This window comes from Scophthalmus maximus, chromosome 2 (assembly GCF_022379125.1).
Source record: "Scophthalmus maximus strain ysfricsl-2021 chromosome 2, ASM2237912v1, whole genome shotgun sequence".
In the NCBI taxonomy this organism is placed as follows: Eukaryota; Metazoa; Chordata; class Actinopteri; order Pleuronectiformes; family Scophthalmidae; genus Scophthalmus; species Scophthalmus maximus.
The window spans coordinates 30,182,501-30,252,500 of NC_061516.1; the positions used below are offsets into that span (position 1 = coordinate 30,182,501).

General features: G+C 42.9%; 4 protein-coding genes and 2 non-coding genes across 17 annotated transcripts in view; 1 reads left to right on the forward strand and 5 right to left on the reverse strand.

Annotated features, from left to right (window-relative positions):
• Positions 1-4,193: 4,193 nt before the first annotated feature.
• On the reverse strand, positions 4,194-26,863 carry LOC118301404 (transmembrane protein 151A). The gene is made up of 6 exons (XM_035626888.2): positions 26,225-26,863; positions 13,993-14,331; positions 13,032-13,166; positions 12,609-12,748; positions 12,436-12,475; positions 4,194-11,806 (listed from the first exon to the last, which is right to left on the reverse strand). The coding sequence occupies exons 1-6, from the start codon at positions 26,291-26,293 to the stop codon at positions 10,604-10,606; spliced, it is 1,926 nt and encodes a 641-aa protein (XP_035482781.2). The 5' UTR covers positions 26,294-26,863; the 3' UTR covers positions 4,194-10,603.
• A 193-nt stretch (positions 26,864-27,056) lies between these two features.
• Positions 27,057-49,484, reverse strand: spag17 (sperm associated antigen 17). Of its 5 annotated transcripts, none has more exons than XM_035624046.2 (51): positions 49,252-49,484; positions 48,719-48,790; positions 48,509-48,619; positions 48,065-48,205; positions 47,511-47,570; positions 47,195-47,323; positions 46,809-46,953; positions 46,356-46,571; positions 46,054-46,220; positions 45,766-45,912; positions 45,053-45,089; positions 44,825-44,934; positions 43,936-44,136; positions 42,956-43,060; positions 42,644-42,794; positions 42,252-42,464; positions 42,045-42,082; positions 41,820-41,936; positions 41,256-41,410; positions 40,951-41,060; positions 40,796-40,866; positions 37,750-38,010; positions 37,538-37,652; positions 37,316-37,444; positions 37,080-37,190; positions 36,728-36,864; positions 36,520-36,628; positions 36,146-36,309; positions 35,841-35,955; positions 35,554-35,708; positions 35,342-35,453; positions 34,919-35,190; positions 34,552-34,737; positions 34,249-34,385; positions 33,954-34,084; positions 33,602-33,735; positions 33,308-33,496; positions 32,893-33,006; positions 32,741-32,795; positions 32,351-32,432; positions 32,193-32,243; positions 31,683-31,776; positions 31,207-31,318; positions 30,979-31,018; positions 30,739-30,803; positions 30,339-30,475; positions 29,691-29,869; positions 29,506-29,566; positions 27,772-27,919; positions 27,327-27,491; positions 27,057-27,243 (listed from the first exon to the last, which is right to left on the reverse strand). In XM_035624046.2, exons 3-51 carry the CDS (start codon positions 48,596-48,598, stop codon positions 27,215-27,217), a joined length of 6,192 nt encoding a protein of 2,063 aa, XP_035479939.2. In that variant the 5' UTR covers positions 48,599-48,619; positions 48,719-48,790; positions 49,252-49,484; the 3' UTR covers positions 27,057-27,214. The 5 variants fall into 5 exon arrangements, with proteins under 5 accessions (XP_035479939.2, XP_035479938.2, XP_035479940.2 ...); XM_035624045.2 differs by having other exon boundaries at positions 33,308-33,493; positions 37,310-37,444; XM_035624047.2 differs by having other exon boundaries at positions 37,310-37,444; positions 46,887-46,953; positions 49,252-49,483.
• On the reverse strand, positions 43,771-43,841 carry trnag-gcc. Its single transcript has one exon. It is a non-coding gene; the product is annotated as a tRNA-Gly (tRNA).
• Positions 45,362-45,433, forward strand: trnam-cau. The gene has a single exon. It is a non-coding gene; the product is annotated as a tRNA-Met (tRNA).
• A 5,630-nt stretch (positions 49,485-55,114) lies between the features above and the next one.
• Positions 55,115-57,836, reverse strand: LOC118300014 (DNA damage-inducible transcript 4-like protein). The gene is made up of 3 exons (XM_035624063.2): positions 57,679-57,836; positions 57,383-57,525; positions 55,115-56,888 (listed from the first exon to the last, which is right to left on the reverse strand). The coding sequence occupies exons 2-3, from the start codon at positions 57,471-57,473 to the stop codon at positions 56,401-56,403; spliced, it is 579 nt and encodes a 192-aa protein (XP_035479956.1). The 5' UTR covers positions 57,474-57,525; positions 57,679-57,836; the 3' UTR covers positions 55,115-56,400.
• Positions 57,837-63,004: 5,168 nt separating this feature from the next.
• The window catches only part of LOC118300012 (dextranase), an 8,007-nt gene continuing 1,011 nt past the window's right edge, over positions 63,005-70,000 (reverse strand). The window contains exons 2-14 of one of the 8 annotated variants that reach the window (XM_035624062.2): positions 69,513-69,593; positions 68,521-68,598; positions 68,194-68,310; positions 67,998-68,078; positions 67,766-67,846; positions 67,579-67,614; positions 67,450-67,470; positions 67,079-67,117; positions 66,905-66,919; positions 65,028-65,126; positions 64,906-64,930; positions 64,683-64,765; positions 63,005-63,758 (exon numbers count right to left, since the gene is read on the reverse strand). In XM_035624062.2, coding sequence (XP_035479955.1) covers positions 63,745-63,758; positions 64,683-64,765; positions 64,906-64,930; positions 65,028-65,126; positions 66,905-66,919; positions 67,079-67,117; positions 67,450-67,470; positions 67,579-67,614; positions 67,766-67,846; positions 67,998-68,078; positions 68,194-68,310; positions 68,521-68,598; positions 69,513-69,593 — 770 coding nt within the window. In that variant the 3' untranslated portion in view covers positions 63,005-63,744. Of the gene's footprint in view, positions 63,759-64,682; positions 64,766-64,905; positions 64,931-65,027; positions 65,127-66,877; positions 66,920-67,072; positions 67,118-67,449; positions 67,471-67,578; positions 67,618-67,765; positions 67,847-67,997; positions 68,079-68,193; positions 68,311-68,520; positions 68,599-69,512; positions 69,594-70,000 lie in introns of all 8 variants that reach the window. The other 7 variants (XM_035624057.2, XM_035624059.2, XM_035624055.2 and 4 more) reach the window with 7 other exon arrangements.

The following is a 70,000-nucleotide window of genomic DNA, read 5'->3' on the forward strand; positions in this document are numbered from 1 at the left end:
GGGAGGGGGAAGTAAAAGACCACAAGTTCACACCATGTCCGTGTAGCACACGGAAACAGGAGGGGGGCAGGTGAAGGAATGGGGAAGGAAAGAAAGAGAGAGAAAAAAGGTGGGGGTGAGATAACACCAACAGCTAAGACAAAAGAGCATATGGAAAGAGAAAGGAAGGTGAAATATGAGGGTGGGAAGTGGGAGGGGAAAGCGAGAAAGACAGCACACCAGCGGCGGGAGTGAAAAAGGGGAGCGAGAGATAGAGAGAGAAGCAAGGAGGGAGCGCAGAGCTGCTGCAAGCAAGACAGACTGCATACTCATAACACATTAAGGCTATTATTAGACAGAGAGGAGAGCTGGATGGGGGGGTAGTACCACAGCATGGGGACCGGGATGGTTCTATGATGCCACGGAGTGATGGAGGAAAGGAAAGGAAAGGCAGTGAGATGAGGGGGGCACGTGGAGATTTAAAAAAGCCTCTTGTAAGCAAACCAGAGCAGCAGAGCAGAGCAACACATGGGATGAAAAAAAGGAGGTAGAGATCAGCGTGTTATTCTGGGGCGAGACGAAACACGTCCAGTTATGTCGCTTCAGATTTGTTATGTATTCCTCACTTTTTCACTCCCTCTCTTCTCAGTCACCCCCCCCCCCCCCCCCCCCCCCCCCCCCCCCCCCCCCCCCCCCCCCCCCCCCCCCCCCCCTTCCACCTCATCCTCCGCTCCACCGACTTCAGCCCCACTCAGCAGGAGCCTCCGCAGCAGGCCGCCGCCGCCGCCGCCGCAACCCCCTTTTTTCCTCTCCATTGCTCCTCCTCATCTCTCTCCTCTTCTCCAGCAATGACTGCTGATCTATGACTCCAGACTAATTTTAGCCCCCCCCCCCTTTTTTGGTCATTTTTGTGCTGAGGTAGGATGTGGGAAAAAGTTCATGGTATACAGAATGAGGCCTACAACAAAACTGGACATGTCTGACAGTATTTTCAACGTCCAGGACACATTTGTGTCAGCTACTTTTTTTCAGCAAAACCCTCAAACTCTAAATGCTCTGCTTAACATTCACCACGGAAAGATTCTATGCAATGAATCCCTATAAAGAGAAGCCCTTTACCCTCTCTGGCTCCGCGCTATAAATTTCAGAGGTATGTGTCAAATTCTTTAAATGACATCATCACAGAGGATACAGCAAGGTGAGATTTTACTGAGCCGTAATGGATCCAGGCCTGCGAAACGAGGCTTCATTTCACCAATTATGAGTGAGCTTTATTCAAATAAACTTTTTCCAAAACGTCTACTAATCCCTCACGTCTTTCGGGTATTCTTTTGAGAAATCAAGAGCTGCAGCCTTGATGTGGAGCTCAGGTGGTTTCCCACTTTTTTGGTCTGAGGTTTGATTTAAAGTAGAGGAGCCTACGAGGGCCTTTGTGTAAAGCCGTGGATAAACAGCACCACCAAGTGGTCAGAGGAGGTCAAGCTGGTAGAAACACAAGACGCTTCGTTGTTAAATAACAGTCCTGTCCAGACGCTCATGCATTCTGGGTGTGTGTCCCTATTTAAATGTTAATCACAACTCACGACATCTTTTGCCCAGAGCTCGGCCGGGTTGTTTCACCTTTAACAAAAGGGGTCGGGCTGCTGCTGCAAATGCACCAGATCACAGTAAATCAGCAGAACTGTGTCTGAAGACTGTGCTTTTTCTTCAGTATCTGGGTGTTTGTCTCCATCTAAACCCCTTCGGGCGGATTGACCTCCACCTGTTTCCGACAGTGGACAGGTTTCCTCTCAGTCCGGGAGACGAAGCCGGGCGAGCAGCTGCAGGTGCAGCCAGCAGCAGAGACTGTCAGGGAAGAACTGATGCCTGCAAACAGATACTGGTATCAGTGCCAACACGGCGACGGAGCCCGAGGGCCTGAGGCGAGGCCTGTTCCTGATGGGAGACCGTTCCTATACAACCAGGGAGCCTGCTGTGGTGATATTCTGATCAAATGAATGACTCGTTTGGCTGCTGACTCACGGATCAGACACAGTGTGTGCAGAGCCATTACCGGCTTCTGATCCCGCTGGGGCCGGAAAACATATCAATCCAATGAAGTGAGCAGGGAAGCACACAAAGTTTTCTGATGCCACTGTGCTGATCTTCATCTCACTGAAACTGACCCTGGAGGCTTCTTCTCTTTTTAAAAAAGTTGCTTCAATTTGTCATTGTTCATGATTGATTCAAAGAAAAAAGCGGACTGACCTTTGGAAAGTGTCATTTTGTCCAACTTCTGTGGGGACAGAGTTTGACAACCAGAGATCGAGGAAAAGAAAAGCAGTGTTATGATGGAGGGGCAGTGCTGCCCTCCGATGTCAGACCTATTACCGAGAACTGCACATGTCACTTTTCCTATTTGCTGCTGATTCATGTTGTATTTACTGTTTTTTATTCTTATATTTATATATACAATGTGTATTATTTATGCATTTTTTTTATACTTTTCGCACAGGAGGAACAAAACGTCATCTCTTTTTGTACGTAAAGGCACAGAGAAATGAACAAATGAACCAACCAACCGCTTCCCTGCAACTCTGCTATACAGCTGACGGAAAGTTAAAATGAAGTTTAGCTCACGGAAGCAGAGTTTTGAAGCAGTTCTCGTCTGATGTCTGAGATCCAGGGCGACACTCCCGACCTCAGTAAACCTGACAGATGATATCGTTTGAGTATTCATATGAAAAAAAGCAGATGAAAACACACAACACACGATCTACTGGTGTGGCTTGAAGAAAGTCCAATGGGAAATCAATTTTCTACCTCCCGACTCTCTACAAAGCTAAGTAGATATTAGCTTTTGTTGGAAGCACAGATCAAATGACAAATAGGCTACGCAGCACTATTAAAATCAGAAGAATGCCGCTTTGAATTCATCCCCTGAGTTACTGTTCTCAGGGGCGGGTGTGGTTCTATGAAGATGATAAAGGAGCGCAATCCACGTCAGATCAGTTTAACGTGATGGACGTTCTCTCCGAAAACACACATACTGGACAAAGCCCGTCCAATAAAACATATTAACAAAAACAAGCCCCATAAACGCAGACGATATAAATGACATGTTAAGGCCTGGCATACTCCCATGAACATTGTATGTGCAGCAGACCAACCAGAGATTAATGAGACACCGCAAGTGATCAACACATGGACACACTGAATGCACGCTACTGGGGCAGGATCATCAATAACGCAAACACAACGACCTTCAGATGATCTATGACGTTAATGGACTGAGAGGAGTTGACCAAGTAGCTGTGCAACTTACTTCTCAAGACTCAATCATCAGACTTGAACTAGCGGGCCCTGATATCTGTTCGCCCTCACCTTATTCCCTGCTTCCTAATAAAACACTATTAAATAAACCAACTATTGCCCATTGACTTAATATTGTACTTCCATAAAATTGGGAAACTTGCAAGTGACAGTTTAAGATATTCTGACTTTTGGCTTCTACTGTGAAGTCATGCTTTAGGTGAGCTTCCCATGATGCAACTCTATTGCATCCTCCATAAAACTAAAATAAATAAATACATAATGCAGACTTAACCACATCTACTGAGTTCAACAGACGTATACATTACTATCGGAATATTGTGCTGTTATAGAAAAAAATGGAATTGAGTGTTTTTAGCAAACTGTAAGTAACTGGCCTGTGCTCCTCCCTACAGTATATGTTTTTAGTCCTTACATGGATATTATAGGAACATTATCAATCTATCCATGATCTTTACATCTAATCCTTTGAGGGTTGGAGCCAATTAGGACATTTTTTATTATTATTACCAACCAAAATACATAGATTGAGCAATGAGTTGCATGTTACTTTGTACACTCGTGAAAAGGAAACTGGTTAGACAAGCCTGCCTGCAAAAGCTACGTCCTTCGTCACCTCGTAACCCAGGCAATCTGTTTAGAATTACTTCGCCGTCCCCGAATCCAGGCGGAGGTGACACCAGCGGGTAGTTTCTCAATCTGTGAAGTCCCCCTTAAGCCAAAGAACGCTGTGCATCAAAAAACATTGTCAAGTATTTATTGTTTTAGCACAGCTGCAGGTCAGTTTCATCTGGGAAAAAAATGTATGTTGCAATGATTAAAAAAGAAAATGGTTTTACCCAATAATGCCTCAATAAGTGTAAAGGTATTAATGGGTCGAGAAATCCCACAAGACCAAAGCCTGGTATACCAAGCAGATTGACTTTATTTGTCATCCAGGATAATTAATTGTCATCATCATCGCCAGGATCGCATCAGTTAACAGTGTTATTGCCACCAGCTCCATTACCCTCACTGTCGTCATCCCCTCCAATTACACTATCTTCACCAGGCCTGGTGACAACAGCTTTAATCTGGTGTGATTTTGACAATCTCATTATCAGTTACATATTAATTAGCTTAAATACTGAGGACATTTTGCTTGACGGTGCTCGAACAGAAAGCCCCACTCCCGGCTTCACACACCACCGTGTGGCACAATAATGCATTGTATGTGACATTATGGTTTGAACGGCGCAGAGGCTGCATGTACATGACAACGACATCGTGGTAACATTGCGTTCGTTCCACAGCTCACAGGTAATCCAGCAGCATTAAACACTTGGCGAGAAAGAAAACGAGCCTCCTGAAGCATCACGTGAACCACAATCGGATGATACTCATCCAACAATTAGGTGACACAGTAAATGTTCTTATTTGAATAGTTACTGCATCTCTAAAAACAATTATGATCCCAATTTCATAGAGGGACAGCCAGTGGAATCTGAACCTAATCGTAAAATGAGCCTAGACCCAGATGCTGAAGATCTGTATCGGAACTTTACACGTGTGACACTGATGTCATTTAAGTTTTTACATACATCATTGCACAATGGATATTATTCTTTTAATAGAAAGAACAGCGAAGGAACAGACGCTGCCATTTTTTAAGATTTCGAAGGAACCTCATAATCCCGCACAAAGTGTCTGAGGTCAGCTGTCAAAGGGAGAACCTGAATTCTGTTTTTGGATCCATTTTTACTCAATAAAAATGCAAAGTGTGTACGCACTGTGCAAAGTGTCAGCGTCAACAGCGACAACAACAGTGTGAAATATAGTCAATGCATCACATTTTCCTATTTGTTACCTGATAGTTTGTACAGTAGTGTCCACATGAGACTAACACGGTGCTTCTGGAAATGAAAAACAAAAAATTGCAGCTGGAATTCATGTGATTTCAAGTCAAACCAATTCTAGACATGTTTTTTTTTAAAAACAGTGTTTGACGAACTCGGTATGACGACTCGACTCACCCCATGACCACGAGGGACAGTTACAGCATTGACAACAATACATCTGTCATAGTTACGAGAGCATTTTATAAGATAGTCAAGTGATGTTAATAAGAAAAAGAACACGTGGAAAACGAGTGCAGGGTTTCGTAGAATGAATATTGTGGGCAAAAGAAAAAAAGCAGCGTATTTTAGTGGTCGTTTTGAAATAGAAAAATGTCGATGACAAAACAAACCACCTCCCTTCTACATCATTTTATTGGTAGTTTGTGTCATATAGAGCGACATGGCCAGACTATGAGTTATGCAGTAAAAATGGAGGCTCAGTCACAAAATGCTAATTGCCCTTTTTTTATATCTCTAAAACAGTGATGTAACTTAAATGACTGAAGCTCCCATTGCTTGTGGATATAGGTTCAGAAAGCTGCTTGGCGACGTATATACAAAGTCCAGCCAGAAAGCAGGGATATGGACAATATTGCTTCGCAACACATTCAGTCACAGTGAGAGAAAAAAAAAAGAAGATAAGATCAGCGGAGGCTTAGAAGAGAAGTGTGCAGTCACACAGGCCTGTCCACTCTGTGGGTTTCAACCTTTAGTTGTGTTGCACTTTTGGCCACATATCATCCTGTGTGACGTCAGCTGCCAAAGACAGACGACTGGTCGGACACTACTCAGGTCTCGACACGCAGAGCAGGACGTCTGTGTTTGACACACAGCCAAACATGTCGTCACAATATATTGAGCTCCGCTGCCACCAAGTGGACAGAAACAAAACATTTTATTCAGGTACGACTAAATATACCATAATGTATTAAAACCACATTAAGGGTGGATTCACCCATGAGCGTGGGTAAATCCACTACATTGACCGTCATTCATTGTAGAAAATAAATAACTTTTATAGGAACCAATGTTGTGTATTTTGCCAATTGATCAGTGTCTTGTGAGTTTTTGCCTGGGAGTAAATCCACCTTTATGACAGCTGATGTAAAAGTTTGATGCAGCTGCACATTCCACCAGCTTCTCATGTCCATGTGCATGTTTCTAAGTACAGACATTTTCTCTGTTATATTGTTTTTCTTTTTTCTTTGGCATGTTACTGGGTTGGTGTGTGTAAAAGAGAGCTCGTGTTGACAGGAACGCAGCATTAAAATGAAATCCTGAGCAAAAAAGCTGGCTTGTGGACACAAAGGCAAAATAGCTGGACAGTTCCATTCTGTCAATGAATGTGTGTGTTAGTGTGTGTGCACGTTTGTGTTCAGATGCTGTATGTGTGGGGAGATTACGTATATTGGATGTCACTCGTCTGAACTAAGCTGTAACGATGGGTGCTTCACTGCTGTGGCTTGACATGCAGGCACACATGAATGTGTGTTTGTGTAAGACATCATGGGCACAAAGTTCTCTTGGCACACCTGAAGCGGCTGAGGACACACTTTTGACACACTCAGATAATAAAAACACCACATAAATATCATGAGTGGAATACGCCTGTCTGGTGAAAATAAAATAAAATAAATAGATAGACTCGCAAACAAGTTTCACTGGCTCCAAGCACTTTTCGCAAATCGGAACCAGAACAAAGGCTCACTGGTAAACTGAGAGTATCGTCTGTTTGACCATAAATGAGGAATCAAATTTAAAAAAAACAGTATAAACATGAGAAGTTTCTGAAGCTAACAAAGGCATTTGGATTCCAGACATCACTTGAACAACCTGAAATTATGACTTCTCAAGTATGAGGATTACATAAAAGCAGAACATTTCGACTGAATTTGTATTGTGTAACACGCATATATATACACACATATATATATATATATATATATATATATATATGTGTGTGTTAGTGTGTTTTGTGGAGCCAAAGTAAATGGACAGAAATGTAAAAGCAGTTCAATACTAACTGACCACATAAACATAATCACATACTGAGCAGGACCGTCCAAGCCATAATCACAATTCGACAAAATGAATCAGGTGATTGTGAAAGCAACATGATCTTGCTATGAAATCGTATTAGCATCATACTTTGTGTTCAGTGCTTTGAAGTGCTTTTTTTTTGTTAAGGGATGATTAAGTCTCAGATGATGATTAATAGCTGTAAAAAATAATTGTCTTTTAATCTCACATTTACAGTCTTTCTGCCTTTCAGTTGCCGTTTGTCTTTTTTGTCCTTCATTCCAGTTCTCCAGGCGCAGGAATGTTCGTCCTCGATGCCGTAGGTTGGCTCTGCCGGTTCTCTTCCAACTATTATTGCGTCCGTTTGTTTCTTGTGCCCGGTTCAGCTCGATCTCCCCCAAAAGCTACCGAAGAACTGTCGGCCAGAATCAGTGTATTTGAATATCACTGTGTGTGTGTGTGTGTGTGTGTGTGTGTGTGTACATGAGTCCCGTACACCGACCCAGGCCAGCACTCGCGCTCTACTTCTTCTTTCCAGAAAGATTCATTGAGAGGACATTCCCTGCTGTCACTGCGGAATCCAGGTCGGATGTTGCTTGTTACATATCTGTGTGTCTATGAGTGTGTGTGCGTGTGTCTTATCTCTATCATTGGTAAAGTGAATGAGGCATCATTTTTGCTCCACTTTCAGGGAACTCTTGAACTGCATTCTTTCCGTGTGCTTTTCAGTATTCCTGTCCAAAGTAAGCAGATAGAGGACGAGGGACACGCGACCAACATCCAACAGGGGGCACTGTGCCGGGAAGGTGAAGAGCTGTTGGTCCAGCTACAAGCAGGTTTAGTGTGCTTTGTTAAGTATATGCATCAAAGCACTGGTGGCTGTGTCGTCTGTGCCAGTTTCCTCCTCCTGGGCAGATTTTCTTTGAAACAGACCCACTGAGAAAGCAGGACAGATGGATTCCCGTCCCTGCCCTTGTCGAGATGCGTCTAAAACATCTAAATTTGTGTCGACTGAGCGTGAATCACTGCTTTTTGGCACTGGAATTCAACAATGGCAGCCAGATTTGCCACATAGCTAGAAGTACGACCTGCGTAACAGCTGTTATTAAGTTGCATGCATCTCTATGCCGGCTAACTTTTACACGTTCCATGGTGAGGTGATGTTGTCGAGGGCACTGTCCCTCAGATGATTCATCAAGAGGAGGAGGTACAGTAGCAGCATGGCGTTATTGATCATTGTGATCATATTGAGAGGTTTTATTTTAACGCTGCAAATTGTCGTGGGCAATCACGAAGCAATCGAAGGACGAATGTTCTACTTGTATTTATAACGAGCACGGCAGCTCAGGTTGGACCTCCCATGCAGTCTTAAGGACATTAATGAGATGAAGAGGCTTTTCAAGCTTCAACACGCACTGTGTTACAGAGTGCATTTGATAATGGAGGAGGGTTTTTCTGGTTATTTTCATTTTTTCCCCTCCGTATTGCACAGGACTATCTTTGAGTATAAATGTTTTAAACTACAGTACAACTACACAGGCATAACTGGTGATTATTAGCATTTTACTCTTTATCATGTATGAAAATCACACCCGTTGGTGTCTAAAGTCAGCGGCTATAAAGGCCAGTTTTGTCTACATCCTCTGCTCCTTTACGAACAAGGGTTCTCTTTTCCGACTATGTGGACACAAAAGGGCAAATACGCGGGAAATATGATCTTTTCTCTTAATCTAATCTGAGAGGAGAGAGCTCGGCCGAGAGGAGATGTGATATGTGGAGTGAGTCTCCAGCAGCAGAGAGGAGTATCGCGCATCCGCCACTCTGAAGACAGGAAAGGGATGAGCTGAAGGTGATGGAGGAACAGACGGAGGGAAGTACAAGGCAGAGGCAGTCGATCTATCTTGGGCTCTCTCTCACTTCTACCACAACACGTGCGAATTGCAAAAAAAAAGACGTGTCAATCGGATGTTTTTTCATTTAAAAAACAAACAATAGATGTGTTGCTCAGAATCCCACGTCTGCACTGGTAACTTACATCTCATTCCCGTGCACTGAAGTGAGGAGGGAAGAGGAGGTGATGAAACGGATGGAGAAGAGTAGGTAGCAGCATCTCCGTAATGGACGGGGAGTGGTGATGCAGCTAATGGTGAAGTGATGAGTACGACATGGAGCAGATCAATGTTTCTCCTCCGCTGTTGGCACCGGAACGTTTATGGCTGCCAGTCAGGTGTTGTGTGAGGCTGTATGATGAACCCTAAATGACCAGGCAATAACCCAATCTGTCATGTGACCTACAGTATTTGAGAGTACCACGAGGGGAACTGTTCGAATGTCATCTAGATTTCCTGATTAGTGTGTTTTGTCTGTGATAAATCCTGTATCTTGGTTTTCTCCTCCTCTTGAGTTGATCTCTTGAAGAATCAGTCGTGTCTTGTATTTTTCGTGTCAAATTGAAAACAAGATTTAGTGTAATCTGTCACAGTCAGCATTGTGTCTCATTTCGTACTCTACTTCTCTTTTTCTGTTCCATCTCTGAGGAACTCTCCTTCTTTTTGTTGCATTGCCATCGTTTCTCTCTCTACTTCGCCACAGTGCGTTTTGAAACCCTTTGTGATCTCATCTGGTTCCTCTCTCCTCTGAAATATTAAGTAAATCTTGCCTCTTCTTTAATCCATATTTTTAGTCTGCCTCTATGTTTTCAGATTTTTATCAAAACTGAACCTTCAAAATAACCTTTTGCAATTCCTCCTGTTTATTTTAAAAACCCTACCCAACAACCACTCAGCTGGTGGGGACTTTCAGTTGCTATCTTTAGACTTGTCTCCTCCCACTCCTATTCTTGCATAGATATGTCTGGAAATAGACTCGTTCAGTCTTTCCATTCTTCCCAAGTATTTGATTTGTCCTCCTCTCCTAAACAATCTGTCTGGAGCAAAGTCTACAATTGCAAGGATTTTCTTGCCTTTACTCATTTTTTAGACTCCATCTTATCTTTCTCTCATCGCTCTCTATCAGCTTCCATCTTCCTCTGAACCACTCCTGGTTTTTTTTTAAAGTATGCACTGAATCTTTTCTAACCCCCTGTAGCGTCTACTGTCTCGTTCTGGGATGTTTCTGTCTCCCCTCCCCTCTTCCCTTTCTACTCCATCCACTCCACCTCTTCTCTTTCCTGAGCAACTCTGTATATCACAGAGCTTTTCTTTCCTATCTTCCGTTCCTGGGGTTGGTATGCTATCAACCAACTCCTTCCTTTAAACACCGTTCCATTTCTCATTTCATTTATTCTTCAGGTCTATCAAGTCTGATTTCCCCTCTTCCTCTGCTTGTGTGCTCCCGTCTTTTCTTTCTGCTCAGTCGCTTCCATCTCCCTCAGCCTCGACACTTTCTTTCTTTCGGCGTGTTGATTTTTCTATGTGTCACATGTCGTCTCCAGCATGGCAGCTCTCCTCTCCATGTATAATGAGGACAGGAAAGAAGAATGCGTCCTGGTAGGATGGCGGACGATCCCTCTCACCCTCCCTCGCCTCACCCCCCCCTGCGCTGTCTTGCTCCACTTCTTCATCCCTCTCTCTGCCTGCCCCGTCGTCCCTTCTCGCCTCCTCTTCCTCATCTTCATCCCCTTCTCCTTCCAGCACCCCTCTGGTCTCCTCATTGTCCTGTCTTGAACCTAACCCGAGGAATCCTCCGCCCCCACCTCCGCCTCCCCCACCACTTCCAGCTCCGCCTCCTGCACTTCCTCCTCCGTCTTCCCTGCTTCCTCCCAGCCCTCCCCCCATGCTTCTTGAATGAAACAGGCTGTTCTGGCGTCCTCCACCGAGTCTCCCTAGAGAGAATCCACTCCGACTGAGCACCAACCTTCCTCCTATACCCCCACCTCCTGGCCCTGCTGCCCTGATTCCTGCCACAGTAGCGTTCAGGAGGGCTGTAGTTCCCATCGGAGCTCTTAGCCTGGAGGGAAGACTGGAGCTTGACGTTGTCCTCCGGCATCGCGGACAGCTCTGGAGGAGGTACGCCGAGTTGAACACCACAGGCAGAGCAAGAGGAGGTGGGTTGGTCACCGGGTTGGGGGTGTTGCCCGGAGGCCCAGATACGGGAGTAGAGGCAGTGGGGTTTGTCCCCCCACTTATTTCCAAGTCCATAAGGAGCGCTTCGGAGTAGCTTGGGACCATCTGTTGATTACAGCGGATGTGCCACTCCAATTCTGTCATGTCCACCGTGTTGACCCGAGAGATGGCTCTGTAGCTCGTCCCATTCAGACCAATTCCAATACCATTTCCTCCAGGGTGGATTCCATTCCCAGTGCCACCTGCAGTCCCATCCCCTCGTCCCCCTCCACCAAGTCCTCCTCCTCCTCCCCCACCGTCCTCCTCCTCCCCGAACAGCTTCTCTACATGGTAGTGGACATACGCTGTGCGGTATTCCGACACGACCCGCAGCGGCCACGACAGGAGGAATGCCGAGGCAAGCCAGAACACCCTGTGCCTAGCGAACCATGGTTGACGAGCGGGATCTGGGAACGCCAGGATGTGTTCACGGAAATCCACGTTCTTCAGGTGCATTCCTTCCCTGGCCTCCATGTAGTCGTCGAGGCCCTCGTTCTCCCCGAAGAAGCGCGCTCGCTTTTGATAACAGACAAGAGGAAAGAACACGTGAGATATGTAAGGATTAGCACTGATGCTAATGACAATATTAAAGACAATCATTTTTTTATTGAAAAAATGGCAACTACATAGGATCCAACTTTTTTTGATTTTTGTTTTTGACCAACATTGATAGGCTTAGGGGTAACCCCTTTGCTAAACCTCTGCCCCAAACAGTTATTATCTCAGTAACCATAACTAGGCAGAGAAGTGTAAGGGATTATTTAAACAATTCATTTGTCCTCTCGAACATAAGCCGCAACATTTAATATTTAATTATTATCTCCCAACAGTGCAGAAAGTGTCAGAAACAGTCCTGGATAGAAAGAACATTTCTGTTTACTACATGTTGCTGACTTTTTTGCCTGGGACATTGGCCTTTAGTCGTTTAATACCGGGTTCTTCAAAAATCTAGTCAGCTGTGAACATTAAAAGGTCAGCCATTTGATGATCACAGGACAGGCGTAGCGAGTGGTCATACCATGTTGTCACATTTAATTGGGGAAATAATAACTAAAGATTAAAAAAAAAAGATCATTAGCTTCAGCTCTCATAAGAATAGCGTGGAATTAACCATATTAAATTGATTTTTTTTTACCACATCTTACCTGGGTGAGGTAGGCAGCTTCGGCACGGGCACTGGAGAAGCTAAAGAATACACACACACACACACACACACACACACACACACACACAAAATCAGTTAATGCAAACAATCCCCCAGAATAAAAACCCTACAACCAACTTGTGGATACTTGTGGTGTTGTGGCGTGTGTCTGACCTGAAACACTTGGTGAAACGGAGGCGAACAGCAGGGTGCTGCTGCAGGTCCAGCAGCTCCTTCGATACATCTTTGACCCCATAGCGGGCGTAGTCGAACTCTGAACTGGAGGCATGAGTGTTCACCCGTTCGTGGTAGACCTGAGGGAGGAGGGGCAAGAAGAGGAGTGAGAGCAGATGGGAAGATGGAGAAAGGAAGAATTAAGTCATTGGGAAGATATTTTATCCTTCACATGTTTCAGCAGCAATACAAAATGGTTACTACTTAGAATTATATATTTATCTTATTGCCCACAGCTATCAGCCCTGTAACATTTCACCGCAGGAGAAATAAAGATTTGCCTAGCGCTTATTATAAAGGTTTTCAAAATGCTAACTCAAGGTTGTACAGTGTAGAAAGCATTAGTTGGCGTTTCCCCCTCACCTGTGTGGTTGTGTATGCGTCTCCGTTGCGATACCTTGTCACCTGCCTCGTCCTCCTCACGTAGTGGTAGCTGATGGCCTTCCACCAAATACAGGGTGTGGCCTGCTGGAGCCTCTGCACACGCTCGTACACTTCCTGTGTCAAATTGTGAATGAATAATCAAACCAGCTAACTTCAAACAATGCTAATGTGTGGGATACAAATGACTTAGATTCTTAAAAAACAAACGTATATTCCGTAGGCACTTCCAAAACAAAAGATTACACTGAACAATAAAAACGGTGTAACATTGCCTGTGCAGGTTTAGCTAAATCAGTACAGGCGAGCACAATGTTTTCACACATTCAATCTGTGCTATCTGGTGCAAAACAGGCCCTGCCAAGGTTTAATTACGGTGTTGTTGTATGGTCATTTTTGAATTTTTTGAATTCTGCGTTTCTGGCTGTCTTAACTATAGAATATGCCCCTGACAGTCGGGACCACCATACAAAATGTTTTGTTTTTGTCAGTGGCAGATGAACCGTAAGCACTGTGCTACTGATAACAGACAGAGCGGAGCAGCCGAGCGGAGCAGACGAGAGCCGGATGCCCCCAGGTCAGCTTAATTCCATATGAGTGGGAAGGTATCATTTTCTCCACTATCAAACAGAAATGTAGAGTAAAAGTGTTCTCGCCTCATGCAATTTCTGATGCTACTGCATGAAAATTTCAACTGTTTATACCACTCCTGTATTTTCCACTGTGCAGACATTTTATACTGCACCATTTTATATACTTATCATCTTTATTCTGTGACATTTTGCTGACACGTTCATACCAAACGACATTCAGTGAGTTAACAGAGAGGGTCCCGCTCAAGGGCATAGACATATCGCAGCAGGACACTGCGCAGTCTGTTGGGTTGAGGTGTTTTTCAAGCTATCCCGCCACCTTGCTCAATGCTAACACTTCTGACAGATACCTGGAATTCAGCATGAGCCAACATGGCCGTCTTGGAGAAGCAGTGCCAACACTCCACCAGGTAAACCACATAAAGCATGGCCAGGAAGGCCAGGGGGATGTAGACGTAGCCACTGGAGCACGGACTCTCCAAGTGCAGGATGTCGCTGTAGTAGGCCGCCGAGGTGGCATCGTCGTCGGCACCGAGGGGTATGGACGAGGAGCCGAGAACGGGTACCCGACAGAGAGCGCACCAGGCGAGTGTGGCAAAGCAGCCATACATGAGGAGAGTCAGGAGGAGGCACTTCCAGTGGGACTCCCGACACAGGGAGGAGGCCAGAGACTGTTGGACAGGCCGCTGCTGTGGGGAGGCAGAGAGAGGAGGGATTTGATATTGAGATGCTGCTGACTGTTAAAGCAGTTTGTGCTTGTAGTTAGTCTGCACAAAAAAAAAGGAAATATACACTTTTAAATGATTCAAAATAAAAAATGGGGCACGCATCCAATTGTCAATCAATTTACTACAGTCTGTGACTACAGCAAGGCAAGTTCATTTGTATAGCACATTTCAACAACAAGGCAATTCAAAGTGCCAACATAAAACATTAAAAGCAATTGAGAAGAAACAGATAAAATCACATAAAATATAATAATAATTACAATTCAAAAGAGAAAATAAAAACATGTAAAAGGAGACAGGTGAAAGCGGTAAAAATTCCGTGGCTCTGGTGGAGATTTTTCACAGAAAATCACTTGGAGACAATTTATCACAGAAAGAGTTTGAAAGACAAAGGTGTTCAGTGTCATTGAGGTCGCAAATACAAGCAGCCATACTCATACTTGAAATAAATGAAAGATATCTGTCCCACAATGTCGTAAGCGATACCGTCTATTCTTGCAGAGACGCCCAAATAGTGCTGCAAAACTTTGGTACAGGTTCTCACAGTTTCAAGAACCATTTCAACATGGTTAGTGCCATTGATATTTCCTTTTACCTTTTCTATCCTATTAAATTTCTGTTTTAAGTTCCTGATGCAATCATTTCAGAGTCAGTCAGTCCTTGGCCCAAGGCTATGACACATGTAACATATATGACAAGTTGTTTAAACACCGAATATTGATCACATGCCACAAATTGGGTAAAACCAGTTTGAGCAGAGCCAGAGGATTATGACAAATTTCAATGTTCTCACATTGACAGTAAAAACAATGAGTAAAAGATTATTCATTATTGATTAATCTGTTGATTATTTTCTCATTAAACGATTAGTTGTTTGGTCCATAATATGTCATAAAATTGTAAAAAAAATGATGACCGTGTTTCCCAAACCCCAAGACGATTTTTTGTCCAAACATTCAATAAATTTCGTTTATTGTCATAGAGGAGCATAGAAACCAGAAAACATTCACATTTAAAAAAGCTTAAATCAAAGAATTTTGACTTTTTAAAAGAAAAAAAAAAATATTTTAAACGATTAATCGATTATAAAAATAGTTTAGCGATTAATTTAGTAGATTATTCATTATCGATTAACTGTTGCAGCTCTTAATACATGCTTCACAATGTTATTTATTATACATGTCACAGATTAAAACAAGCGCAAATATGGCAGTGATATGAAATATTTGTCAAGTATGTAACTCAGATTTCATGTACCTGGTGCCCCCCTGGTGAGTTCTTAATAATCATAATGTTCCTGTTTGTTAAAACAGGGTAATATTTCAGACTGTGTGTGAGCTGAGGTCTTGACCAAAGGAATGCATTACAACACCCATCAACAAGCCATCATGTAATAAGTGCTGCATATTACTCATGCACACGCACACATACATCAACACGCACACAGTTTGTCACTCTCTAAGTGCACACTTTGACATAGCCTCAGTTGCACTGTGAAGACATCATATTACAATGCACTCACACGCACCCACGCACGCACGCACGCACGCACGCACGCACGCACGCACGCACGCACGCACGCACGCACGCACCCACACACACTCACTCACACACACCCACACACACACAGACACACACCCACACACACTCACTCACACACACACACACACACACACGCACGCACCCACCCACTATGAATTAGATACACAGACATACATGGGTGGTCTAATGTGCCCTCCTTCTCTCCATGCACGTTCTCAGCGTTGTAATGCAGCCAGCGGAGAGTGCGTGAATAATTTAGATGAGAACGTTGCTTCTAGACTGTTCTCTAGCTAAATGACTCCACCATCAGCAGCGTTACGACTGCCGCTGCGATTTATATATACGAATGAGTAAGGGAAGGGAGACAGCTCTTCCAAAAGAGAAAAGCTTCAGAAATATAACGAGAGAAGGAAACACAGTTGACCCCCACCTACACTGTTGTTACAAGTGTGTACGCCCCCCCCCCCACCCATGTAGTTTGTCAGTCACTGCCTCGTGCTGAATGCGACATGGCGAAAGAGCAACAACACAAACGGACAAAAAAAGAAGAAGAAAGAAGGATCGGAGACACCAGTCTCCTCTCCACTCGCAGCCAAGTCTGCCTGTCCTGTCAGCACATCACTGCCTCTCCCTTCTCCTGCTGTCTCACTCATACACACACTCATCTCCTTTACTGTCTGCCTGTCACACACACACACACGCACCCGCGCACGCACACACACACACACACACGCACACGCACACGCACACGCACACACACACACACACACACACACACGTTTCACTATTGTATGTCAAGGACATGCAGTGAAAGGCAAAGTGAAGGGCACCTACTCTTTATTATTGTCTACAAATCACAATCTCAAAAGGGAGACTTGGAGAAAAAAGGCGAGAAAATGATCCATGGCATAATTTCAAGAATTTCAAGATCATATTTTTATGTGTTACGCTTTCTGTCCACCTGTTTTCCTCATCCTCCGTCCTCCCCTCACACAATCTTGCATGATTTCTCCTTCCCCGAATCTTCCCTCCCCCTCCCCTCCTCCACCGTCTCCTCTGTTACATCCTCTCTGGAAGTCTGTCTCTCAGTTGATTGATTGGGCTAAAAGTGTAGTGTAGACAGAGGAGGCGAAGATGGGGGGATGAGGAGCGTGAGAGAGACAGAGAAACGATCATGAACTTTTCATGAATGCAAGTATGACGGGGAACAAAATGGGAGCGAGGGAGAGGAGAGAGAAGGCATCAGTGACAGTGAGTACACGTCTCTCCAGGGGAGTCCACTGCCAAATCACTCTTTCTTGTCCTTCTCCTGCCCTCACTGCCTCGCTCGATTTGTGTCTCTGGCTCCGATCATCTCCAGCCCCTTTCCTCTAACATTCTGCACATTCATGTTACCAAAGGAAGGGAATATTGCGGCGACACGAAAAGAACCTGCATGGATCTCAAGGCTCACCAGCCCAGAGAGGAGGAAATCAGCCCCCTCATACCAAACGCTATCCGTCAGTATGAGCTGATATCTTTCCCCATAGGAAAAGACAGCACGGCTATTTTCAGGTGAAAAGACTGAATCTCTTCCGTCAACAGCTCCTTCCTCCACACATTCATCTCCTTTCAGTGCACAACGCCTGCCGGTGCAACTTTTTGCTGGTGTCATGATGATCCTCTCCATGATGAAGCTCCTGCTGCCTGTGTCGAGGCAGGAACAGATCAGAGGGGAACTCTCAGTCTCCCTGACATCATTATGAAAAGAGCTCTATATGGCCTCGTCTGGAGGGTGCCGTCTTTTTTTCCTCTTTGTTTTGTTTGGTACTGTTCACAGGGCAGCTCCTACACAAACCATTGTTTCCAAAGAAGGACTTGAATTCAATAATTGTTCTATAATCTGGTCTTGTAGAGTCTGCTATGATGTAGTCCAGTTACTATGCAATTCTGACGTTTCATTTTAGTTACTGGCTCTCGTGTCCACTTGAACCTCCTATTTCACTAAGGGTAAACACTGTATTTCCATAGTTTTCTCTAAAGTACTACCTATGCGAAGCTAATACTGTAAAATTGTTTGTTGAGACCAAGCGGCAACCCACCGTGACGTCACCCACTGGTTTGTGAACGGCTGTTTTGAAGCCTCGAGTTTATTGTCTTGGCCAGGCCCATCTTGGTTTTTTTGAAACCAGAAGTAACCATGTGTGAAGGAGTGGGCCAGTACCTGCAACCTGCCCCCACTAGCTGTCAATCACACGGTAGTCACGCCCCAATGCATACAGTGCTTTATATTCCATTTCACTCTAAATGGAATCATAAGTTACAAAATTATGAAGACTTGAAACTAGCGATTGACACCATAAACTCCTCAGGAAACTGTTTACTGGCGTTATAAATCAAGCGATAAGCAGAGTCATTTTCTGACAGACTTCTATGGAAATATTTTTGCAACCAGTGGAGTCGCCCTCTGCTGGTCCTTCCAGAGAATACAGGTTTTAGGAACTTCCACATTGGCATCACTATCTGGACCCAGTTTCATATATAGTCTATGGTAGCGACAGTGATAGTGTCACTGTTAAGACAGCGTTAACTCAAATATAGATTTATTTTTTTGGATCACATTAGATAGTAAATAAGAATCTCACAAAGAAATCATCAGACTAACAGTGAGTATGGACCTGGAATATTTCACCCTCCCTTCCGTTTGACCTACACAGAAACACTTTCCAATAAAAATTCTAATTAAATTAGGAAGATTTCTACAATTTCTTTCACTTGGCTGAGTCAATTTTACAAATCACCCCCTGGATTAAGGGATCAAGTAGAAAACATGTATTCCCCTCCCTCTCCTAGTCCGTGGCTCTGCTCGTACTGATCCAGCCTGCTAGGTGTGACTGGAGCAGCTATAATTAGCAATCCTGGCATGTGGGTGGCAAATGAAGTGAGGAAGCGCGGAAAGGGAAATGTGCTGCTGCCTACAGTACACTGTTAAAAAAGGATGTGTCATTTCAACACAATTGGAGAGTCGATTAGGACGTCAGGTTTCAACTACCTCTGCTGGAACAACTACTTAATCGTGAGCACTTGATGAGCAAGGAAAGCAAATAGAAAGTGTCATCAAATCCTCACTATGGTAAAAAAGACCCACATAATTGCTCTATTATGAATAATTTGTTTTCAAGTGCATGCAATGGAGACTAATCACAGGTAAGGTGCAAGGTCTCCTGTTAATAAATGAAATATCATTGAAAGCAGCGATCAAACTACCTGCTGGAATTCACATCAGATACAATATTGTAGATTCCAATGGTGACAAGTTTTCACAAGGGCAGTCAGCACCAACACTTCTCGTAGCAACTAATTATGCTGCCAATTGTATGATCAGTAATTTCCAGCACAAATTGCTTTGTCAATATATGGGCCAAAAAAAAGTCTCACTGGTAAGTAAGACAGACCCCACTGTACATTTCATGATAAAAGAAACAACACTGAAGTACTTAATCAAAAGTCAGTAGTTACATTAAATCATGAAAGATTTAAAAATAGCCTTCACCACATCTCATATTTATGTTGCACGTTACTTTCAGGGAAGAATACAGTCGACACCGGAGCAATCTGCCGAGTCGTTAGAGGCAAGTGGAAATAAAGTTTAAAATGAATCTCATCAACAATGAATTCACAACATCGATGAAGTAGAGCAACACATTCAAAGCAGCTCCACCTGCCATTATACTGCACATCTGTACTTACAATATACTGTAACTGCTCTACAATTAAACCTATATAGAATCAATTGTATGCAGAGAAAATTGTATGTTAGTTTGGGGAAAAAAGAGTTACAATAGGCTCAAACTTGGTTAAATTGATTTAAGTATGTTTTGCTTCTATTAAACTTATCGGATAACAATTCTCTCATTTTCATGATGTTAGCCAGGCTTCTGTTATGAAGTTTTATTGCAGCTTGCATTTGCTAGCCTTCATCAATTACTGTATGTGGATGCATTCCTTCATTGATGTGTTTCACAATTCTAGAAAATGACAATTGTGATTTCTCTCAGAATCGTGCTGCTTATTTTCTCTCAACATTTCTTTATGCAACCACTTGTCCGCTGGTAAATCATTGTCTAGGACTCCTGTTACAGATGGTTGTGTGTGGTGTTTAATAGCTGTAGTATTCGTTATATTGCATTTTGTTCTGCTGTTATACAGCAGATATTTGCATAGATAGAAAATTACAACGTTTAGTCTTCTTGTCAATAGATCTGGACTTCCCATTCCCATGTGGCACGAGCCTATTTCTTTTAAGTGAAGATGTAAATCTTGAGGAGTGGGTCACAAATACATAAAACATGGGCCTAAAGCCGCTTTAGTCTTTACATGAGATGTTACTACATAACAGAGGGTGTTTATCGTTTTCAGTACAAGCATAATGTTTCTGTCTGAACTCGATTTGAATACATTTATTTCCTCTGACAGCACAAGCAGATTTTTCTCAATTCTGTTTTCGCTCTCAGTGTTATTCTTTACTTTAACTTTACTTCTATTACATCACTCATGGCTCTCCCAAACATTAGATATGTATTTTTTTATTTTCCCCCCGATGTGCACAGTTCCTCATTTGGTGGAAATCCATCTGTCATCTACTGGTAAAATATATGGAAATTTTAGAATCACTTGGTTAAATGCTCTGCTAAAGCAAATATGGCAGGACTACTGTCAAGCAAAACTAAATAGCATGGAGGTACAGTACGTCAGAATCAAAATTCAGATGATTTTATATCAATAATGGAACTGCTTCATTTGTGATAATGCCTGTGAGGCAGAGAGTCAATTAAGTTAAGCAAAATAGGAGCATGTCGTTGCCCGAGAGTGAGAGTCAAATAGAGAGAGATGGGAGGAAGATGCTGTGCGCTCCATGACAGGCAAATACAAAACAGGAAGGAGACCAATAGGGGAAGATGAGTGTAATGGAGGACGAGAGCAGGTGCAGACACAATGCATTGCATGACATTGCACTGTCTGCACAGTATGCATGGATACAAACAGAGAGGGGGGGTGGCAGAATAAAGTGAAAGGCTTCATTTAACAGGCTTAGTGACTCTACATATCAAAGGCTCTTAATGATCACCTGCTAAGCGCCTAATTCTTATTCATGCACAGTTTTATTGGCCAGGTCTTGGTTAGAACAGTCTTACGTATTGTAAAAAGTAGAGCTAAAGCGTCTAGTCAATTAATTGAATATTGAATGAAGAGAATTAATGGCTGCGAGAACTAAATGTTTACGGTACACTGAATCCAGCTTCGCTGCCTGGCTCATGGAAATCACAGTGGGTCTCTCTTACCATTTTCCTTATTCAAATAATCAAAAACATTTCATTACATTTCTGACTAACTTAGAAAAATAATACAGTAGTTTTAGTACAAAGATCTTAGTACAGGGAGTACCCAGGGCTGGCTCACTCTCCCCTGCTTGCCGCTGCTACAGTACGTACGTCACAACCCACCCCACCTTTCTGATCAACTCCCCACAGGGCTGGGTGGTATAAAACTATAACTATCACGGGTTTTCTTCAACAGCATATAACAAAAGTTCCCTGTATATCGATATAATGCTTGAGCGAGCACTGTGAGAGGTGCAGCACATTTAATTATTTTCAATATTCTACCTCACCATACAGAATTTAAAGATTTAAAACCACAACTAATTGTCTGGTTTCTTCAGCTTTCACTTCAGAACAAGTCTTGTCTTTAAAAGAAATATCATTAGACTCATCAAGATAATTATTGGCATCGACCGATATGAAACTTTTGGGGCCATCTCACCCAGGCCCAGCCCTATTCCACACATCACCGGGCAGCACATACACCCATTACTCTCCGTGAGCCTGTTTTAACGAAGGAAACTCTATTGGTGTGTGGACATCGTTAATTTCCTCCTTTGTACATTTAATGCGTTTATTTTAGTGGCAACCGACTTACAAAATGTTTTGTCACACATAACCTATCCCTCCTTTTGTCACGCTGCTTACCAAAGTATAGGAGGAGATGAACTGCTTGGGAGGAAAAGGTCACTCTCAAAGGTGTGTGTGTGTGTGTGTGTGTGTGTGTGTGTGTGTGTGGGTTGGGTGATGGTACTGAAAACTGAAGTCATCACGTCAACATGAACACAATAATATCTTTCATTACAGTGGCACAGCCAAAGTGTACTGTAAGGAAAGGGGACTTCAAGGAGCAACAAGGACTGAAAGGATGAACAGTAAATGTATTGTTGGGGAGACACTATGGACAGTGATAAATGCTCAGGAATATAAATCACACTGCAGGTTATAATCGAATATCATACGCAGCAATGCCAAAATAAATAACCGTTCTGGTCGGAGGTGTTATTCTGTGCTCGGTGTATTTCGGGCAGAAAGGCGTGTGTGTGTCTAAACTGTGATGTCACCCTCTGGTGTAGTTCCGAGGGGACAGCTGGCGGATGGACGTGCTCTACGGTGGACCGAAGCACGTGGCCACACGTATCACGGGAAGACTGTGGCTTTATTTCTATAGCCCTAACACTCGTGTCCGTTCACCTAGTCCGCAGCCCCGCATCCTTTCGTTCGACAGCCAAGGTCCTGCTCCGTGCCCTTGCTCTTGAACGAGGCATGAAGGACTAACGAGGACAACGGGACTTCTTCACGTGGACAACAGCCTAAGACCAGACGTGGACGCGGTCCACAGCACCATGTGTTGCATGACGGAGAAGAAACCAGCAGTGACGCAACTTTACTCTTACTCGATTCTTTCCATTCATGCACAAACAACAAGGCGCTAGTGGAGGAACACTAGTGACTAGTGGACGAAGACTAGTGACTAGTGGAGGGAGACTAATTAGTGGAGGGAGACTAACTAGTGGAGGAATACTAACTAGTGGAGGGAGACTAACTAGTGGAGGGAGACTAGTGGAGGGAGACTAATTAGTGGAGGGAGACTAGTGGAGGGAGACTAAATAGTGGAGGGAGACTAAATAGTGGAGGGAGACTAACTACTGGAGGGAGACTAGTGGAGGGAGACTAAATAGTGGAGGGAGACTAGTGGAGGAATACTAACTAGTGGAGGGAGACTAGTGGAGGGAGACTAACTAGTGGAGGGAGACTAGTGGAGGGAGACTAAATAGTGGAGGGAGACTAGTGGAGGGACACTAACTAGTGGAGGGAGACTAATTAGTGGAGGGAGACTAGTGGAGGGAGACTAAATAGTGGAGGGAGACTAGTGGAGGAATATTAACTAGTGGAGGGAGACTAGTGGAGGGAGACTAACTAGTGGAGGGAGGCTAGTGGAGGGAGACTAACTAGTGGAGGAATACTAACTAGTGGAGGGAGACTAACTAGTGGAGGGAGACTAACTAGTGGAGGGAGACTAAATAGTGGAGGGAGACTAGTGGAGGGAGACAGACTAGTGGAGGGAGACTAACTAGTGGAGGGAGACTAGTGGAGGGAGACTAACTAGTGGAGGGAGACAGACTAGTGGAGGGAGACAGACTAGTGGAGGGAGACAGACTAGTGGAGGGAGACTAGTGGAGGGAGACTAACTAGTGGAGGGAGACAGACTAGTGGAGGGAGACTAACTAGTGGAGGGAGAATAACTAGTGGAGACAGACTAGTGGAGGGAGACTAACTAGTGGAGGGAGACAGACTAGTGGAGGGAGAATAACTAGTGGAGGGAGACTAACTAGTGGAGGGAGACTAGTGGAGGGAAACTAACTAGTGGAGGAAGACTAACTAGTGGAGACAGACTAGTGGAGGGAAAATAACTAGTGGAGGGAGACAGACTAGTGGAGGGAGACTAGTGGAGTAGTGGAGGGAGACTAGTGGAGGGAGACTAACTAGTGGAGGGAGACTTACTAGTGGAGGGAGACAGACTAGTGGAGGGAGACTAGTGGAGGGAGACTAACTAGTGGAGGGAGACAGACTAGTGGAGGGAGACTAACTAGTGGAGGGAGACAGACTAGTGGAGGGAGACTAGTGGAGGGAGACTAACTAGTGGAGGGAGACTTACTAGTGGAGGGAGACAGACTAGTGGAGGGAGACTAGTGGAGGGAGACTAACTAGTGGAGGGAGACAGGCTAGTGGAGGGAGACTAACTAGTGGAGGGAGAATAACTAGTGGAGGGAGAATAACTAGTGGAGACAGACTAGTGGAGGGAGACAGGCTAGTGGAGACAGACTAGTGGAGGGAGACAGACTAGTGGAGACAGACTAGTGGAGACAGACTAGTGGAGGGAGACTAGTGGAGGGAGACTAACTAGTGGAGGGAGACAGGCTAGTGGAGGGAGACTAACTAGTGGAGACAGACTAGTGGAGGGAGACAGACTAGTGGAGGGAGACAGACTAGTGGAGGGAGACTAACTAGTGGAGGGAGAATAACTAGTGGAGGGAGACAGACTAGTGGAGGGAGACTAACTAGTGGAGGGAGACTAACTAGTGGAGGGAGACAGACTAGTGGAGGGAGACAGACTAGTGGAGGGAGACTAACTAGTGGAGGGAGACAGACTAGTGGAGGGAGACTAACTAGTGGAGGGAGACAGACTAGAGGAGACAGACTAGTGGAGGGAGACTAACTAGTGGAGGGAGACTAGTGGAGGGAGACTAACTAGTGGAGGGAGACAGACTAGTGGAGACAGACTAGTGGAGGCAGACTAACTAGTGGAGGGAGACAGACTAGTGGAGACAGACTAGTGGAGGCAGACTAACTAGTGGAGGGAGACAGACTAGTGGAGGGAGACTAACTAGTGGAGACAGACTAGTGGAGGCAGACTAACTAGTGGAGGGAGACTAACTAGTGGAGGGAGACAGACTAGTGGAGGGAGACAGACTAGTGGAGGCAGACTAACTAGTGGAGGGAGACAGACTAGTGGAGGCAGACTAACTAGTGGAGGGAGACAGACTAGTGGAGGGAGACAGACTAGTGGAGGGAGACAGAGTAGTGGAGGCAGACTAACTAGTGGAGGGAGACAGACTAGTGGAGGGAGACTAACTAGTGGAGGGAGACAGACTAGTGGAGGGAGACAGACTAGTGGAGGCAGACTAACTAGTGGAGGGAGACAGACTAGTGGAGGGAGACAGACTAGTGGAGGCAGACTAACTAGTGGAGGGAGACTAACTAGTGGAGACAGACTAGTCGAGGCAGACTAACTAGTGGAGACAGACTAGTGGAGGGAGACAGACTAGTGGAGGCAGACTAACTAGTGGAGGGAGACTAACTAGTGGAGACAGACTAGTGGAGGCAGACTAACTAGTGGAGACAGACTAGTGGAGGGAGACAGACTAGTGGAGGGAGACAGACTAGAGACAGACTAGTGGAGGGAGACTAACTAGTGGAGGGAGACAGACTAGTGGAGGCAGACTAACTAGTGGAGGGAGACTAACTAGTGGAGGGAGACAGACTAGTGGAGGGAGACAGACTAGTGGAGGGAGACTAGTGGAGGGAGACTAACTAGTGGAGGGAGACAGACTAGTGGAGGCAGACTAACTAGTGGAGGGAGACTAACTAGTGGAGGGAGACAGACTAGTGGAGGGAGACAGACTAGTGGAGGGAGACTAGTGGAGGGAGACAGACTAGTGGAGGCAGACTAACTAGTGGAGGGAGACTAACTAGTGGAGGGAGACAGACTAGTGGAGGGAGACAGACTAGTGGAGGGAGACTAGTGGAGGGAGACAGACTAGTGGAGGGAGACAGACTAGTGGAGGGAGACAGACTAGAGACAGACTAGTGGAGGGAGACAGACTAGTGGAGGGAGACTAGTGGAGGCAGACTAACTAGTGGAGGGAGACAGACTAGTGGAGGGAGACAGACTAGTGGAGGGAGACAGACTAGTGGAGGCAGACTAACTAGTGGAGGGAGACAGACTAGTGGAGGGAGACAGACTAGTGGAGGGAGACAGACTAGTGGAGGGAGACTAACTAGTGGAGACAGACTAGTGGAGACAGACTAACTAGTGGAGGGAGACAGACTAGTGGAGGGAGACAGACTAGTGGAGGGAGACAGACTAGTGGAGGCAGACTAACTAGTGGAGACAGACTAGTGGAGACAGACTAGTGGAGGGAGACAGACTAGTGGAGGGAGACAGACTAGTGGAGGGAGACTAGTGGAGGCAGACTAGTGGAGGGAGACAGACTAGTGGAGGGAGACTAGTGGAGGGAGACAGACTAGTGGAGACAGACTAGTGGAGACAGACTAGTGGAGGGAGACAGACTAGTGGAGGGAGACAGACTAGTGGAGGGAGACTAGTGGAGGCAGACTAACTAGTGGAGGGAGACGGTAAAACTAGGTGTCAAAGTGTCCTTTCTCACCTGCTCTCGTCCTGACCCGTCCTCCAGAATGGGCTCTTCTGCGGTGGCCGTGTCCTCCTCCGTCTGCATTTTCCCCTCGTTCCCCTCCTTCCTTTCCTTAGAACCAGGCAGCTCCCATCCCGGTACCGTCCGAAGGCAGGGACCTCCCCGGCGGACCAGCTCGGTCACCCCATCCGCCGCAAGTCGGTATCCAGTTTCACGATGGCGGGGCCTGCGGCAAACAGCATCATCTATTCCGGACTCAGCGGTGCCTCCTCCGCGTCCCCTCTCCCGCGGACGCGCTCAGTGTTGCGCCTCTACCCGCTCCATCCTTCGCCTCGGTGGTCAAAGCAGAATGTGCCTGCGGGCGCCCAAAGTCAAAGCCCGTCGCCCTCCCATGCACACGGACCGCTTTCGCTTCCGCCGTTGCCTCTCGTGATCCCGGAGCCACGAGCGCGTTTGCGCACGTGTGCGCGCGTGAGCGACGGCGCAGGGAGCCAACCACCGCCGCGCATCTCAGGCGGCTGCAGCTGCACAAGTGACGGGAGCGTAAACTGCACGCATCGAAAATGACAGCGAGGTTGGCTGTCTTCTTTTAACTTGGCTTGGCCAGGGTTGCACCTTGCGCTGGGTCTCCGTTGACGTCATCCACCAACACCCCCCCCGTATTCACCTGCGCACACGCACGAGTCCCCCCTGGAAGAGAGACAGTACCGCACAGGCGGAGTGATGCATCCATATCCTGCCAAATCATCCGAATTAAAATGGCCACAGCTTGAATTTATCAAGATGTCTTTACAGAACACATGCACACTTACAAGACATGTCACAAAAGGGCCACTTGCTACAACGATTTCAGTGTTAAAAATAGTATTTATTTGGAAGAAAATATCAAAATCCATTCATACATTTCATTTTAGTGTGGAATGTAACAGAGGGCATGTGGTAGGCGGTTAATGGGAGGAATTAGGTGAAATCTGATTGCAGACTGGTGATGGTCTTGTGTATTCTTCATTGACTGGTGGTGCGATTCAGATTTCCTGCAATTTACAAACAAAAACAGGTTCAGTAATGCTGACACTCAGAGATGTGAAATTATAGTTTACATTTTTAAGACTCTGACCTGTTTTTGCTGCAGCTCTAGTCAGGAGGGTACTGGATGGTCTGTGCATGATTCCCTGCTCATCTGGCAGACTGGAGCACAGTTCAAGTGCCCTGGAGCCTTTCTTTTTGTGTGCGCTGGTGTGGTCCCTGAGCCAAACCTCATATAACCTCCCAGGAAGGATGGGTAAAAACTATTAAAGGACCAATATCACAGTATCATCTATATCTCTACACAGACCTGACTGACCATGGCTGGCTGAATTTGTTGACATTTCACAGGGCTCCATTTTAACGTCAATTAAACATGAATTAATTCAATTTCTTTCCTCGGGAAATTATTTTCTCTTTTCTGTCCTGCTCCTGACCTGTATGTTAGAGCTGTTACCACTTTTTTTAACATCAGAAAACAAGCCTGGAATATGAGCCAGACTACATGAAGGTATGCTGTAATGTGCAAAGGATATTAGCAGTGACCGGCAGGTAGAGGATGTCAGTCTCAGTGTGGATGATAATATCCTGGGAGATGTATTTCTTGGGCTCGACCTCTCCTGCTTGGGCTGTAGACATGGCAAACAGCTGGACCTGCAGTTCAGCCTGCAGACCGGCAGCCACCTAGACAAACATCAGTTAATGTGGGGCACATCTACAAACCCCAATTCCATTGAAGCTGGGACGTTGTGTAAAACTTAAATAAAAACACAATACAATGATTTGCTAATCCTTTGCATATTCAATTGAATACATTACAAAGACACCATATTTAATGTTCAAAATGATAAACTTTATTTTTTTTGTGCAAGTATTCACTCGTTTTGAATTTGATGCCTGCAAAACATTCCCAAAAAAAGCTGGGACAGGGGCATGTTTACCACTGTGTTACATCACCTTTCCTTTTAACAACACTCAATAAGCGTTTGGGAACTGAGGACACTGATTGTTGAAGCTTTGTAGGTGGAATTCTTTCCCATTCATGCTTGATGTATGACTTCAGTTGCTCAACAGTCTGGGGTCTCCATTGTCTTATTTTAAGCTTCATAATACTCCACACATTTTAAATGGGAGACAGGTCTTTTACTACGCAGCCACACTGTTGTAACACGTGCATGTGGCTTGGCATTGTCTTGCTGAAATAAGCAGGGACGTCCCTGAAAAAGACGTTGCTTGGATGGCGGCATATGTTGCTCCAAACCCTGTATGTACCTTTCAGCATTAATGGTGCCTTCACCCAAGTGCCTGGCACTAACACACCCCTATACCATCACCGATGCCGGCTTTTGAACTTTGCACTGATAAACATCTGGATGGTCCTTTTCCTCTTTGGCTCGGAGGACACGACGTCCATGATTTCCAAAAACAATTTGAAATGTGGGCTCGTCAGACCACAGCACACTTTTCCACTTTGCGTAAGTCCAGGCGTTTCTGGGTGTTGCTGATAAATGGCTTTCGCTTTGCATGGTAGAGTTTTAACTTGCCCTGGTAGATGTAGCGACGAACTGTGTGAACTGACAATGGTTTTCCTAAGTGTTCCTGAGCCCACGTGGTAATATCCTTTACAGAATGATGTCGGTTTTTAATGCAGTGCCGCCTGAGGAATCGAAGGTCACGGGCACTCAATGTTGGTTTTCGTCCTTGCCTCTTACATGCAGATTTCTCCAGATTTTCTGAATCTTTTGATATTATGGACTGTAGATGATGAAATCCTTAAATTCCTTGCAATTGTACATTGAGAAACTTTGTTTTTAAACTGTCGGACTATTTGCTCAAGCAATTGTTCACAAAGTGGTGAACCTCGCCCCTTCCTTGCTTTATGCTCCTTTTATACCCAATCCTGACACTCACCTGTTTCCAATTAACCTCTTCACCTATGGAATGTTCCAAACAGGTGTTTTTTGAGCATTCCTCAACTTTCCCAGTCTTTGGTTGCCCCTGTCCCAGCTTTTTTGGAACGTGTTGCAGTCATCAAATTCAAAATGAGTGAATATTGGCAAAAAAACAATAAAGTTTATCATTTTGAACATTAAATATCTTGTCTTTGTAGTGTATTCAACTGAATATAGGTTGAAAAGGATTTGCAAATCATTGTATTCTGTTTTTATTTACGTTTAACGCAATGTCCCAACTTCATTGGAATCGGGGTTTGTAATTCAAATATGAAGACAAACATTTACTGTAATCAAAAGATCCAGATGGAGACTTACAGGCCCGGGATTGTAGAGGACCCGGAGGCCTGTAGCAGGACGAGGCGGTTTCACATGAAACCTGGTACAGGAAGATTATTTAAAATGACCCAGAATTCGTCTGTGCTTATCTTCAAGTCTAGAATTACCTGTGTATCTAATCATTCACCCATCAATTAATTCATCATCTGGATCATCATCCATACCTGCAGGTGTCAACGCCCACATTCTTCATCGCCACACTAATGACCGAGGAGCTGCCCTCCTGCACTGTACCGAAGTCAACGATCAACGGCAGAAGCTGGAAGCCCCTCACTACCACACTGGGATCAGTCAGGGAAATCATTCGACACCTTCTCCTCACTGGATCTTCCACTGACAGGAACTGGAGCGGGGGACGACAACAACAGTGTGATGTGTGAATGAACATGTGTGAACAGTATTTGTTTGAAAGTAATAGAGAAGCCTGTGTACAGTATTTGAGTATTTTAGAAACCCATTTTTTTGATAATTGAATGATTACAGACTGGGACACAGACTGTTCAGAAAAAACAGTGACGTCAGACAGTTGTACACACATGCTCTGACGTGGCATATCACCACCTCGAGATGTGACTTTAGAATACTTTTTGTAATATTCACAGGTAAAAAAAATCTAACTGAACACAGCCTACACTTTACAACTGATGTAATCAGGATATTATTTAATTATTTCACTTGATTTCCATATTTTTGCCCCAAAAAATGTCACTTGGTACAATGTAATTTAATTAAATGTGCAATGTCAAACACTAGTGATACGCATACGATTTTTTGACCTTTTTCTAAATACATGTGTCTCACTGTTTGTGTACCTGTTGATTTGGTACGCTGCAGGGTTTAGAACCGAGGATGGAGGTTGGTATTCGGACTTTAGTCCTCCTGGGCTTTCCAGTCACATCCAACTGGACTGACTTATATGGCCCCGATGAAGCCTTCCAGATGCTTTCACCTGGCACACAGACACACATAGACATGCGCACCATCACATTTTCATTCTTTCATATGCGATTTTCAGTGTTTACATGACGTCCAACCTGGAAATAATGTAGTCTGAATAATATACGTTCTTGTTCAGAGTAATTCCTGATTTATTGCACTATTCCTAGACAACCTGCTTTTAGCTAATTAGAGGACATTCTGGCACTGGACACTACTTTAGTGAGTTCACTGACTGACATTTAACTATTAAGTAAATAAGGGTTAAGAGCAAACCAGCAGTCTGAGGTGTGGGGTTCGTGGGTCTCTTCTCAGGCGTCCTGTCACTTCCTGCTGCATGACTAAGAGGAAAATACCAGATGATAAGCACCAGTGTCTCAACAGCATAAAGTAAACAACCACATTATGAAATAAAAACCAACAGGAACAGATGCTTTGTCACCCACTATAACAAAGTGAAAACTTAAGTGAACAAAGGGAGAATAAAACAGTTCATAACATCCTTTTCATTATTACCTTGCAGACTGAGAGGGTGTTGGGTTTAAAGGTCGGGGAGCTGCAGGGACAATCCACAAATACAGTACATTATACAGAATACATGTTAATCAAATCTACAATTTATGCTTTTTAAGCACTTTGGTAAATTCAGACTCCATTTCTCCATAGGGACTCCTGACAGGACACCCTTTAAAATGAGTTTCATCTTTGTAGCTCCTAGTAAATACTGACAGAATTATGACTTACTGTTCTCTTGTGGGGTGACTGTTAGGAAGGCCTCAGCCTTGTCTGACTTGGGGATTGGTGGGAGATCCATGGATAGTCTCCTCATGTCTGGTGTTTGGTTCTGCAGTAAATTCTGAAAAAGCAAGACACAATGCTGTGTCTCTTATTTTAACAAAGTTTGGTTTAAAATCTTAACATTGTAATATTTTAACTGTTAAATGTAGCTCTAGCGTCAGTTCCGTCAGGAAGACTACTCTCTGGCATGCCACTACTCCATGGGAGAGATTTATTGTGCAGCTGCTCAGGGCAGATGGCCTCGACTACAATATCTCCCCATCGAGTCTAAGCGCCAAAGACTTGTCATCACATATTAACCGTCAAATCTGTAATAAATAATTACTCTTCATCCTCTTGTCTCTCCTGATGGAAATAAGAATAAATGTAACAAAGTATAGTTAAGTAGAAACAACATATTTAAGTGAACCCATATACAGTACCTGATATAATGGAATATTTTCTGGGTGGAAATACGGAACAATGTTATTCCTTCTCAAAGCCACTCGACAAGCCTTCTCCTCGCAAAGCTCCTTTCTGAAGTACACATGCACGCAGAGAAAATGACTGATGAGTTAGTGGCTAATGGAACAAATTGAATGTACCAGTTGCCTTGGGAGTGCCATAATCCCCCATGTTTGTCCATGTATCTATACTGCAACCCTCTTTTCATAGTACTGCAATAGCTTTGGTAGAGGCTGCGCTTTTGTTGAAAATATTTCCCTTCAAATGAGAATCGCAGCAGCAGCCATACATAAAGTCAGGGACCGAAAGTGTGACACGCAAAGGTGTGAACCCACAGACGTCCAGAAGTTGCTCTCGTGAAAATAACTCATAAAATATCTACTTTAAATGTCAGTGCATTAAACTGCAAAAACTAGAAACTTTTTTTCTTTTAGATGGCAATGATTGATTTTTATTTAACTGTATTTATAAAACTACTTTAAAATTACCTGTATTGTGCAAGTCTTTCAGTCCATTTTGACTCCTTCCCATTAGGAGAACTGGATATGAGAGGGGGTTTTAAAGGACATTCTTGTAAATATCACAAACTGTCAATTTAGAGAGAGCTACATTATCGATGCATGTGCTCCATTTTAATGTCTTTCACCTGTCACTGGTTGTGTTTTCAGAAACATCTGACTGCTCATCTTGAGCGTCAACACCTTGGTTGTACAGACCGCTTATGTCCACTGTGGATACACACAGAAGAATTTAGAGGAAGTGTCTGTGACACACACACACACACTACTCAAGTCACACTATTAAGTACGTAACTGGACTCAAAAAGACCTCAATATTTACCTCCCTTTTACAAAAATGTAATAGCTCAATGACAACAGACAATATTCAATTAATAAACTATGACATTGGCATCAATGGGCTGATTCCAGTCTAGTTCCAGCTATTACAATCTTCACATTATATAAGTGTGATTGATAAGTTCAGAGGATGGGAAATTATTAATTCACACACCAACAAATAAGTGGATGTTACCCACCTGAACACGACCTCTTGTCAAAGGTGTGATTTTCATCCTCTTTCTCTGTGAAAGACTAAAAAATACACATTTAATTATTTGTGTTTGTCGTGCGACGACTGTGCATGTGTGTGTGTGTGTGTGTGTGTGTGTGTGTGTGTGTGTGTGCGCACCAGGACCAGATTGAGGAGATCACTGGCTTTGTCACTCTCTTCCTCAGTGCGAGGCTCTTTAACCTTCCTGTCCTCTGATTGCTGCTCCCTCTCCATCAACTTCTCTATGTATTCCTACAGTCAAAGCCACATAAACACATTTGTCACAGTCATGTGAAAAAAAATGTCTCTAAAATGTAAAGTTTAAAAAAAAGTCTGACTGTTTTCAGGTAACCGTTATTTTGCTTTAACCCAGCTCACTCTAAACCAGTAGACAGAAGTCTTTAGTATAATTTTAACCTACTTATTTCTGAAAAGCATGCATTTTAGCACAATAAACAAAACCTAAAAGTAAAAAAAAACAACACAAATATTGCTCGGGAAAAATATGACTGCATAACCATTTTTACGAGAAAGGACAACGGATAGATAATACCTTCAGTCGTGAGTCTATAGTATTTTTAAGCAGCATGGTAAATGGTTGGTGCTGGCACAGTTCCCTCATTTCCAGGACTTTAGGGCAGCTCCTGGCTGGTTGGTGCTGTGCTGTAGAAGCAGCAGACCTCTCTCTTAGAGTCAGACCTCGTCCGATGTTGCTACCAAATGGAGGACCGGGGCACTTCTTCTGAAATAGAGAGAAACACAAAAAACCAAGGGAGTGTCGGTGATTGGCCCCTCGAGTGTGTTGTTGGCCTGTGTGAATCTACAACATGTTGATGTGTGCCAGTACCTCTACACTGGGGAAGTCACGCCAGGTGCGGTTTCTGAGGTTGGGAGGGGTGATGTCAGGGTTCCGTTTCCTGAGCATCCACTGGGACCACACACTCTGGTGGCTGGGCTTCAGGATGGTGATGCCAAATTCATCTGGAAAGGACACGCACAGAAAGACACCCACAAACTTTACACATCTTCAATTTATTTCAATAGATGACTGAATGGGTAATGTACCTTCAACTTTAGTCAGTTTAAGATCTGGAAAAACATATTATGCATTTCACTAAAACATGCCTTTAGAATCATCTCCTAAAATATTATTTTATGAGTACTGTGTTTCTTTATTGACATGATATTGAACAGTGCACCTTGTGTGTCCGGCAGTGGTTCCTTCAGCACTGCTATGGTGGGGTCAGAGTGCGCCTGGTCGAGGAGCTCCTCTACACTCTGAGCGCTCAGCAGTTCAGTTCCTGAGCCATCCTCATGTACCAGGAACAGCCTGGAACACGACATACTGGCTTTTATTTACCAATATTAGCAATAACGAAATAGTCAGAGGTCATTAGTATGGTATCGGACTATTCATTAATTATTTATGTGTAAAAAGCTTCAATAGTGAGGAAATATCAAATAAGTCACTGTATGTAATTTATGGAAGCCTACCTGGAACAAGGTTCTCTGTGTTTTGTATGAAGCCTGGCCACCTCTCTGTCCTCCTCCTCAAGCTCTTCCTCATCATTTTTCAGTGTGCTTGGAGCAAGACTGCAGGTCAGCACTGATATCTGCCCATCCTCCATCACCTGCAACATAGCTTGCCAGTTTCCAACACTGTGCTATAATGCAGATTGAGACTGAGATTATGAGGGTCTGTCTCTTAGATCTAAACTCCTTGTCTCCAAATACTAGCCACATTTAAACATAAGCATCCTGATATTGAACCATCCTCTAATAAAACTGATAACCGACCTGGAAGTGGTTCCCATCGGGGTCTGTAACATCGCAGGCCACTTTGTCTGTGTGACTCAAGGTGTAGCTTCCTGGCTGGTTTGTGGGAGCACCACACTTTTGACTGGGGGTTACTAGTGGGTCAGAGGAGTACACGCACTTGCCGTCACTTTGGATCTGCAGGATCCCCGCATCAGAAGGGAACACCTTGGATGCATGAGCACACAAACACAGTAAATATAATTTTAAAAACCATGCAGGTAAGCAGACAAATGTGCAAATGTGTTTTTAATCAATGATTCTGTCTAAGAGAGTCTATCAACAAACATTCTGCAAGATTTGACTCATGTTTTACTTTGTGTGACCTTATTTGGCATAATCCCCTCACCTGATAGTCTCCTTGGATGTTCCCAGTTATGACAGTTCCATCAGCTAAAAAGACATGAGCCGTATGTCGCTCTGGATACATCACCACTGTGGCGCAGCCCTCCTTCTCCACCAACAACACTCGCTCTTTGGTTGACACACTTCCTTTATCAGTTTCGCATCCACTCTTATTATTCTTACACAACATATTTTCGTCGCACTCCCTGTCATCGACAGTGCAGTCACATACACATTCAGAAGTGGCGTTAAGAGTCACAATCTCATGCTGCTCCCCTGGAGAAGGAACACACACATTGACATCAGGTTAAAAAACTATACATAATATAAGCATTACATTTGTTAGTGCAGGTTTGAATGTCTGGTTGCTGTGAGCTTATGTGAGACAAATATTGACTACTGTGTGCATGTACTGTCTGCTGGTCACCTGGTTTTTCTTGGCAGAGACTGGTGATCCTGGTTCCATCAGCATGTTCCACACTCAGAGATCCGTCTGGGTTCTGGACAGAAACAACCAGATCCTCCCGGCTCCGCATCACCTGACACATCGATGCATTAATAGTGACACCCTGAAACATGATGTCATTACGGAGACAAATGGTGACCTGTGGAACAAGAGGAGTAATACTGTGCTCCTACCTCATGGGTTATGGGGTCTGTAGCCTTGAAGGCAAGAAGACGGTTTGTGGGCAAGTGTTTGTGTGTGGTCCCCACAGTGCAGATGCGAACTCCAGAGGGAGTCGTAGTCAACCAATACCCTCTCTGGAAGTCAGCCGCCTTCTCTGTTTTCTGCCCTGTACAAACACACAAAGGATTCAAAGACAGTGTGACACTATCACTGAAAATACTTCATTATCCTCACGGTTTTGGGAGGGGGGGCATCATACAGTGCCACCATTTCAGATTCAACAGCACTGTAGTCTGACCTTTCTTGTTGTTCTTAGCTTCCTTGGGAGGGTTTTCCTCCTCAACTTCAGAGTCAGCCACCCACACTGGACCACTATCCTGGCTGAAACTGACTGACCCATCTGCAAACAGCACCTACAGAACACACAGATGAAGCTCATGATTTGTGTGCCTTTTGCAAGCATAATGTCATTAGAGTTCTTCACCATTTTTTTCAGGGAATTCTTGATGTTGCAACTCAGCGTGTAGTACCTACCCTGAATCAGTCATACATTTGTTACCACGTTTGCTTCTATATGAGTAGTGCATGCATACAAATGTGTACCTCTGTGGATTCATCTCTCATGTTACGGATCACAGTTCCCTGGCAGGTGACAATGCGGGACAGTTCCTTGGAGAGAGAGGCGTCCCGAAGATGGCTCACCTCTCCCGTGCCATGGAGAGGAAAGCTCTGTCTCACCAGCATACTATGCTCCTCTGAGGACTCTCCTGGACATGTGATAAATACTTGAGAATGAATATGAGCAGGAATATGGTTGAAATGGAGTATCATGCTCAAATTTTAAAGACGACACATTCATTTAACACTTGACTCTTTGTTGGTTTATTGGTATTCTTTCCTCAAAGTACACAGGCCTTTTGTAAGAATGTGAGAAAACACACATATACTGTTAATTCCTAAGAATGTGTATCACTGACCTTGAGTATCCTCTCTAAGAAACTGCAGCAGGAGGCCATTAGGAACAGACAAGTTGAGACTGTTGAATGGACTCGACAGCAATGCTCGCTGACCTTCACACACCTGAGACTATAAAAAAATACATGAGGGTTTAGTAGTTTGACAACAACAACCTTGCAACATTATCGCCCATGGTCAAGATTATCTATGCATGCACGATTGTGAAACCTTGGACTCTTCCAGTTTGTCCTGGCTGGATAGGCTGTGTTTCAAGGGAACTGATTCCAGGTCTGTTTCTTTGGTGTTCTGGGTGGAGGAGAGATGGATGGCCTCTGTGCTACCCCCTTCTGCTTCCTGGGTTTTCACTACATCACCATACACAAACATGGTTAACAATGCCTGCGCAGCAAAGTAGATTCAACTTTGTCCACTCAAAAGAATATCGGGATTATAATGATCAGTTATACTATATACACTTCACTTAACTCAAACTGCTTTTTACTGTAGGTAAAGACTAAAATCCTTAAATATAAGTGAAAACTTCACAAAGGCTGAAAATCATGTGTTTTAAGTGAAACACCTTCATATTCTCCTGTTGGGCCGTAGAAACTGTATGAGAGGTGAACTCCGTTGTTCAGCACTGCTGAGAGCGAGCCCTGCTTCACCTGTTTCCCCTCCAAAGGCTCTGACACTGGGATGGATGCACACACACAAACATTCACAGGTCATCTTAGTTTGTCCATGGGTATTATCCGCACAAACTTTTTGCAAAAGTGGATGAAAGAAAAAATCAAGCTCTCATGTACCCACCTTTACCTTCACAATCTTCCTTTTTGTCATTAATTTCTTTGCCCTGGGGCGGAGGTGGATAAATAACAACTTGGTTGATGTGTGTGTAGAAATTATGTCCATCCTTCTTCACAGCCACTTTCAGCAGGTTGGAACCTGGAGGGAAAACAGCACAAAGCAGGTTGCTGAACTGTCAATGGTTTGATTTTGTCTGGATGTAAGCACTGTCGTTGTGCTTATGAAATATACCTTCAACATAGCTGATATTCTCCACAGTGATGTGGCCTCCGTCTGAAGTGAAAAGGTACTGGAGGCGACCAGACACGTGGATCAACTTCCCATCCATGCCGTAACCTGCGAAACCCTGAACATCCACACATAACAATGTTTTTCTTGTATCTGTGTCCTGCTGTTTATTTTTTAATGCAAAAATAAACTCAGCATATTCATGATTTTCTCACACTGGCTTGCTCCTCTGTGTGATGCAGGTCTTCGTTTTCCTCCACAGGGGGAACTGTGGTAGTAATGGCCTCTCCGGGAGTGTTGGCTGGGCCGCCTGCTGTCTCTGCTCTGCCCTTCTTGCCATCAGCCAAACCTTTATTCTTGTTATTGTCCGTCGGCTTAGCCTCCTCCTTCGGCTGCTTGTTTTTCGGTGTATTCTCCTTCTTTGATTTCTTGGCCATCTCCTCCACCTTTAGCCGCTCCTCCTCCAATTTCCAGGCCTGTGATATCATGCACACGTTGACATAAACTGCAGTCAAAGTATGAGGGACTACAAAGTATTGATTAGACTTTGGAGATTTTAAGCTTCATCATCAAACTTAAAGGGCCCCACTGCCCCATGAAAAGTCTTTTTCCGTTTTTTGTATTTTACATATCATGCCAAACAGAAGTCATTTAAGGTCACTTTCCCTATACACCTTATTCCTCATTCCTGTGGGGTACTGTATAAAAGATTGTGGATGAAAATTAACGTGATTTGTGAAACCTCACCCTAACCCCAAAACAGGCCGCTGGACTGGACGGCCTTCCCAATGATTTTTATAAGAAGTTTGAATCTCAGTTAAAGGAACCCCCCCTCAACATGTTTATCGATTCTTTTCAAGAAGGGATTTGTCCATTCCTCCATCCTTAAGGGGTGCCTTGATCAAACTTTTTCCTAAACCTGGAAAGACAAATGATAAATGTAAGAATCTAAGACCAATAAGTCTTTTAAATTCGGATTTAAAAATTATATTTTACCGAAGAGACTAGAAAGTTTACTACCTGGAATCCTGAATGGAGATCAAAATGGATTTATTTTGGTACGTCAGGGTTTTCACAATGTAAGAAGGGTCCTAAATATTCTACATAACCAGATAGATGTACAGATGCAGCCCTTCTGTCACTTGACACAGAGAAAGCTTTTGACAGGGTCGAATGGGCAACCTGTTTGAAGTACTTGATAGGTGTGGGTTTGGGGAAAAAATTGCAATTGGGTGAAACTATTATACAGAGAGCCATGTGTAGGAATAGTTATTAAATAATAATCTATCTAAACCAATTCAGATCAATAGAGGGTGTAGACACGGTTGCCCCTTATCGCCCTTATTATTTACGGTTGCAATCGAGCCTTTAGCAATTGCAATAAGGTGGCACTTACTGATATCGGGCATATGTATATTTCAAGTCGAACATCGCATTTCTCTTTATGATGATGATGTTATTATCTTTCTTAAAAATTTGGGAGAATCTGTTCCAGCACTTATGGAGGTCATTAAAAGATTTAAAAAGTATCGGGATACAAAATTTACAACTCCAAATCCTCCATTTTATTGTTTAATTCAGATGAAAGAAATAACCTACTGACTTGTGAGTCATTTTAATTCAGTTAATAACTTTACATACCTTAGTATTCAAATTACTCACAAAATAGAAGAAATTGTTCAAACCAATTATAATCCTATCTACTTATGAATCAATTGAAAGATGGTCGTTACTTCCAATCTCCCAATTAGGTAGAATAAATGCATTGAAAATGAGTATTCTCCCCAAGTTATTATATCTCTTCCAAAATATTCCTTTGCCACCTCCTCCACACTTTTTTCTAGATTAAAGAATCTTTTCTGTAATTTTTTATGGAAAAATAGACGCCCCAGACTTCGTTTGTCCCTTCTGTACTTACCCTATGAAAGGGGAGGGCTTCAATGCCCCATTTGTTGTGTTATTATTTGGCTAGTCAAATTAGAACGATGAGGTTTTATTATTCCACAGAAAATTTGCCTGCGTGGAAAGATATTGAATCTGATTCTAAAAAAGATCCTCTTAAAAACCCTAAAAAGAAAACAACTAATCCTATAGTAAAGAACATGATTGTGGTATGGTAGGAAGTACATAAATTTGAATGAAACTCCTGTTCATTCCAGATATGGTCCAATTTGGGGTAATAATCGTTTCGTACCGGGTAGAGCTGATGGTGGTTTTAAATTATGGGTTGATAGAGGAATAATACAAATTAAGGATATCTATAATCCAGATGATGATAATATTAAAACATTTGAGGAACTGGTAGTTGTGTATAATATCCCCAACAAACATTTTTTTTTTTTTTTTACAACTCATGAGTTTTATTAGATTTCATCACAATCAGTCCACTAACCTCCCAGCCCTATCCTCACTGGAGGAGAATTTAATTAAAAATCCCTTTGGTAAAAGAATCATTTCGGGTATCTATAACCTTTTAAGTTACAATCGCTTGTGTCCTCAGATTCTAAACTAAAATGTTTATGTACAAGATGTGGGAAAGACAAAGAAGAATTTATCCAGTGTATATGGAAGTGTCCAAGAATAAGAGAATTCTGAGAATTAGTTGGACTGATAATACAGGAATTTGTATTGATCCGAATGAAAATAGAACCTAAACTTTTTGTTCTAGGTATATATCCAAAGAAACACAATATAAGTCAAGGTAACCAGATTTTTGTTAACGTGCCTATCACAGGCCAAAAGATTGATTGCAGTAACATGGAGAACAGTGGGAGACCAAGTATTATACAGTGGTTCAAAGAAATTTCTTTATGTCTTTGTTTGGAAAAGATTACTTTCACACTCAACAAGATGAGTTTCAATTAATATGGGGCCCTTTCATAAATTATATTAGGGACAAAGATTTATCTCTTGTTTGGGAAATGGGGGAGGGATAATGATAACCTCTGCATTAAAGGCCATGTACTAAACGTGCTCCGGATGAAAAATAGAAAATGAAATGATATATCCACTCCCCTTATTTTTAAATTCTTTTACTCTATTCATTTATTTATTTTATGTGTGTTTGTGTATATGTGTATCTATGTGTGTATATGTATTATGCTATTTTATTTTATTTATCCATCTATTTTTTGCAAATGTGTTTATTGTTATTACTTTGTGTATGTATGTGTATATATACTCTTTGATATAGTTTGTTAAATGATGCTGGACATGCATTTATAGATGTACCACAAACTTATGTTGGGAATTTGCACTTACTTTAAGGGAGTCCTTTCTGATGACCGGCTCCAAAGTTTTGTCCTCCTCTTCCGAATCTGTAGCCTTTACATCTAGTTCAGGAAGAATTTTTTTTTTTCATGTGTATGGTGGTACAGTAAGAACATTCTCAATGTCAGAGTTGATGGCTACAGTACCTGTTGGAAACTCAGCAGGACTGAGATTTCTAAGTTGCATTGCCTCTCTCTTTAACTCCTCCCCTCTTGTCCAATCCAAAATGATGTCTGCAACATGTTCCAGATACTTCCTATCAAAAGGACAACAACAGAGTTTTAATGTTAAACACTCCACATATACTGTATTCTACCAGTCAGGTTATATATCTATAGATATATATCTATATCTATATATAGTCTCCCAACTTTGGCCCTGAATCATCAGGTGTTTGTTCTGCATTCTCACAAAAAAAATCATCATGTGAAATTGAGAATTTAATGCTGACCTAAACTTGACATCTGTGTGAAGGGCTACATCCCAGAACTCCTTGCACTGGTAGTCGGGACTTCTAGGATTGTGGCAAAAAATGTACAGGATGTTTTTATGGCTTCCTCTGAAGGTGTCCAAGCAGCGGTATTCTTCCGAGGCAACCTGGAGCACCTGTGATTAGAAAAACAAAACCTAATTTGTACAAATTCTACAGATTGTAAAAAAGTAAAGTGGAATTGGGACCCTGCTGGTAGAGTGTGTGTACTTATTTGAATTCCTGAGATGAACAACATGCTACTCTGCTGCTGTCCTGACCTTAAGTGTGAGTTGTCTATTCTATAATCAAACACTGCATTTAACACAATGTCCGCAGCTTTTCACATTAAAAGCTTCTCTGCAAAGAGAAATTTGCAACTGAACTAACCTATTCGGTATGCCTAATCTCATGCTGATATGATGGTGGTATAGCATGCATAAAATTAGATTAGGTTTGAACACAATTAGCAAATTTACAAAACAAGCAAGATAGGCGATGTATACATGGCAGGCACAACTGCCAAGACAAGATAAGAAAAAACACCTGTGGGAAGATAGAAGCATCGTGGTGTTCAGCATAATGCCAGTCAAACAGAGACCTCAGCCTACAGCTCTGAAGGTCAGACAGCTCCACATGGCGACGCACTCTCCCACTGAACCGCTGGAGAAAAAAATAACATGGCACATTATTGGGAAAAAATTAAAATGTCTTTTATTAAAGCATACAACAATGTAGGAAGCTACGGAAATAAGAAGATCTAAACAATACCGCTGTGTTAGCAGAGTCCTCAGTGGGGAATGTTGGCTCTGTAGTTGAAACAAATAATGTGGCATGACAGTAAAGTTGAATGGTGTCACATATACAGCTGAGAGACGTCACTGCAATCATGTTTCTCAAGTCAGATGTACCTTGTACTGTATTTAAGACAATGTCACAACATCACAGTAACTGAATTAACCAACAAATGTATCACACCTTTGGTCTGTGAGTTATGAAGCTGCTGTTTGGCGTAGGATAGTGGACTGTCCCAGGGTATTGTTGTGGGTGTCCGCGGCTCTGCTTGTCCCAGTGTTCCCACTGTTCCTGCAGCATTCAGTAGTACACCATTTTGGTCCAGCCTGGTCAGTGGCATAGTCTCAAACACGCTCTGATGAAACAGACGCTCCATCGTGGACCATGACACAAATTCTGCAGGATATCGTCACATTACAAAGTCATTTGCAAGCCGACCAAACAAGAGCTTTCTCCAAGAAAAAGGACTGACCAACATTAATACAGATGAAAAACAGAGCAACAAGCGAATAATCAACAGCAATGGGCATACTGTATTGAGGTGGGTGCCTCTGATTTTATTTTCTGGCCCTGACCATCTGTGCAGTAGTGCTGCAGCTGCTGTTTGACTGCCATCCAGAAGGAACTGCTCATTCTCCGATGGCCTACAGAATGGATAAGCTCCCAAACTGGAGCCAGCTTCATCATGGTCAACTCCACCTCCACTGGATCGAACCCCTGCACAGCCTGTGAAGAAGTCATGTACACACACACGAACACAAAGCTTATTAACAATTGTGTGCACCAAATGTGAAGATAGGGACAGACCACAGTTGAGATTACACTAACTACATGGCATTGTCCTTTGTCAACAGAAACCGCAAACAGAAAAAAAGAAATCTGCTTACACTGATGTCCCTCAAGCGCAGTGCCCTCTCATCGTTATGTCTGACAACAAGAGGGTGATCTGACTTCTTCCGAGTCTCCTCTGCTCCAAACTTCTCCACTAGCCTCTAACAAAGAAGTCAAACACGAATAAAACACAAATTATTTAATTCTGTGCAGTGTGTGTGAAAATTCAGGAGCCCTAGGGGAAATCCCTCAGCGAGTTTTACAGTTCCAATATGCAAGGAATTCTCCATACTCCATATCTGAATAATTGCACAGTGCATGAGGTTATGGTACCATCTGCTGGACATATTTTGGATAAGTTTATTGCTTAGCTACACTCTTCACAATAACCAAAAAAAGCTTTCACAATATTTAGAATACATACATATATCTGAGATTCTCGCATTCATAGCAGTGTTTTTTGGTGGGGATAAAATTTTTATTAGGGTGAAAATTGAGAAATCAAAAAGAAGGTCTCCTAGTGTTTTGTAAGTAATTTAATTATTAAATGCTCAATTTAATTTCATCAATCATGCCTCAGGTTTAAAGTCATCAATCAATCAAATCTCTTTGATCAATGATTGAAAAAAACATGCAAAAGCAAGAAATGAAAGAAGAGCCTGATTTCTGTCGTTGGCTTTACGTCTCCACTAGAAGGCCAGTATTTCACCCCCCGACACCACTTCAAATTTCTCTGTGTGTACTGAAAGAGGTTGTCCTCCTACCACATCCGGATGGCTGGAGGGTCTTAAGTGCCTGTGACCCACCCTACCAACTGAAATACGACCTATCTACAAATCTCCAGCAGTCTCCTGACCGAAAAAAAGACTGCTGCATTGGCCGGGAATCGAACCCGGGCCTCCCGCGTGGCAGGCGAGAATTCTACCACTGAACCACCAATGCTCGCATGTTTGCCACAATCCATATTACAATTTTTTCACCTCACTATGTACGTTAGTGTGTGCGCATGTGTAATCAGACGTTATGGCCACTATACCTTCTTGTCTTCCTCATTCTGTACCACAGTCAGTAAGCTGTTTAGCATGTGGCTTCTCTCGTCTTCTGAGTGCACCACAGGCAGGAAGCTCTGGAGCATGTGGTCGACCAGCTCACAGTCTAACCAGGGATCATCAGGAGGTTTGGGCCTCTTAGCCACATGGAACTTGGTTAAGTCGGACTGCTCTGTGGAAATCACCACCTTAAGACATGAACATGAAAATAGTTAAAAGAAAGGCCCCTTCCAACGAGCCTTGTTCACAAATTGGCTGCACCATAACCCCAACCCTTCACCCTAATCCTAACCCTTACAACCAAGACCACTTTCACACCAAAATGTAGTGTAGACCCGGATATTTTAAACACGGGTCAACCCGCGTTTAATCGGCAATTGGCTTCTTTGGCCCTGTGTTTGTGTACGTAGCTGCAGCCAAAAGACAGTTTATGGCCACTGTTTAATGAGAGACCGCCTGATGAGGCCGTGTATGTCCGCCAACTGGTTGAAATAAAGTACCCCGTTCTGAACCTCATCGATGATCTGGATTGTGTTAGTTGTTACCACCAACAAGCCAAAGCTAGGCTAAGCGAGCTAGCTACATGCGAGAGGTCTCTTTACTACAGCTGGTGAGGTGACAGTAGTTACCGACGGAGGAGTCGAGCCTTCATTGCCTCCGTCATCGCGCAAATTAGCAGGTTCACCCGGGTGTGATCAATGCCAATCGGCGCTGACGCCGATTAACACACACACACACACACACACACACACACACACACACACACACACACACACACACACACACACACACACACACACACACACACACACACACACACACACACACACACACACACACACACACACACACACACACACACACACACGAACAGACCTGCTCCAGCACACAGTGTAAAATAAGGGGCACTGAGCAAGCTTCAGGTGGAACCAGGTCCAGTAGGTTGCTATAATAACGCATATCCACATCTGTAGAGAGCTTGGTCTCTGTCCACAAAGAAGAGAGGATAGGAAAAGACAGAAGTTTAGTTTGTCATCCTAGTTTTTATTTCAAAAACACACGCATGCCCACGCACATACACAAGAGAGAAGAGAAAAGTTTTACCTTGGTCCTGCACTGACTTCTTCCTGGAGCGTGGAGTCTGGCAAGTGAAACACACAACTCTCAAAGTAAAACGTTTTAATATATTGAAACTATACAACTAATATCCAGCCAACTGATTGCTTCTCACTGGGCAGGTTAGGACAGCTGACGGCACTGTTCTTCAGTGAAACTTTGTTAATAGAAAACTCAAAAAAAGATCATGCTGTCAGTGTTACTATCTTATCATTTATCTTAAGGCCATTGAACAATGGCTGCAACATGGTGTTGCAGCAGTGACATAACACAATGATTGCTTGCCTGAGCCCCTATAGCAGAGTGGCGCAGCGGAAGCGTGCTGGGCCCATAACCCAGAGGTCGATGGATCGAAACCATCCTCTGCTATCATTGTTGTTTTTTTTTTTTTGTGAAAAGACAGCTTTTGGTTTGGACAGTGGCTTAAACAGATTAATATGTCTGAAAACATGAACTGTGTTATGTCATCTGCTATCATTGTTTTTTTTTGTTAAAAGACAGCTTTTGGTTTGGACCGTGGCTTAAACAGATTAATATGTCTGAAAACATGAACTGTGTTATGTACAACAGTGAGGTGACATTATTGATTTAAAGACGAAATCAACTGTTGATGTATCAGGAAAATAATCTGTAGATAAATTATAAAAAGAATCCCCACATTGTGTGGTTTCTCTGACTGAAATGTATGTCTGTGTATGTACCTCTGCAGGCTGACAATCCAACACAACAACTGTGGGCACACTGATGAGCTTGATGTTGTCTATGTAGTGCTGATGCTGCCTGCGCCAGTCCAAACAGTCATAGATGAGATTGGCAACACCATCAAAGATTTGGTCTCCCAACTTTGGCTGGATACGGAGTCAACCCAGACATAAAAATGAGGCACAGGCATTGAGTATAGACAGGGCTTGAGAGTGATGACAATTTTACAGCAGAAGGTTCGAGACAAAACATAAAAAATCCAGAAAAAATGACAATGCATATCTCACCACAGACTCGGGCTCCTGTACGTGGAATGAAGTTAAGAGATCTGGAACAGTGTAGCTGAGCTGAGCCACACTGTGGAGCCTGGAGTCCAGTGGTGCGCCATCCAAAACTGGTCTCAGACCTGACCAGAAGAGATCTAGTCTCTTGGCCTGAGCAGCCTTCTCCAAGTCTGTGATTTATTAGATAAATTTTTCCCTCAAACGTAAAGATAAATTTGAAAGCATTCAAAAACGATTTGAGCACTTCTGATAAGCCTTATTAAATGTGCAAAGAAGGAGATTCGCAAATACTGAGGGCCATCTACCTGCATCCAAATCTGGAGACATGCTCTGACTCTGCTCATTGCCCTCAGAGGTGCGTTGTTGTTCCTGCCGCACTTCACAAGTTTTTCTGTGCTCCGAACACAGTTTGATGACATTCGCTACGTGCACACCTATGGCATCAAGGAGCCCAAGCAGCTGGGGCTGGTAGAAGCCCAGCACCAGGACGTAGTGTTGAGGACCATCGTCTGGCTCATCATCTGTGCCCACACACAAAACACAGAAGTCAAATTAAAAGTATATTAACCATTCATGCCCACCCTCTTCTGTTTTGTACACAAAAACATACACATTAGCAATCTATACACATATTGTAAAAGTAGGTGGTAGCCATAGACCTCTTGTATGGACACATTAATAATCTATTCCTTCACTCATTATACTGCTCTAGTTAATTAACAGTGGTTTTATAAACTATAAGACTTTTGAACTTTAACCTATGAACTTGGGCGGCTCAACATCATCCCTGCGCTTCAGCTTGGTCTCCTTGGAAGATTGCGCAGGTGACGTCTGACCTTTTCCCTTTCTGGGAGGAGCCTTCTTGGCAGGGGGCAAACCGTTTTTTGCCTGCTCGTCCTCGGCCTTAAAACGGAAGTGGACAACATGACACAAAAACTGAGAAAAAACAAATATCTCTTTTTTCGTTGCTCAGTAAGTAGCAAGTAACTCTTTAGTGCAGAAATATGAATCTAGAATGATTTTAACACTTCATAGTTTTACCATATTACAGATGGATCGTGAGAGGGGCTTGCCCTCAAGTTCAAGACTGTTACTAAATCATTGACACATGTAAAAAGAATCACATATATGAAGACACACTCGCCTGCTTGGCTGCCCTCCTCTGCTGATCTCTGGCTTTGATATCAAGCAGCTGGAACTTCAGTATTTTTGCCATTAGGTCACATGGAATCTCCTCTCCTGCATCCAGCAGCAACATCGCCGACTCTGTCACCTACACATACAAAACATATGAGACACAAAAGAGCAAAGCAAACGTGCACACACTAATGCAAAGGTTATACTACACACACTGTTTCTATTCAGACACTGCTAAGGTGGCTTGAAACATATTAAAAATATATATTCTCTGCTATTCTCTACTACTATCTATGTTCTCCTCCAGGACGTCCCAAGCCTACCTCATAGAACATGGGGACGTCGTCAGGTTTTTTAGTTTTGGGATTCCCCAATTCATGGATCTGTAAGTTGGACAGAAGAAGGTTTTCAAATGACAAACAACAAGGTGTCGCACTGACATCGTTCATTAGGTAGATCAGTTAAAGATGGAATAACACTCAAGAGCATTATACTTATATATACTATATATATACTTATATCAGCCATTCATGTTGTTGTTGTTGGTAAAGTGGGGAGCGCAAATGTATACAATCTGAGATGTAACAGAAAATAGTTGTGCAATGATCAAAACATGACAGAAAGAACTATCATCAACTAGATTGGGACTGAGATGAGTGTACAAATTCTGAACTAATGCCTGTGCATTCAAGAGAAATTGAACATGTAATGACTTCAAATGTGAACTTTTCATACAAGGCACAACATGCTAATGAGAATTAGGAAGGGGTTAGTTAGGGGTTAAGTACAGTTGTGACCTAATGGATTGGGGGGGGGGGGGGCGTATAACAATAAAGGAGACATTATTCATAAAAAAAAGGACAAATAAATAAAAAACCTTTGTAAGAGTGTTGTCCCAGGTCAACAGGGTGAAGAGTTGGCGTTGTGGCCGCTGAACGGCCAGAGCCAGGGCCTCCATCAGCTCCTCGTCCTCGCCACTGCTCCCGACCACCAGACACACGCAGGCCCGCCACGACTCCTGGAAGCGCCAGGAAGAAAACACTCACATCGGGGTCGACAGCTCGAGTCCAACATGGCTCACGTGACCCCCCCACTTCCGTTTCCGCTACAGTTAATGGACAGGTGGTTCGACGGAGTCGTCATGCGTCACGTGACCACAGAGAAAAGCGCGCGACGCGTTCGTCACGGGACACCTGTCATGGCGGCGCCGACGACACCTGACCATTCACCTAGTCGTCAGTGTCACTTCGCGTGGTAACGAGAGAGCGATGTTTTGAATGATGTTAGAAACCAAAGAAAGAGTTCAGTGAGACGGACAAACCTCTCCCAGCTGCGCTGTGGCGAGGCCGGCCTCCCAGTTCTTGTTCGGAGCCGCGGCGGCCTTTTTGGCTGAGCCCTTTTTGGGAGCCATTTTTTACTCAGTGACGATCTCCTAAATTAAAAAAAAATCGAGTGGGAAAAAAAGAAAAATAAAGTTGTATGTGATGACAAGAAAACAGTTTGAGAGTCTGTGTATTAACTGAATAAATACAGTGGAATTTCGTTGTGGCTATTGCCGGGTGTCGTCTCGACTCCTGTCGTGGCTCGCGTTACTGTGTGGGACCTAAACAGCCATCAAAGGAGGTTTGGTGGGAAGAAAAGGAACCAATTAGAATTAAGTTCATTGCTGTTGTCAGGTAGAATCTGTATCTCTAACAGCAAAACATTTAAGGGTGGCTAGTCGAGTCTGACGTGTCGACCAATCACAGAGGCCATTGATAGCTACGCTCTGCTGTATCTGCTAATGATATATTGTATTAGTAGTAAAGTGTATTGTATATGTATAGTGTCGCCTGCTAACGTTAAAATATCTTTAAGAGAAAGGCCAACAAGGGGGGGGGGCCAGGAGAATATACTACAATATGTACATGTCAATACATTTTGGAGATCAACATTCCAACACAAGCTACAATAATAATAAACAATAAAAAAAATGATGGAAGACCAACTCCGAAAATACATATTTCAATGAACATAATTCAGAAGACGGCAGGTGGATGACGATGCTTCAAAACGGATACATACTGGTTGGAGTGGAATGGTTAATAGCGGGCTCTGCAGCTCGAGTGTAGTGGGATGCGATGGCAGGCACGTTGCACAGTCTGCCTCCTCAGTGGAATCACCCAGCAGCTGCTACTGGATACAACCAATGAAAACACTCTCCCAAATTATCAAGTGAAAGTGATAAATAGTTTAAAAGCCGCAAGTCAATCCTTACTTTCCCCGTGAGCGTCGCTTGTGTTGCCCCTGACAACCACAGGGACACGCGTCAGACGTACCAAAGTGACTTTTCCTGTAATCTTTCAAAATAAAGGCAAGAAGGCGCACACATTTTGGTGTCAGTATGTTTGACTGGAATACTGATAGAAAAATTATCGCAAAGTGAGTAACTGCGGTAAATATGTTTCATATTTTTTAACCAAATTTATCTTATAATTTTTTGTAGGTTAATTTCAGTCAAATGTTATCACGCTATTTCTCCACTAGATGGCAGCAAAACCCCGTTGGAAATTCCAAACATCCTGAACGAAAGCATTTATCCCAAAATTATGGCGATAATCTTACACAGTATTTCACTATTTTACATAACGTGTAATTATTGTCATAATTTTAATAGTACACAGTGCAACCATTATGTAAGGAAGTGATCCAAAAGTTGGCCAGACTAGTTTAATGTTCAGTACCAGTTGAATGGCAGTCATTATGAGAATCCCTCAGTTTGATCCTGTAGCTGCATAAAGAAGCTGAGCCACAAAACTGTGACTGACATTATGAAAGACAGCTGGGCTGGTGTCAGTGCCAGAACTACTGGCACTGACAGTTCGCAAGAATGGGTATCTGGATCACATAGTCTTTGGTGTCATCCAACTGTATAATAAATAATGAAACCATTTTCCACAAGATGAGCCAAGTGACAAAAAAAGAGGTTTGATTATAGCCACACAAATAAGTAGAGTCTCTAACTCCATTTGGCAGAACATCTGAATCTGGAGTAGAATGCAAATCTATTATGAATCAGAAAATGCAGGCAATAGAGTACAGGGGATTTAACCTTGGCCAGATTTGATTTAAAGAAAGGAAGCTTTCGAATGTTAATCAGGTGAATACTGATGTGGAATAAATATAAAGATACTGTGTTAAATGAATGATAATGAAGAGTGAAGTGAGAGAGGGGTTCGGAGCCACTTCACCACTCCCACACACTCTCATGCAAAAATGATACGAGCAGCAACAATTCTTTATAAGTATCATTTGTATATTCTCTTGACGATTTTAGAATGGAAAAGACCATTCTCATTAGCTGTTTCAAGTAAAATTGAGAAATTAGCTTTGCAAGTTGTTAATTTTCAAAATAAAACTAAATATAGTTTCAAGCTACAATGTTCTTTTTGTACCCTGCTTGTATTCAAACAGGGAGATGTTGTTATCCTTCTATTTACGGGGAATGGCAGGAGAGCAACTGTTTTCATAGTTGCTTTTCAACATTTTACCGAAAAAAGTTCAATCAAGAAAAACACACGTTCAATGATATTAGAGCATTTCTTGTTCTACTTTTACAAGTCTCTGTGCAATCCAGAGGAAATTTAAAGGGACACAATGAGTATAACTGAAACCAGAAGTGAACTTTGACCATTCACAAGCGTCAAACTATCTGCTAAGTTCATGTTTACTTAGGGATTTGTCAGGCCATATACACTTGCCGCAATATTATATTCCTTTTCCATCATAAAAGCTTATTTGGGGTGAGCAGAGCTGTGCAATCTCTAATGAGGTATGAATTCATGGATTGCCTCTTGCCCACTTCACCAGTGCTTATTATAAAGAATCTTATCCAGAACATCTCTGCACCATATTCATGGTTTCCAGGTATGATTTCCAATGCAAGGTGACCATTGTCATGGGGGCGATTCCACCCGGGCAATGACCTATTCCCAGTATAAAAGGTTAAAAGGGAGACGGCACCCACTGGTCAGATGCCAGAGAAATCCATGTTTGAAGCCAGCAGTGCAGTAGTTATGGAGGATTTGTCTGCTCCAAACCTTCCAGGGGCGGCGCCCTACCAAGGTCAACACACCACCAGATAAACACTGTAGTGACAATTCAAATAACACTCATTCACGCAGATAGCAAACAGCATAGCAACATCTCAAAATATCAACATTTAAATTTAGGACTACACCGTTGTTTAACATGTGCATCATGTGTCTGTTAGGGATATTTCCTTTCACTTCAAAGCAACAGAACTGTGTTTTTTAAGTTCGCAACCACTTGCCTCTCAAAACTAATGGACCTTACTTAAGCTTATATAATCGGATCAGAAACAAGAAGTTCTCAACATTATATGCAAAACCAAAACTGGAAGGCAAAACATACTTGAGCCACTAAAATGGCAAAGGAAAGTAGAACACAATGTAATGAACAAAAAGAACTGCAATCCTCAGTATCTTGAGGTGTCTGTGACCCCATGCAGCAATCACATTTATATCACATGCTCACAAACTGCTTGTAACTGTATTTAGATGACTGGTGGCCTTTCAAATATCAGGTTGTTCAGCAGCTCATAAAGCAACACATGAAGTGTTGAAGTGACTTTTATTGACACTTGCACATGAAGGAAAGAACCAGAAAAATGATTTCAATCAGTTCTGTATGAATTATTCATGATTTCTGTTGATGCCTTGTCAGAGATGTGTAAAGTGGTTTTAGGGCTCATTTTTGTGTCGTTGATTTGGACTGTATTATATTGAAACGTGTTTCTTGATATTTTGGTCCTGTACCTGGACATACTGCATGGAAACGAGGTGGAGGAAATATCACAGCAGAAACTGTCAACACTGGTATTATTCATCTCAACAATAACATGCCTATTTTAAGTAGCATTTCCTGCAGGGCTGTTACTTTGCATTGCATTACATCATACAGGCACCTCTATTTTTATGATCATCTGTTTAACCAAATGACATGGACCAAGTGTAGTTGGTTTTACATGAGACTTGTGTTGCTTTAGAATAATCTTTTTTCAAAGCACTTAAAGTTGATGAGTAAAATATATTTACCCTGTTCACAACCTTTATGTAGTGCGTCAGCATGCTAACATGTTAAAAATGAGCAACAAAAATATATACACTTAGATTAAGTGCTACAAAATCTTAACAACTTCCTTGTGTTGCTATGCTGGATTAAATCTGATACCTGATGACGGCTTGGACAGACTACGGGCCCTCCTCCTCCGCCTGTCCTGCAACATTGCCCTCAGCACTCGGGCGTCAAAGTGCTGCTCGGCAAGGCAAAGTGGAATTCAAATTCCACTCACCAACATTGCACGTCGCCAGCTCCAGTGGCACTAAAAAGGGGAATGGAAGATTTGAATTTCAATACGCAGAAACCATGTGATACAACGTCAGTAGAGAGCAAAGCACAAGCTCATGTTTACCAACCGGAGTGGAAATGTCCTTCTCTGTCAGGTCAGTGTTTTGATTTGTTAGTGGCTCACGACCACTGACCATCATGAAAATGTCATTAGGACACATTCAGTCAGTCTGTCATATTTCAAATAAACCTGCTCAGGTAAAAATGAGGCCTTTTGAAAAGGTTGCTCCATCAGCTAAAATGTTATACTTTTGGTTTTGGCATTACAGTTTCACAGGACAGCTGGCATAGAATTAGACTGTACCAAAGTCAGTCCCTGGTTAACTACTCAGTGCCATCGGGAGTAGTGAATAATTAAACAAGGATTTGTCACTATAGCCACTAAAATTTTCTATATACATACATTTAAATAGAAATTAAAAAGATAGTTACAAAAATACAGCCAAGTCTGATAAGTCTGACTTTGGTGAATGAACAAAAAGAAGAGAAGATAATGCAGAGCAAAAAACATTATACAATCTATGTTGTTTACGTAGATTATGCACAAAAACACAAGCGAGAGATAAACATGTCTTGATCATAAGATGAACCCATGAATCCCCATGTGACATGTGGTCACCCTTTAGCCAAGTTTATCAGATATCAGCCTTCCAAGAAAGAGGCCGTTCTGTCCGTCAGGAAGGAAACTCGAAATGATGCCCAGCTCATCTCTCAGGAGCAAACAGCCTTATCCAGTGACTGGGATGCCCCCATGGGAATGGGAAGGGGGACTCAAAACTGGTAAACATGTAAACATGTGTTTGTAGGCCATCAAGGCTAAACAGCATGTGCTGGCACTGGTCATGACTGATTGACCCTGCAGGTATGGCAGCAAAGGACCCATTTCACAATATGGCGCTGTCATTTCAAGCCCCACACCGTGAGATGAATCATGTTGACACTGAGGATCTCAAGTAGCAGCAGTAGATGCATGAGCTTCAGTGAATGAGCTGCCAAGCCAGTACAGTGCAGCTCAGAGTCTTTTGGCTGCAGCAGAGTGAAAAGGCCACCAGTACTTTTCCATTAAGGGTCGAGGCCTGTGTCCCTCAGTAGGACCATAAAGTTGGGACATAAGGCACAAACCAATGTTGTAAATGTCTCATGTGAAAGGGGCTCTTTGACGGAGATTCCCACAAAACATGTAATGCCATACAAAACATTTATGTTATTTTTTTTTGTTCAGTTTAGGTTTTTTTGTAAACCATGTGTTTATTTTACCATTCAGTTTGTAATTGTAATCCCTGTACAGATATTTTCTTACATATCATATTGTATAGGCAGTACGGGGGGAGAAATAAGGAAATGTTTGTTGGCAGATGCTTGTAAGCAATGCATTTTTTTCTCGAATAAAAATGTTCTTTAAAAAATGTACTGGTTTTTAAAAACAATAGTTTGACATTTTGGATGATACTATAGTTTGCTTTCTTGTCAAGAGTAAGATGAGAAGATTAATACCTCTCTCAGGTTACAATGCAAATGTGTATACAGTCATAAAGTTATAGTATCATAGGTTAGTTTAATTAAAACAATTTTTCTGAGGTACTTACAGTACATGATTCAGAGTATTTATGATTTAATTTAAAACACGCCAGATAAAGAATAATCATGGAAGAAAGAGTACATGGGTACTAGAGGGTAAAAATGATTCTTACACTGCCTTCAATATTTTTTCCTGAATAAATTATCAATTATATATTGGATTGTTAAATATTAGAAACTGTTGGATGTGTTCTGTGCAACATGTGTTCATGTTCAATAAAGTAAAAAGCACAATAGGGTAAAGCAGTGAGACTGCACAGATGGATGTTTAGTGTCGTATACATTTATGGGCTCAACAATGCAAACTTGTATTGCTGGCTCACAAGCGCAACAAGGCAAAGGGATCCGGCGCTGCCGCATAAAGTGTGACTCTGGGTAAATGATCACTGGAGCTTTGTCCCGTCACAATGACAGTGATGCATCTTGCACAAGATCATGTGCCTCTGTCGTTATTCCGTTGGAACCATATCAGCCTGTTCACTTGTTTGTGCAAGAATGACGCACTGTGTAACTGGTATACTTTCGGACAGTCGACATGACGGAGTTCACCAGTGTGTCAGTGGCCTACTTTCTTAAGCCTCTACCTTTTTAGTTACAAAGATGAGGGTGAATTGAGCACAAATGCCATTTCTACAAATGTCCCACACAAGTGTCAAAGTCTTTGATTCATCCGACTCATTAGTATGGTTCACGAACAGAGGCCCTGAAAAGATCACTATGGAGACGCCTCCATTTAAGAGAGAGGGAGAAATGTCACACAAACGCTGCAGGTTCTCACAAGCAGCCGATGTGCTTATATAAACAGCTACAGCAGTACAGAGGCGGCCACTTGGGTATAATCTTGACCACCCAAGAAAAATTAACTTTAGCAGCTGCAGTCAATGAACTTTGTTTTTTGCAAAGGCACCAAACCTCAAATAATCATTCCAGGAGCAGTAAATTAATCATTCATGATGGGGTTCTTACTTTATTTTCAGACACTATACAGGACACTGTAGACTGGTCGAGTGATTACCAATGTTTGGCAGTAACTGTTGAGATGTCATGGCAGTCAGGATGATGCATCACATTCTTCCTACAGATCTTGCTGAGGCTTTTGTCCTCTTCTAAAAAGAAAGAAAAAAAGGGTCTGTATTGTGTTGCCTTCCCACTGCAGCAGGCTTGGTAACAGCTTCAGAATATGTACACTAATGTTGTGTGGGTGCTGAACAAACAATCAAATGGCATACACAGAATCAAGTCTGTAAATATAATCTAGGGTTCAAATTTTTTATTGTCTAATAGACAAGACCTAATTTTCCTTCAACAAATGGCATCAAAAAAGTATGAAAAATTATGGAGAATTCACAAAAAAATTAAAAGACAAAAAAGCTGGACATTCAGTAATTTCTTTGCACATCCCAGTTAACAGATAACATAACAAATAATACACTTTTAAATTTTGCTGAACTGTCCTTTTAATAATCTATAACGTTTCTGCATTGAAAAAGGTGTTTGGGGGGAGGGTATAAAATTAAAAATGCAATAAAACAATTATACCAAACATGCACAAATATCTGTGATAGGCGTGAACAACGACAAAAAACAAAAGACATGACATGACATTTAAGGCATCCACATTACCTAAGTGCGAGAAGCCCACACCAAGACAGCAGCATCTTCACAAGACATTCAGTCTTAAAAACATCTGCAGCACAAGAGACAGCATTGTACAACTAGCTACATATGGCCCCAAATTTCAGTCTCCTATTCAAGCCTAAAGGTGCGTTTGCTGTCGCTGAACACATTCAATGCATCTGGAAACACTCAGATGCAACAACAAAGTGGCTAGTGTCTTTAACAAAAGTGTACCCAAAGTATGTCCCTCTCAAACATGTTGTGTGAACATAGTCCTACATTCATCTGCAAAATGTACAATTTAAAATTGTGTTTGAGTAACAAACGCTCTTACTAGAGGAAAAATCATCCAGGATATTACAATGTTGCTGATAAAAATGCACCTTTACAAACACCGAAGCCAAACGCAGAATCATCAGGCTCATTAACTGTATGCACAAGCTTTTAAACCACAAGTTCCAAACTGAACGGACTGGCTACTAACAGCTGAAACTGATTGTACAAAAACACTGTAGAAAACATGACACCGCTGGTAGTGTCATTTACATTTGGGCAGAAGTGCGTTTACCCACAGGAAACTCGACATTCCACACTAATCCCTCCCATAGTTCAGCACTCCTCTACCACGGTACCAGCCGAGGAGGAGTAAAGTTTCTTCTTGACGAGCCGGAAACCTGGACTCAGTTTAAGTACGCGCCTGAAAGTTGGGGCGAAGCAGGTTCCCATAAAGAGGTCCCGCAGGCTGGGCCAGGCGGTGCCGTCCTGCTTGAACACAAGAGTCAACTCAAACGTGGGCACCACGGTGGCATCGTACACAATGCGCTCCAGCCGCTTGCAGCCCTTGTCCAGCTCCAGGTGGACGTAGAGGACGCAGCCACGCAGGCCGCAGGGCTCGTCGGACGCCAGGCGCAGGACTTCGCGAGCTATTCGCCGCGTCAGCTTCTCTGGTACCAGCACAGAGGAGCAGTGCAGCGTTGTCTTCTTGGCGCGAGACAGGGAGTTTTCAAACATCTTGGCCAGCTGTTGACAGGTTCGGTCCTCGCCGACATCTGCGTTCCTCTGGGGCTCAGCCAAGCAGTGATCCCAGAAATCTAGTTCTGAGATGAAATGCAAGTTGTACATTTAGGAATCAGTGCCATAGTTCATTTGAATAAGAAAATACTACATAGGACAAAGGGGGGTGTACTGGCAAGTTTTTTTGACCAGTTTTAAACTGCAAAATGCAAAAGTGGTCTTGGTAGCAACAAACATCTGCTTTGGGTGGATGCGTGTGGATGTGTGTCAAACCTCTCGCATTAAAAAAAAACTCAACTCAAATGTACAAAACATTCAAACATGAAAAAACCCAATCCCAACGCAGGATCTGCAGAATCATAACAACAATAATAAGTCATTCAGCATCAACAGGCGCGGTGCAGACTTGTTGTTGTCCGCACTGAGCAGACGGGCTTCCAGGGATGACTTCATCCTGTCCCCGCCCCCCTCCACTGCTGCAGCCTTGCACCACACGGTGATAAACAAGCGCACCACTGGAAGTGTCCCCGAACTAGCGGGTTAGCTACACACACAGAAACGAGACAGTTCAACGCACCTTTCTCAATGCAGGCTTGGTCGTGTCGTCGGTCGAGCAAATCCGAAATACGTTCGCCGCTTTTGGTCTTCAACGTGCTTGTGGCAACCATGGTGGCGGTGTCGCGGTGCGGGAGCGCTTCCCTGGGGTCGGAGCGGCGCTACCTGGGGAGACGCGACGCAGCGGCTCGTCAGAGCTCCGCGACACACGTGTGGCCAATCACAGGGCGATTCAACGCGACACGAACACACAACTCCACTACTTCCGCCCTTCGTTTCTAGCTAACAGCCGTTCGCTCCCAACATTCAACTACTTACCTTGAATAATAATTCAGGGGGGGATTCTTTAGACGGTTTCTCATAAATAATTTCCTCGCGCAGTTTGTTCTCGTTTCGTGCCACACTCACTAAACAAACACACTGCAGCGGAGGAAAAGTTCAAAGGAATACTTATACCTTCCTCACGCTCAGCTGACCCGAGGGTTTGACCAATCGGTGCACGCCCCTCACCATGAGGCTCAGCTGTCCCCTGATTGGCCGCGGGACGTCGTTAAGATTAAATAGTTGACCAATGCTCGGGGGGGATATTTTGTGTTGCTACATGGAGCATGTTGACTGCAATCCGAGAAGTGTTATTGTGTGTTTATTATAATTTGTGAATATTCTACATAATAATACATAGAATAAAGAAGAATATAAGAAAAAGTTTAGCATTTTCTTTGGATGTTGTCAACTCTGCATTTTCCCTTCCTGACAGCTGTTCATCTGACTGTTGGAGTCAAGAGATTTGTGGTGTTTAACAATATACACACAATCAAGTTGACCAAAGAAAAACTAAGAATGTGGACAAATGCACAGGCCATATCAGCTTTACCCATCTTTTTATCGTATAAAAAAAATCTAAACGATTGTATCATCAAGTCTTAATCCCTGTGGCCATTAAATACCATTAATCATAGTCCAACTAGACACAAAACATAATATCTAAGTCACAAAATGAAATTTATAATAGAGAATTTTGGATGGTTCGAGAAACATTTAAGGTTTCTGTCATTTTGGAAGTACAACAGCAATGCAGCAATACAACAGATGTTTTTTTTTTTTGCAATGCTAAGAAAATAATAGTTTTCATGCTGTAGATATCATTAGGATTTTACTAGACAAACCTCAAAAAATGTTTCACCCTTACGAAACCTTTTGCAAACCAACGGAAGTTCCCAATTTCATTACTATGCCTTTGATTAGAGGTGGGGGGATTGTTGAAATAAGACCATCTTCATTTAGATTGTGTTTTTTTCTCTTTTCTTTTTCTTCATCATTATACAGTAGATATGTGTATGTATATTTTATTTATTAAAATTTTTCAAGTATTTTCCATTTACTTTTTAAAATATGTGTATGTACATATGCATATTTCATTCATCCATCGTCTACCGCTTTATCCATTTAAGGGTCGCGGGGGGTCGCTGGAGCCAATCCCAGCTAACATTGGGCGAGAGGCAGGGTACACTCTGGACAGTTCGCCAGCCTATCGCAGGGCCACATACAGAGACGGACAATCATTCACTCTCACAGTCGCACCTATGGTCAATTTAGAGTCTCCAATGAACCTAACCCCATTCTCATATCTCTGGACTGTGGGAGGAAGCTGGAGAACCTGGAGAGAACCCACGCACACATGGGGAGAACATGCAAACTCCACACAGAAAGGCCCTGTTTGAACCGGGGTTCGAACCCAGAACCTTCTTGCTGTGAGGCGAAGGTGCTGACCACTACACCACCGTGCAGCCCTTTATATGCATATTTGCTTATTCAAAATTGATGGTATTAATCTACCCTTGTTTTGTTATTGTCTGGGGTGTCCTACATGTCATGTTTGTTTAGTCTCTGTTTTGATGCAAAAGGGAACTGGTTTGTACACATAAATGTGAAGGTGATTGTCAATTGTATGTCCCTGTAAAAAATGTAATAAACAAAGTGTGGGGGGAAAAAAAAGAAGCTGAGGAACTGGCAGATTTGAAATAAGTAGTCTTGAAATAAGAGCGGGAGATCCTTCATACACCAGCGAAGCATCAGGGATCTGCAGCAACAGGAAGCATTATTAAAGGTCGCCACATGGAAAAAAATATGCAAAAGTAGAAACTCAAAAGATGAACTCAACTCTGAGTGGCTTTCACCTCCGACAGGGATGTGATTATGTGCAAAATTAGCTTAACATTTCCCACATGGATGTCTAAAACAAATAAAAAACAGACCTCTGTGTCCTTATTCACATCTTGTCTGAGGTTCTTTCCACACGAGGAAGGAAGAAGTCCCCTTGTCCAGGTTTACAGAGATGTCTCAACTTACTGTATTTGTGTGTGTGTGCGTGTACATGTAGTACGTTTGGCAGGGAAAAGCAGTGAGCACAGCTGTTCAGCTGGTCAGCAGTTTATCCCTCATCATACACTGTCTCAACGAAAATCTGCTTCCAGTAACTGGATCTGCCCCACTTACCCCCAGCAGCTCTGCTGGCTGAAGGGTAATGGAATCCAGTGTAAGATAGAGCGAGAGAGAGAGACCTCCAGTCACACGGGGAGGAGAACTAGATATGTGTCAGGAAAAAAGTCACATGCTTTCGAGAGTGTCACTTCTTTTGTGGATGCAGGCTGTAAAATTCATGTAAAGAAAAACAGGGGCATTATCAGCATTCAGGCTATTTGAAATGACAGTTTTTTTGTAGCTGTTTAACAGTTTGTGGAGAAAGAAAATATAAAATATATACAAGATATGGGTTGGCAACTGTAAGATTTCTAAACTGTGCCATTGAACGTGTCACTTTCATCAAGACAGGGGGTTTGATAAGGTTTTGACCTAACTTTATTTATGACCGAAAAAAACAAGGTCACTACAGTTGCTGAGAAAGCGTTCTTTCACACCAAGCAGCTTTTACATTTTACACTGCATCATAAAAAACTTAACAAGCAGGGAAATAGAACCAATAAGTGTTTAAAAACAAGACATCGGCTGTATGCAGGTCAACCACGTAAAGCTGCAAATCATATCAAAATAATTTCTCATGTATTGAATAAATCTTAAAGATTGAGTGTGAGCTTCACTTTCCTATTGAAAATGGATTTTCTGTCAAATGAAAAATAAAAAATAGTAATTTTTACCTCCAGCTCTTATCTGCAGATCCTTCACAGTTTGCAGCAATGTGGGTTAACTGCACATGCTAAATGATGCAGTAGTGCACTGATCGGCACAATGTCCAACGCAGATGCATGATCAGTGTTAACAGGTGCGAGACACTGCCGCAGATTCATAAAAATGCTAATCATTTTAGGAAACAACATGCTACCTTGCAAATTTGGCAAACACTTCTGATTGTACAGACGGGAAGCCTTCTCAGAACACAGCCATCCGAACTTAGGTGTGCAGAATTAGAAAGTTAGGGGAATTATGTGAACAGTAGAGATTACATCATTTGGAGCACATTATCCTTTTCAGGTCCATAATTAGATTTTTTTCTGACTGCCCTTACATCTCAAAGTGATCTCTGAATTCATGCATGCAATTATTTTGCAATTCAAACCTCAGGAGACACTATATGTACTATTACAGCAACTGTCAGACCTATGCAAGACCAATCCATTTATTGTTGTTAGTGCTGTTTCTGCCACTGTGTTAACTTTTCTTTTCTGTCCATGTGCAGCCCCTCTCTGTTGCTTTCTGCACTCCTTTTACACTGGCCAGAGTTTGCTAAAGACTTGCACCCCTAATAAAAGTCAAGTCAATCTTTCTTTTCCTGCCACAAGTGCAAAATATAAAAGAGCAGAGACCGGCGCAGTAACGAGAAGCACCTCTGCTTGTGACCTTCACCCACTATTTGTAAGGCGAGTCGACCGAAATCTGCTTGCGATTTTGTTTCCAGTGCGCCAACTCCTGCATCCCCGAAAGAGGCAGAAGACGTTGTGTTTCAGGTTACTAACTAATGCATTGCAATTCAGATGAGCCTTGTGTTGTCCCTTGCCAAGATGCCTGGTGTTGCGGGCTGGCATGTGAAACGTGTTGCTGGTCGCACCCATATGCCCTCCACCGTGGAATCTAACAGCAGGAGGCTTTTTGCTGAGTTGCATTTCCCATGGAAGATAACTGGTTGTGGAGGAATATTCCTGCTGGTCTTGCACAGAAATTAACCTGGTTATTATTCATTCATATAAATCATGTTCTGTTCCATTCACCTCTCCTCTTTTAATTTCCTCGACTCTTTCAGGCGAGGTCCCACAGATTTCAGGTGATATCATGTGACCTTCATGTACGCAATAATGACAGTATCATAGTTTGTCCTTTTCCCCCCCAAAATAAGGAGCAGTTGATATTTGGAAGACCTGAGGCAATGCAAAACACCAAAGGCCACCTGAAACATATTGTTTCCACCAAGACAATTCCAATGCATTAATACCACAAATCAATGTTTATCTAATTTTTGACATATAAAATCAGAAAAAAACATATACATTTTTTTGCCTTCCTTCAATCCTGCTATTGTGTAATTAATGAATTCAAGACAAAACTACTTTTAATATGAAAAATCTTATAGAGTAAAGTTATGTTTTTTCTCTCCTGTGCAACATTACTAAGGCATTCACTTGTCTTCATAATTTGTACATAAATATGGAAATTATTATTAGTTTTTAATTGTTTTTTTTAAGCATACTGTCGTATTCAGTCGTAAAAAGCCATAAAAGCAATAAAAGCCACCCTAAGGCTACATGAGAAGGGTATTTGACTTTACACTGTGAGTAGATATTAGAAGGAAGCTGCAGGGTCGAGCCCGACATGACATCCTGTAACTCAGCTGATGCCACAGCTGGTAAGGCATTATAGTTGAGCGTGATTGGTCTCCAGCCAATCTTCTCACTGTCTCCTCGATGGGCGAGTGCCCACAGTCGAAGCTGTTACCCAGTGTCACCTTACAAAGACCACGGGGGAGCCGGTGCCAATTACACAGTGTGTGTGTGTGTGTGTGTGTGTGTGTGTGTGTGTGGATCAATTCAAAATGGAGGCCGTGGCAACAAAATGGCAAAGGTCACTAAAATTCCCACTATTAAGAATTACCCATTTCCTTAAAAAAAAAGAAGATTTTATTCACCCTATAGATATGAACTTATTCATCCTGCACTTTATGAACGCTACGTTATGGAGATCAAGCAGCAAGTGTAGAGTGAGAGTTCTACACCGGTTTCCTATCCCTCACTCCTCTGTTCACAACCTCATGAAACCTCTGCAATAAACACCAGCATCTGAAGTGGAGGCAGAACCAGAGTTGTGTGGACTGTCTGCTCCCTCTAGTGGCGAATCCCTGAACTGGCAGAGCTGCTGGTGTATTTCACCTCATTTACAAGCAACAGAAAGAAAAAAACTGCAGCCACATAAGAAAAGCTAATAAATATAAGTTCCCATGCCCATCACCAATGTCACTATACTACACTATGCTATTGGAATAAATAGGTGTTAAAAGATTCTTCCACTATCAATAACAATACAGCAATGCTTTTAAAACTAGACAAAACAAAACAATGATAAGTTGTTCTACATAGGCAATAAGAAACCAAACACATAACCACAGATACATTCAGGATACAGTTTGGTGAACAACAAAAACATTTTTAGTGATTTATTAAGGAAATTGAGGTTGAACAACAAATTCCAGCCATGAAGCAGTTCCAGTGTCTTTAAGTACAAATCCCCTGCATTTGCTTTCACGTATTCATTGAGCTTGAACGTTAATTTGCTGAAGAAAAAAATTATTAAAACTAAACCTTAACTGTAAAACTCTTATTACCTTGAGTTTAGTGTGTTTTGCTAGAATGTTCATTGTTTGGTGATATTTAATGACACACACACACACACACACACACACACTCTCACACACACACACACACACACACACACACACACACACACACACACACACACACACACACACACACACACACACACTCACATGCACGTGCCCACATAAACAAAACATATCTTAACGACACAAGGATACATCTAAAGCTATGAAATGAACAGTCATCACATCTAATATGTGATGGATCTGAGGTCAGTGCGCTGTACAGGAAATGAGCTTTGACAGCATTTCAAAGACATTTGCAGTTTTATATTCCCTTACTCTGAGATTCACTGAGATTTACAGTCCCGCGCACTACTTCATAAAACCGCTTTCAGCTCACAGAACCACTACAGGGAAACCGCTGTTCAATACTATTCTGCTTCACACAACAGGAGGTTTCATATAATAAAAATTACAAATTCAACATCTAAACAGTTCCTTCACAAGAACAGTATGTGGCTGATCTTGATGTTACTGCATGGCCTCCTTTTCTTCTTTTCAATTTATCTTGCAGAAGCTGAAACACACATCACAACAGAGGCAACTGATGAAGACCACACCAGGAGAAAACTACATACATGGAAATGTGTCCTCCCTGAAAAATGATCAAAACAATTTTATGAATTGTGAACAAAATTAAAATGATCCAAAACCAGTTACACGCAAAGATGAATGATTTTACATTAAAGTCGGGACTGATTGGCTGTTTAGAGTGCTGCTTCCTGATGTGGACATTTTAAATTCATTAAAATGTATTGGCTGGTGAAGTTGTAGTTCATGAGTGTGGGATTTTCCTGTTTTATTTGGATTTCTGAAATGTGGAGTCCTGAGAATTTAAAAAGCTACAATCCAAAGAAATGCAGTCGTCTGTAACAACACGGGCATTTTTTTTTCCTCTGTGAAATTCCTACTGCATGACTCCATTTCCCTGGGAAGCTCTCAGCCAAGTCATCCAGGCCTGATTGTATTGGGGAAGGAAGGTAGAACGTTTAGCGCCCAGAATCTTTTTTCATGGGTGGGGTGAAGGGGTACTGAGTGTGTTCATGCCTATGACACATGCACGCGTGGATGTGCACATGCATTCACCCCAGCAGAAAACATGCACACGCCTGCAGCGTCTCGTCCACGCTGACATTTACAGGCCACACAATAGCTCCCGTCCAAAATAATCTGTGTTTATGTTAGGAAGTCACTATCTTTCAAGCCCTGCTGCTTGTTTGAGGGCGGAGGGACCTAAATCACAGGAAACACCTTCTGTTGCCCAGCTAAAGCCCCAAAAGCCCACGCAGCACAATGAGATATTAAAAGCCTGTAACTTCCCTGGAATCGTGGCAAGTCTGCGTCTGGAGAAAACAGCTTTACCAAGAGACGGAAGAATGCGCAAATCAGAAGGGACCAGAAAAAGGAGCGCTCGCGGGAAATGGACGGGAAGGCAGCTCACCGCTTTCTTCTCCGCCCGACGACTTCACCCCGAGGAGCATGACACCGTCTTTGGTGCTTTCGGGCCTGCTCTGGAAAGATGCACTGTGGAGAGTCAGAGAGAGGCAGGGATGCTTTACTTGTTCACACACACACACACACACACACACACACACACACACACACACACACACACACACACACACCTTTAAAATACAGCCTGTGATGACCAAGTTCAGACTTACTTCTCAGTTCCTGTATCAATGGTCTCTGTTGAACAGAAGACAGGATTAGGCATGGACACACACTAACTATACTTTCACTGACAAAAAAGCCTCTTTAAGAAGTGTGGAACCTTCACGTGTACCTGTGTGGTCGTTGAGCTTCTTGCTCTTGAACTTGAGGACGATGGCAGCAGCGGCTCCCACCAGCAGGACGGGCAGCAGAATCCACCACAGCCTTTTGTCTGAGGGGGAAACCGGAGGAGACAGTTGTCAGCGTCAGTCCAGTTCAACTCATAAAAGTGTGAAAGATGAAATGTCTCACAGAAGCAAAGAGAAGGGATATACAGTATCAGTTGCAGTCTCAGTGTTGAAAAGGAAAATAACCCTAAACGTTTCACAAGTCAATTAATGTGACTTTATCCATCCCTCCTATCTTAGTGACATTTCAAACACTCTCCTTCAGGTGAGAAATGAAAGTTCTAACAAAATATCCTTTGTGTTCGGTGACAATGATCAAATCTTAGTATGCTATCATGCTAAACGAGCACGGTGAACGTGTTGTCAGCGAGCTACGGTTAGTATATAACTCAGAACTGTAAACTCACTGTAAACCTTGAGAGGCTGCAGCTGCGGCATCATTAATGTCAATTAATTAAGTAATTGTGTACTGGGCAGAGTACACTTTGGTACCCTTTAGGACAGCTCAGTAAAGTTTAGTGCAGTTAAGTACACTTTAGTACACTTCAGTGCAGTTTAGTGCAGTTTAGTACAGTTTAGTGTAGTTTAGTGCAGTTTAGTACAGTTTAGTACCCTTTAGTACACTTCAGTACAGTTTAGTGCAGTTTATACACGTTAGTACACTTTAGTACACTTCAGTGCAGTTTAGTGCAGTTTATACACGTTAGTACACTTTAGTACACTTCAGTGTAGTTAAGTACACTTTAGTACACTTTCACTGCAGTTTAGTGCAGTTTGGTAGTTCAGAACAGTTAGTAGAGTTTAGTACACTTCAGTGCAGTTTAGTACAGTTTAACACAGTTTAGTACACTTCAGTGCAGTTTAGTACAGTTTAGTACAGTTTAGTACACTTCAGCACAGTTCAGTACAGTTTTGAACATGTTAGTACACTTTAGTACACTTCAGTGCAGTTTAGTGCAGTTTAGTACAGTTTTGTACACTTTAGTACACTTCAGTGCAGTTTAGTGAAGTTTAGTACAGTTTAGTTCAGTTTAGTACACTTCAGCACAGTTCAGTACAGTTTAGTACAGTTTTGTACACATTAGTACACTTCAGTACACTTCAGTGAACTTTGGTGCAGTTTGGTATAGTTTTGTATACGTCAGTGCAGTTTAGTACACTTCAGTGCAGTTTAGTACAGTTTAGTACACGTCAGTGCAGTTTAGTGCAGTTTAGTACACTTCAGTGCAGTTTAGTACACTTTAGTACACTTCAGTGCAGTTTAGTACAGTTTAGTACACGTCAGTGCAGTTAAGTGCAGTTTAGTACACTTCAGTGCAGTTTAGTACACTTTAGTACACTTCAGTGCAGTTTAGTACAGTTTAGTACACGTCAGTGCAGTTAAGTGCAGTTTAGTACACTTCAGTACATTTTAGTACACTTCAGTGCATTTTAGTACACTTCAGTACAGTTTAGTACACTTTAGTACACTTCAGTGCAGTTTAGTACACTTCAGTGCAGTTTAGTACACTTCAGTGCAGTTTAGTACAGTTTAGTACAGTTTAGTACACTTCAGTGCAGTTAAGTGCAGTTTAGTACACTTCAGTACATTTTAGTACAGTTTAGTACAGTTTAGTACACTTCAGTACAGTTTAGTACACTTCAGTACAGTTTAGTATAGTTTAGTACACTTCAGTACAGTTTTGTACAGTTTAGTACACTTCAGTACAGTTTAGTACAGTTTAGTACACTTCAGTGCAGTTTAGTACAGTTTAGTACACTTCAGTACAGTTTTGTACAGTTCAGTACAGTTCACCTGATTTGTGGGGTTCATTCTCCTCACCTCCGGTCTGAGAACCTTTCAAAATAAAGTGTTTTTGATTACTGACCAAACAGTACAATTAAAAACGACTTATGATTTAACGTCAGAAATTCTTCAATCATGGCTTCATGGTATTTGTCTTATCCAGATAAATACCATAATCAGGTACGGAAGTAAAAAATAACTTACCGATACCTTTCTCCTTAGCCTTTTCTTTCTTGAGTTGAGGGATCACTGAAAGGGGAATGGTTGGAATCAATGGTTGGAATCAATAAAATACCATAAAGGAATCAACATTTTTCAAAGACATATCAGAGACTAGGTGTATCACAGATGTATTTATCAAAAGTTTATTGTGGACACCAACTTTTAGTGAGGAGTAAAAGAATCCAACTCACAGACAGATTGAAGGAAAACAGGATGGTTGTTTGAAACCATATGGCATATCATGTCAATGATTGATAATATTCATAAATATAAAGAGTAAAAAAACAAGAAATTAAGAAGTTTGTTCAATACAAGAGAAAACATGTATGGATGTAATGTGTATCAATGATTTACTGTACCTGGGGCTTGAGTACTTGTGCCTGCAGACAATATGGATCAGTATATGTGTTAAATACTTAATATCACTTGACATGGTTTTGAGACAGTCATGAAAACAACAAGGGATCTTATTTCATTTTGCTACGTACCTTTGTCTGGTTTTGTCTCTTTAGTTCTGTTGTCGTCTACTAAGAAAATTGAAATCAATTTAGATACAAATATACAGTTGTCTTTTATGAGAAAATTACAATGAGCATCGTCACACCTGACGCTGACTCCAGCAAAACTGACTTCTTTACACTTGATGAAAATTTGATATTGCTGACAATGTTCTACCTCGTTCAAGTGGCGTCTGAGTTATTTCGGTCTCTGAGTGGCTACTTGAGTCTGGAGTGTGAGAAGTTTCACCTTCTAAAGCTTAGAGAAGGAAGAAAAAGAAGAGTCCTCTGTAAATATGACAAATCATATGACGAATCCTGCTTTGATCAGTCTCACACTTTAACAAAATATATTATTATTCAAACTAAGAACACACACTATCTGGGACTCATCATTGATGACGTACTACCTGGCTCAAGTGGCGTCTCAGAGTGATTGCTCGGGCTCGGAGTGTGAGGAGATCTTGGTTTCCAGGTGTCATTTCTCAAGGCTAATAGACAAAAGACAAAATAAATCTCATTTCACAACAACGAATCTCAAGCAGTACTTTGTGACTCTTTGGTAAACTTGGACCAGTAGCCCCTGCTCCATGGTCTGCCACTAACCTTTCTCGTCTGTCTGGGGAACAGCGGGAGACGCAGTGGTCACGTCCTTGTGGTCCGGCGTTGATGCTGGAGGCGAAGTTGGCTTCACAGTGGTCCGCGCAGGAGACCAAGGTTGTCCTAGAAAGAAATTGAGGGACGCTCACATTTGGTGCTAGTAAGGAGATTTTGTTATCTTGACTGAGCCTCTGTCTGGTCTTTGTGCCGAGCTAAACTACCAGGGTGGAGCCTCATATTCAACGTACAGATGTCCGCGTTGTGTTGATCCTCTAATCTTTCAGGGTTGGGGTCAAACAAGCAAGTCTGTTGCATCAATATGCATGTGCTCACCTGTCGTCGTTTTTGCTGCTGGCTCTGATGTCACTTCTTGCTTTTGGCCACCTGTCATATTTGACCCCGCCCTTGAAACTGTGAAGCAGGAACACAAGTGTCAGCCGACGGACATCAGAAATCACACAGTCCCCGGGGCGGTGTCCAATATTTCTATGAGCCCCTCTAGTGACTACGCATGCGGAAGATTCAATTTGTCGTGGTGGACTCATTGTCGGACCACTAGAAACTGCCCCCCCGGCTCCCGTGCTCCACATCCTCACTGGCTGAGGTCAGAGTGCAGCGTTCGGAGACAAATGTGCTCCATCACCAAACAACACCGGCATCGGCTTGTGCGTGTGTGTGTGTGTAAAACATTTCCTCGGACGGATTCTCTATTTAAAGAATCACAGCCCTGGCACAGCTTTAAAGGCCGGAGACAAAGACGTGCCCTCGCTCCAAGTGTCAGACTAGGAGGGACGAAGTCAAGATGGGGGAGGGTGGGAAATGCTCTGCTCGGGGCGCTGCAGCAGTGTGAAGCTGCATCCTGTCCCAGACACACTATTGTTGTCCCCTGACCCGGGCTTCCTGTCTTCACTGCTGTCAGCCGCGATCCCATTCAACACACTTCACACCGGTCAGACGGCGGAGGGCCGACCACATGCAGCTCCGTCTGGCTTCGTGATCCCCATCAAGAAGAACAAGGAGCAGCATTTCCAATTCAGGTCGCAGGTCTCATGTCCTTGAAGTTATTGGAGGAGTCAGAGCAAATCGCAGGTGAAGTCTCGAGGCCTTTATGCATCTCAAGTTCATCAAACAACTCAAAACAATTCCAGACCGGGTTTCAAGTCTCAGACAAAGTCAAAAGTCAAGTCTTCAAGCCTCCAGTGTTTTGGATCAGGTGTCAAGTGATTCTGTGTGAGTGTTGGTCGCGTCCTCGGACTCGGCCAGTCAGTTGATCCTCTCTGTCACAGGGAAACGTCGAACTGTTGCTTCAAGAGACATGCGCTCACCTGTTGTCGTTTCCGCTGTCGTCTGTGCTGTCCCTTGTTCCTGCGTCTTGTTCCCCGTGTTGTCTGGTTGGTCCGATGAAACTGTAAAAGCAGAATCACAGCAGGCGTGAGCTCACAGACGCGTCACGTACACGCATGTCCCCGTCACGGAGCTGCTGCTCCACACTGGCTGAGGTCAGCAGCTACGTTCGTTCAGATGATGGTGTTGAATATTTCTATGAGCTCCTCATAACTATTTATTAACTGCCTATGGACTAATCTGGACCACAGGTGAGCAGGGAGGTTTCAGGGGGCTTGGGGGGCCCTACATGCACCTGGGGGTCTCGTGAGAGGGTTTCCAACCATGGTGGGGGCGAGCAGCGGTCGCCATGGCGAGGGGGTTTCCTCCAGATGTGTACGCCTGAACCCTGGAAGTAGATTTGTTGCTCCGCTGTCTGTGTGAGCGAGGGGGCAGGTCGGTTCCCACCCACCAGCTATCTGCCCAGAGC

Bases quoted from the DNA above. Each gene is read 5' to 3' on its own strand.
- LOC118301404 (XM_035626888.2), bottom strand. From the start codon at position 26,293: ATGCAGACGGAGGAGGACACGGCCACCGCAGAAGAGCCCATTCTGGAG. The intron at 14,332-26,224 runs GTGAGAAAGGAC...GCCTCCCCACAG, and splicing joins ACGGGTCAGGACGAGAGCAG to CAGCGGCCTGTCCAACAGTC. The intron at 12,476-12,608 runs GTCAGACACACG...TGTATTCTTTAG, and splicing joins CGTTTCACCAAGTGTTTCAG to CTTCTCCAGTGCCCGTGCCG.
- spag17 (XM_035624044.2), bottom strand. From the start codon at position 48,598: ATGGCTCCCAAAAAGGGCTCAGCCAAAAAGGCCGCCGCGGCTCCGAAC. The intron at 35,191-35,341 runs GTGACCAGCAGA...TTCCTTCTCCAG, and splicing joins TCTCTGCCAAGAAAAACCAG to GGGAGCAGCATGAGATTGTG. The intron at 30,804-30,978 runs GTAATAATGAAA...TTTTCCTCTTAG, and splicing joins ACACCCTCTCAGTCTGCAAG to TCATGCAGCAGGAAGTGACA.
- LOC118300014 (XM_035624063.2), bottom strand. From the start codon at position 57,473: ATGGTTGCCACAAGCACGTTGAAGACCAAAAGCGGCGAACGTATTTCG. The intron at 56,889-57,382 runs GTGCGTTGAACT...ATTTCATCTCAG, and splicing joins CCAAGCCTGCATTGAGAAAG to AACTAGATTTCTGGGATCAC.